The 72089-nt window shown below is 34.8% G+C and overlaps 1 non-coding gene and 1 pseudogene across 1 annotated transcript; one reads left to right on the top strand and one right to left on the bottom strand.

Moving 5' to 3' along the window:
• The first annotated feature begins 31580 nt into the window (after positions 1–31580).
• LOC141712671 (diacylglycerol O-acyltransferase 2-like) lies at positions 31581–38113 on the top strand (annotated as a pseudogene).
• Positions 38114–49915: 11802 nt separating this feature from the next.
• On the bottom strand, positions 49916–50022 carry LOC141716170 (small nucleolar RNA R71). Its single transcript, XR_012572889.1, has one exon. It is a non-coding gene; the product is annotated as a small nucleolar RNA R71 (small nucleolar RNA).
• Positions 50023–72089: the final 22067 nt, after the last annotated feature.

The following is a 72089-nucleotide window of genomic DNA, read 5'->3' as shown; positions in this document are numbered from 1 at the left end:
TCTCTTCTAAAGGAATGGAAACCAATGACAGTCTCATTAAGAAACTCACAAGATTATAAGGAGTTAACTTTGGAGAGACTGTATGGCATCCTGAAAACTTATTAGCTTGAAATAGAACAAGATGAGAGGATGGAGAGAGGAAAGAAGAAAGGAGGGTCCATTGCACTAGTTGTTGAGTTAGTGAAAGAGAAGGAGATGAAGATGGAAGCTGTTGAGTCAACTTCAAGGGTCTATGAAAGCAAGGGCAAGGGGCTTGCAGAAGAAAGTGAAGATTCTTTGAGCCAAGATGACATGGAAGATATTGATGAACATTTAGCATTTCTTTCCAGAAGATTTTCCAAGCTCAAGTTCAAAAAGAACTTTGGAGCAGCCAAGCCAAATAAAAACATGGTGGAGAAATCAAAATTTAAATGTTTCAAATGTGGCTTGGTAGGGCACTTTGCCAGTGAGTGTAGGAAGTCAGATCCCAGTAAGAAAAAGTTTGAGCCTGTGGATTATAAGCAAAAATACTTTGATCTGCTCAAAAAAAAGGAAAGGGCTTTCATTACACAAGAAAACGACTGGGCAGCAGATGGTCTGGATGAAGATGAAGATGTCAGCTATGTCAATCTAACCCTAATGGCCAAGTCTGATGAAACAGAAATAAGTTCTTCAAGTAATCAGGTAATTACTACAAATCTTGCACATTTATCTAAAGCTGAGTGTAATGATGTTATAAATGACATGTCTACAGAGTTATATCATTTGTGTGTTACACTCGAGTCTCTTACTAAAGAAAATGCTAAAATCAAAGAAAACAATTTATTTTTAAGTGAGAGAAATAATGTGTTAGAGTCTCAGTTCATTGATTTTGAAAAATTAAGAATTGAGTGTAAGATTTCCAAGGAGGAATTAACTGAGTCCTTGAATAAAGAAGAAATTTTGAAGAAGCAGCTAGAGCGTGAACAGGAGGTGATTAAGGCATGGAAAACATCTAGAGATGTCCATGCTCAAATTACCAAAGTTCAAGGAATCGAGTCCTTCTGTGATGCAGCCTGGAAAAAGAACAAGGAGAAACTAGAACCAAATTTGGTGGATGGAGTGCTAACAGATGTAGACTCGACAGATGATGAGGATCATCCGTCGGATAACGAAAAGGGTTATCCGTCGACTGATGAAAATCCTCATCCGTCGGCTGTAAGCAAGCCTATCAGTAAAGCCAAACTTCTTAAGCTGCATGAAAAGTATGGATCTATTTCCAAGAACTTTGTTTCAGGAGAATCGAGTCAAGTTAAGAAAGGGAAAAAGGCTAATGTTGGACACTTGACTGTCAAACAGTTAAGTGACAGACTTGAAAAGATTGAGGTGAAAACAAAGGTTAAAAAGAAAAATAATAGAAATGGTAAAGTAGGGATTAACAAACACAATAACTACACACCTGATAAATATGCTCCTAGAAAAATCTGTGTCAAGTGTGGTAGTATAAATCATTTGTCTATTAATTGCAAATCTGCCATGCCTACTTCCATGTCTGTGCCACCTCACTTTCCTAACATGAATGTCATGCCTCCCATGCCTATGAATGCTATGTCTACACAGAATTTGAATGCACAGTTTGCTAATATGCCATTTGCACCTAATCCCTATTATGCTGCATTTAGTATGTCACAAATGCCATTTAGCATGCCTTACTGGAATAACATGTTCACTAATAACATGCCATTCCCTGTTGATTATAATATGCATGATAATTCTGTTGTAATGAATGGTTTCAAAGGCCCAACTCAAATGACCAAGGATGAATCTGATATCCCCAAGTCAAATGAGATAAAGCCTAAGAAGCAGAAAAAGAAAGCTAACAAGGCAGGACCCAAGGAAACTTGGGTACCAAAATCAACTTGATTTGATTTTGATGTGTGCAGGGAAACAGAAAGAATCTTTGGTACTTGGATAGTGGTTGTTCAAGTCACATGACTGGTGATTCTACCCTGCTCATAGAGTTCAAGGAGAGAGCTGGCCCAAGTATTACTTTTGGAGATGACAACAAGGGTTATACTGTGGGATATGGCTTGATTTCAAAGGACAATGTCATCATTGAGGAAGTTGCCTTAGTAGATGGTCTCAAACACAACTTGTTGAGTATCAGCCAGCTTTGTGATAAAGGCAACTCAGTAACCTTCAACTCAGAAGCCTGTGTTGTGACTAACAAAAGAAGCAACAAAGTGGTTCTCACTGGTGTGAGAAAAGGAAATGTGTACCTAGCTGATTTCAACTCATCTAATGCAGAATCTGTTATTTGTCTTCTCAGTAAAGCAAGTCAGGATGAAAGTTGGCTATGGCACAAGAAGCTATCCCATTTAAACTTCAAGACCATGAATGAGCTAGTAAAGAAAGAACTGGTTAGAGGCATTCCTCTAGTGGAGTTTTCTAAGGATGGACTGTGTGATGCCTGTCAAAAAGGGAAGCAGATTAAAGCATCATTCAGGAAGAAACTTGATTCAACAATTGAAGAACCTTTGCAACTGCTACACATGGATTTATTTGGACCAGTCAATGTGTTGTCCATCTCAAGGAAAAGATTTTGCCTAGTAATTTTAGATGATTTCTCAAAGTTCTCTTGGACATATTTCCTAAATTCTAAAGATGAGGCTAGTGAAATCATCATCAATTACATAAGGCAAGTCAATAATCATCCCGATTTCAAGGTTAGAAGAATCAGGAGTGACAATGGAACTGAGTTCAAAAATTCAGTCATGAGAGCATTCTGTGAGGAAAATGGGATTCTGCATGAGTTTTCAGCAGAGAGAACTCCATAACAGAATGGAGTAGTGGAAAGGAAGAACAAATCACTTATTGAAGCTGCAAGGACAATGCTTGAAGAATCTAAACTGCCAATATATTTTTGGGCTGAAGCTGTAAATACTGCATGCTACACTCAGAATATTTCCTTGGTTAATCAAGCAAGATGCATGACTCCCTATCAATTATTCAAGAACAAGAAGCCAACTCTAAATTTTCTTCATGTCTTTGGTTGTAAGTGTTATATTCTGAGAAATCAAACTGATCAAAATGGGAAGTTTGATGCTAAAGCAGATGAAGGAATTTTTGTTGGATATGCTGTTGGTAAAGCATATAGAGTCTATAATCTAAGAACCAACATTGTTGTGGAATCAATATATGTTGTGTTTGATGATAAAAATATTAAAGGACTTCAAGATGGAGATTACCATGAGAGCCTCAAATTCGACAATGTGGAGATGGTTAGTGATGCCAGTGATGATGAAAGTGATCAAAAAATAGTATCAAAGGATAATGCAGAAAAATCTACTACCAATGAAGCACAAAACTCAACATCTGTCGAGTTGCATAATTCTTCATCCGTCGGGAGGCAATCTGCGTTATCCGTCGGTACTCAAAATTCACCATCCGTCAGGTTATCAAAAAGGAGCAGGAAGTCAGGATAGATCACCTATAGAAAGTTCCTCTTTCTCAAATCAAAGATCCATAAACTCAGGGGGAGTTTCTAACAATCAAAACTCAATCACACATCAAGAAAATAATGAGGCATCTTCATCTAGAGCTAATCTACCTCAACAAAGAAAATGGACAAAAGATCACCCCTTTGAGCTCATAATTGGTGATATTTCTTCTAGAGTTCAAACTAGGAGAGCAACTCAAGAAGAATGTCTATAAAGCAGCTTTCTTTTCAAGGAAGAACCAAAGAAGGTAGAAGCAGCTTTGTTGGATCCTAATTGGATTTTAGCTATGCAGGAGGAGCTAAACCAATTTGAAAGGAATAATGTATGGAAGCTGGTGCCCAAGCCTAAAGGAAAGAATCCAACAGACACCAAATGGGTATTCAGAAACAAGATGGATGAAAATGGCATAGTAATCAGGAACAAAGCTAGATTGGTTGCTAAGGGCTATTGTCAACAAGAAGGAATAGATTTTGATGAAACATTTGCTCCTGTTGCAAGACTTGAAGCCATCAGAATCTTCTTAGCCTATGCAGCCCATGCCAATTTCAAGGTCTATCAAATGGATGTCAAAAGTGCCTTTCTGAATGGAGATTTGGAGGAGGAAGTCTATGTCAGTAAACCTCCAGGTTTTGAAGATCCAAATTTTCCAGAACATGTCTATTATCTTTTGACAGCACTTTATGGATTGAAGCAAGCACCTAGAGCCTGGTATGACACTTTATCAAAGTTCCTTTTAGAAAATCATTTCACAAGACGTACTGTAGATACAACTTTATTTTTTAGAAATGTTAATGGCTCTAGTATACTTGTTCAAATTTATGTAGATGATATTATTTTTGGCTCTACAGATGAGAAACTTTGCAAAAAGTTTGCCAAATTGATGCAAAGTAAGTATGAAATGAGTATGATGGGAGAACTAACTTACTTTCTTGGTTTGCAAGTTAAGCAAGTTAGTGATGGAATATTCATTAGTCAAACTAAATATATTTTTGATCTTCTAAAGAAGTTTGATCTAATGGATTGCACATCTGCAAAAACTCCCATGGCTACTACAAATAAGCTTGAATTAAAAACTACTGAAAAGTCTGTGGATATTTCAAGTTATAGGGGCATGGTTGGCTCATTTTTGTACTTAACAGCTAGTAGGCCAGATATAATGTTGGATACATATTTATGTGCTAGATTTTAGGCTGATCCTAGAGAATCTCACTTAATAGCTATTAAGAGAATTTTCAGATATCTCAAGGGAACACCAAAACTTGGCATTTGGTACCCTAGAGATTCTAATTTTGATCTAACTGGTTATTCAGATGCAGATTATGCATGTTGTAGAATTGACAGAAAAAGTACAACATGAACCTGTCAATTTCTAGGAAACAAGCTTATGTCCTGGTTCAGTAAAAAGCAAAATTCAGTTTCTACTTCTACAGCCGAAGCTGAATATATTGCTACTGGTAGTTGCTGTGCACAGATATTATGGATGAAAAATCAATTGCTAGACTATGGTTTTCAAGTTGAGAGGATTCCTATTTTCTGTGATAACACAAGTGCAATTGCCATCACTGAAAATCCAGTACAACATTCAAGGACAAAGCACATAGATATCAAGTACCACTTCATAAGGGAACATGTAATGAATGGTACTGTGGAACTACATTTCGTTCCAAGTGAGAAGCAGCTTGCAGATATCTTTACCAAACCACTGGATGAATCCACCTTTTCAAGGTTGGTAAGTGAGTTAGTTATGCTTAATTATTCTTAAATCTATATGAGATAATTAGCAAGTTGATATGCAGCCAGAAATTTAATTGATTTTTCAATCTTGGATGAAATTTTGGCTAAGTCAAAATTTACATCTTGACGGATGATCCTTATCCACCGAGTTTGATCATCCGTCGGTATACTATTTGCTAATAAAAATCAATTATTTTTCTGGAATATTTTATGACTCGACGGATAACAGTCTATCCTCATCCGTCGAATTGTCTTAATCTCAGCCGTTAATTCCCTGAACATTATCCATCGAGTATACTTACAATTTGTAAGCATAACACGACGGATAATGGGTGGAATTTTTACAGTTTATTTTTAAACGGCTATTTTAGGCAATTTTGATTGGTTACTTTATTTTACTTTATTTTTTTGCAGTTATTTTTGAGATAGTATAAAAGCTTATTTCATTTCAATTGCTTTTCTTTTATCACTCTCAAATTAACTGCTCAAATTTCTTTCTCTTTCAAAGCACTTACTCTTTCTCTTCAAGCTCTCATTCTCTAACAATGGCGCTCGTTGTCAAGATTATGTCTCAAACTGGGTTTATTTATGAGAAGAACAATTTCACTGCATTAGTAAACAAGGGTATTCAGCAATCTGGTGACTATCACAAGATGATGGACTTTGTGAAGAATTGCAATCTTAGCTATGCCATGCTGGAATCACCCACAATCTTGTGTGAAGTTGTTGAAGAGATGTGGACCACTGCTACATACAACTCAATAGATAAGACAATCACACTCACCATTAAAGGTAAAGAATTTTGTATCAATAGTAATGTTATAAAAGCATATTTCAAGATTCCTGATAACACTGTGACCTCACCACACACTGACACTGATATAATCAATATGCTTAATTCCATGAACTATGCTCTTTCTACTTCTAAGTTAAGTGACATTAGGAGACTGGGCCTTAGGAAAGAATGGAGTTTTATGTGTGATGTAGTGACAAAGGTCTTTTCAGGTAAAGTCAGTAATTTTGATTCAGTCAATATCTCCATGCTTAACATGCTCTACATGCTAGTTACAGATAAATTCTATAATTTCAGTGACCTTGTTTTGTTTGAGTTAGGTTTTAAACTAGGAGAATGAAATAAGAGAGTAAGAATGTGTATTATGCTAGATTCTTTATGATGTTAGCTAACCATCTCTCTGAGGGTATTGTGCTTGAGAACCCTAACAACAAATTAGATTGTTGGGTTCAAGAGAGAAGGCTCATTGCAGATTTGAACAGGGCCAATCATCACAAGGAGGTGCCACTGTTCTATTTCCCTGTAATGGAAGCACCTCAGGTAAGTGGGGTAAGTTCGTCTATTCCTACCACTATTCCAACCTCACTAATTTCTTTGAGTTCTAGTGTGGCTATGGCAAGTGTGTCAATAACCCAACAGTTTCCTACCCAAGCTACTATACCTGCAAATATTTCAAAATCCAAATCAAAGAAAGCCCCCTCTGGTATCTCTCAAAAGATGCCAGTTATAAAATCCACCAAAACCAAAGAGGGGAGTGTGTAGGTGGGTAAGACAGGTGAGGGAAGGGGTGATCATAAAAGAAACCCTAATGATAAGGATGGAAAGTTGAGTGGTTCCAAGCCTAGCCATAATGCAGTTTCCCAACAAACTGCAGTGCTTAAAAAGGATAAAAGCTCATTTCTAGCTGCATCCTCCCAAAAGGATGTAATTATTGAACAAAGCTCTCAACCAAGAGCACAGGCCAAGAGGGTTAGGGACACAAGCTCACCCCAAACTTATGCCGGAAAGAAGAAATCTAAAACCCTTGGGGATGCACAGGGTACACACACTGTGTAAACTGGTGCTAAAGACACAGTCACTGCACCTTCACAAATTCAGTTTGATGTGACTCCAATAAATATGGAGTCACAGCCAAAATCTCTTGTAATAGAAGTACCTCAAACACCAAACTCACCCACAAACTCACTGATGTGGATATGATAAACATATCAATTCCTGATTCCCCTTCTTTAACTTTATTGGGGAAGCCAAAATCTAGTGCAAGTGAGCATCATCTTTTAGATGATTTGTTGGCTCACTTGCCCATTCTTTCAGGAACTGTTGAATCATCTGTGCCCAAAATATCTTCAATCAGCACAGAGTCCACAATAATTTCCATTCCTAGTTCATTCATTTCTACTCTCTTGATGGATATTGCTCATCCGTCGAGTAGTGATTGTATCCCGACGGATAAGCTTAATAGCAGTTATCCGTCGGATAGCAAAACCACTCACCCGATGGATATCACTCATCCATCGAGTATCTCTGCACAGCTTCAAATTTCATTAATTTCAAGTGCAGAAGAATAAGTGGTTGTACAGTCACTATTAGGATTGAGAGAGAAAAGTGTTTTGAGTGAGAGTCTAGGTTGCTCCCAGGAAAAAGGAGAGGAAATGAGTGAAATTATGCAATCCATTTCTTCAGGATTGGAAAAAGAAAGTGAGAGGAGTCCCACCTTAGAAGGTGAAGGTGAGGGTGTGAGGGTGGGGAGCCAGGATGAGACCCTGATGCAACAAAAGAGAGAAAATGAGAGAAATGCAGGTACTGGAGCTATAAGGATGGATGTCATTGCTAGTGAGTTAATAAATGTCCAGGATGCAGACAGGGATGGACTATCTCAGCAACCTAAAGCTGTTATGGATTCCACCTCCCTTGATGCTGAGGCATTTACTCACCCTGTTCCAGCTTATCAACTTCTAGTTGAACAGGGCAATGACAATGCAGAAAGGATGCTCAATCTGGTGCATACCACACAGTCTATGATAAGAGCTAAGGATGCCATCACAGCTTTGCCCTCTATAGCCGGTGATGTGGATTATGAGACTGGTGGCTCAGCTAATTTCTTTGGTGATGAAAGTGGGGATAGTAAAGATGAAGCAATGGACATAGGGGGAGAAGTAGGTTCCAGTTCAAGATCAGGTATGCCATCATGGGCATTTTTAAAGCACTGTGATGAGCACTACTTCAAGATAACCCTGATCCAACTAATCAATCAGACAAATACTGCTCTTCAAACCACTTCAAATGCCAGCACCAAGAAGCTCCTTCAAGCACATCTAGCCTCTCTGCAACTTTAACAAATTCATGGCTTCCAGCATGCTAGGGATGTAAACACCATCAAGGGTGATATTGAGGAGATAAAGAAGGCCATTTCAGACAAAATGGACTCTAAGCTTCCAGAAGCTACAATGCTTGACATTAAGAGGCAATTAAGGAAAAGTTCTGATCTTGCAAACAAGATAGATGCATTGGATACAAGAATGTCAGCCATGGAAGCATCTTTAACAGCCATTCATCTTCATCAAGCCCAACAGACAGACATACTTCAAAAACTGGTGGCTGCTCAAACCCCTTCCTCTGCTCAACTTGATGATAACAAAAAGGGGGAGAAAGGACCAAGTGAGGGGGAGAAGCTTCAAATTCAAATCAGTAAAGTAATTGTGCCTTCAATTACTATCTCAAAGCCACCAGTTATAAACAGTATAGATCTGATAAATGAAGCAGCAGCCAACATTAGAGCAGCTGAAATGAAGTAGTTGAAGCTAATCAACTGTGAGAAGATTGATGAGGATATACAAAAGAAGTTTGGACTAGTAAAGGAGCCAGTAAAGTCAGCCATCCATCACTCTCAAGTCAAGCAAATTTCTGTGAATGAGATGAGCATGGACTATCTGGAAAGGGGACAGTCATCCTGCATCAAATCTCTAAAGGCTGAAATAATTCTGAAACCAAGGGTAAATTATCCAAAATTATCATTGAAGAACCCTTTGGATACTGTGTGTGAGACACCTAAGCCTGATGAAAAGAAGTTTCTGTCAAGGTCAATTGCTTTCTACAAAGATCCAGCTGATTCAGCTTCCAAAAAGAGAATTGCTAAAATTTTCAGGAATGGGAAAGAAATTTGTGTGGTGGCTGGACATCCTCAATTTGCTCAAGCAAAGAGAGAAGAAAAGGCTAGATTGAAGCAGGAAAAGAAGCAAGCTGCTCTAGATGCTAAAAACGCAAAACCAAAGAAAGAGCGAATTGCTATCTTGGCCAAGCTACATGCTGTGAATTCATCACAACAAATTCCTGCTCAGCCATATGAAATCATTGAATCTCAAGATCCAAAGAAGCAAGTTGAACAACAAAAGAAGTCTCCAAGAATCAAGGAATTGGCTAAAAGAATCAAAAGGAAACTGGACATTGTTGATAAGGAATTGGAGAATCAGTTTCCTAAGAAGTCCACTTCAACTACGACTCAAACATCAAAACCCTCTGTGGTATTTGAAGATATCAAGGTGGTGGATCCTTACAGGAACATTCGTGGTGAACCTATTGTGCCTAAGGATGAGCCAATAGAATGGGAGAACATACCAATTCCTAATTTCAATTTACCAATCCTCAGCAAGCCAAAAAGGACAAAGTCAAGGGCAGTCAAGAAAGTGAAGTTGTCACCTCTCAAATCTTAGTCAGTAGTTAAAGCTCAACCCAAGGTCAACAGGGGAGACTACTTGTACTTGTGTGACATCAAAGAATTTTCGGATCTAAATCTCTATCTAGATGAACTAGATGAAGTGAGAGGAATTGATGCATATAGAAACCTACCTGAAAGGTTAGTGTTCAAGTACAAGGGAGGAAAGGAGATTCAGTGGCCACTTCACAGGATCCTTCAAGAAAGCCAAGCTGTACTGGTTAAGGTTTATTCATCTTTCAAGAAGAACTTTGGGTTCAATGTTACTGCAAGAAGATTATTACTGAAGAATATTGAAGAACTAAGGAGTGTTAGAGCTAAAGATGCACTCCCAAAGACTCTAATCATCCCTTATACAGGGAGAAAAGTGTATCTAAGGTCCTACTGGCTGATGGAGTTCATGGATGATAAAGGAGTGAGAAGATTTTTCAGATTAGAAGACCAATTGAGCATCTCTAGCAATGAGACTCTCTTGGAAATGCAAGAAAAGCTAAATCTCTCAGAATCTGATGAACTGGAATTCCACAGGCAGCTCCAAAATCATATTGAAGAAAATAACAGAAAGCTTGAAAAGAGATCCAGACCTTTAAGAAACTAGATAAATCTGCTCAGGCTAGAGGAGCATCTTGAAAATGACTGTGAGCAAAACTTTGTACATTTTATTAATTGAAGCACTTTTCTATATTATCTACTTTCTTTTAAAGTTGTATTTTTAGGGTGTTTTGTTATCATCAAGTATCTCTTAATTTATGGCTATAATTCCGGTAGACATAAATTGGGGGAGATTGTTGTGTATATGTTGTGTACTTGATGATTTCATGAACAAAACACCTTGGTTGATTTTACTTAAGTGAAAATGTAGCACTCGACGGATAAGGATTATAGTCCCGACGGATAACTCATTTTAGTCCCGACGGATGATGACTTATTATCCATCGAGTGAGTAGTTTATGTAATAATAAGTCTGTAGCACATTTCTGCATACACATTGTTTAGAATCTGTTGTAGTACTTAAGTCATGTCGACTTTAACTAGATATGCAGAATAGGTTGATTAATTGTACATAGATGATGTCTTGTAATTCTGTATAAATGAAATGAAGTCAAGTGCTTGATTGCTACCCGACGGATAAACAACAATGAATTCGACGGATGATCAACAACCCGACGGTTGATCAATAACTCGACGGATGATCATAAACCCGGCGGATAAAGAATTCAAATATCTGTTGACAGTGACAACACAGTCACATGCGTCGAGTGTATGCAAATGGAATGTGGTAGCCTATTCAACTGGATTTTTGAGAATAAAGAAGCATTGCCATTTCCATGCTATTATGAAGATATTCAAAGATGCTGGAATAGAGTAATGAAGTAGCATTGTATTAGACTTGATAGTTTTTATTTTATTATCCTGTCTTATTACTTTGTAATCTTGGTGATATATAAACCAAGAAGCAACAATAGAATAAAAACTAAGGAACTAAGCAACCAAGAGAGAAACATTTGTAAGCTGTATTCTTAGCATTTCTCTCGTTCTTAGTTGTTATCATTTTGTAAGCAGCTATGAGCTTTTTGCACATAGAGTTCTCTCGATATATATTATATATCTCTGGTGGAATTATTCAAATCCACTAGAAAGTTTTTAAAGACTCTTGTTTTTAATTACTTGTATTTTGAATCATTTCAAGTAACTATTCCGTATTTTGCTAATCAATTCACACTTATATATATATATGAGTTAGAACAGTTTTATTCAAGAAAAAGTTTCAAGAATTCCATTCAACCCCCCTTCTGTAATTCTTGTTACATTGTTAAGGGACTAACAAGTAATCTTATCAAACCAGTTTCTTGAAGCTTGTTTAAGTTTGTAAAGTGACTTGAGCAATTTGCAAACAAGATGAGGATAAAAAATAATCAGACCAGGAGGTGCTTTCATGTACACATCTTCATGGAGAGACCTGAGCAATTTGCAAACAAGATGAGGATCAGAAACAATCAGACTATGAGGTAATTTCATGTACACATCTTCATGGAGATCTCCATGAAGAAAAGCGTTGTTTACATCAAGTTGAGACATTCTCAGCTCTTTTTGACAGCAACAACAATGAGACTGCATATGGTGGTCATATTTACAATAGGAGAAAATGTCTCAGTATAGTCAATACCAGCTTTTTGTATAAAGCCTTTCAAAACTAATTGAGCTTTATATCTTTCAATACTTCCATCAGCATGATGTTTAACCTTAAGAACCTGCTTACAACTGATAGCCTTCTTCCTTTTTGGAAGAGGAACCAATTCCCATGTGTTATTAGCTTCTAGTGTAGAAAACTTATTGGCAATGGCAATTTTCCATTATGGGTATTTAGAAGCTTCATCATAGCTTGAAGGGTCAGAAGGTGGAAGAGTGGGATCTGGAGTAAAGTTTTGAGTAGCACAACAGATAGATTTAGAATATGATGTGTGAGATAACTGAACAAAAATTAACGTGACAGTGTGATTACAAGTGGGAAAGTTACAAGTGGAAGTATAAAGATGGATATAATCTTGGAGATATGGAGGCAATTTGGATACTCTGGTAGAATGTCTTTGAGGAATAACAGTTGGCATAGGGTTGCTATCTGAGGGAATAATATTAGTATCATCATATTATGTGAAATATGAAGTGTTGTTGTTTTCAGTATGAATTGTATCTATAAAGTGTGTAAATTCAAGGTGTGACTCAGTAGGTGTATATGATGAATAAGAAGGTTATGTATATTTTGTATCAGTAACATACTTTGGAATAAAATGAGCTGACTGGTGCTTAACAAAGGGAAAAATATTCTCATGAAATTGAACATCTCTGGAAAATTGAATTTGTAAAGTATCAAGATTGAGAACTTTGTATGCTTTCTTGCCAAAAGGGTATCCAAGAAAAACACACACAGAGGCTCTAGGGGAAAACTTGTCCCTATATAGCTTTGGTGTTGACACAAAACACAAACAACCAAAAGGTCTAATGTGTTGCTAAGTAGGGGGAACACCAAAGAGAAGTTCATAAGGGGTTTTATTTTGAAGAAGTTTAGATGGATACCTATTGATTAGATATGTGGTTGTGAGAACATAATCTCCCCAATACATAAGTGGCAGATTAGAAGTAAAAAGTAAAGCTCTATAGGTTTCTAAGATGTGTTTGGGTTTCCTTTCTACCACCCCATTTTGTTATGGTGTGTGTGGACATGATGTTTGATATGAAATGCCTTGAGATAAAAAGTAGGAAGTAGTAGTAGAAGAAGAAGAGCCCAACTCTAAAGCATTGTCTGTTATGATGCTTTTAACAATACAATCAAACTGAGTTTTGAACATGGCAACACAAATTTTTATGAATTCAAAAGCAATTATCTTACTACTGAGCAAATGAGTCCATGTACTCCAAGTGAAATCATCAACAATAGTAATAAAATATTTGTACTGGTTATAAGTAGGAACAAATTAATGTCCCCACAAGTCAATATATATGAGTTAAAACTTAGAAGTTGAATGAATAGTACTATTTTCAAAAGGTAGTCTATGTTGTCTTAATTTTGCACAAATGTCATAAGAAGAAAGTACATAGTCACAAGTTGCATCAACTTTACATAAAGACATGGTCTTCAATTTAGATATAGGAATATGGCCTAGTCTAGAATGCCAAAGTAAAGTATCTTTACAAGTATTGGTAATTACAGTTGAAGCTACATCGGAGACATCAGAATTAGTAGTAGGGCTGTCAATAAAACTGAAATGATCAACAGTAGATTGAGTAGAAGGAACATCTAAGTAAATTAAGTAGAGATCTTTGAAGACCTTACCAAGAACCAGAGGCCTCTTCTAAGAAGAGTCCTTCAGGTAACAAGCATCAGATGTGAAACTAATCATGCATTTCAATTGATAAGTTAGTTTAGATATAGAAATGGGATTATATATAAAGAGTGGGACATATAGGACATCATGTAATACAATGTCCTGTGAAATATGTACTTCACCTTTGTCAAAAATAGTTATAATATGATCATATAGTAAAGATATGGTAAGTGAAGTGGGTAGTATGGACAATGATGAAAATGGTGATTTATCATAACACATGTGGTAACTTACTCCACTATCAAGTATCCAACCAATTTTAAGAGAATCAAACAAGCAAGCAATATGGGAAGTTGCTATGAATGTACCTGCAAAGTTGAAGAAGAAGGAGTTTTATACTTCTGTGCTGCTTTAAGTTTAACAACCTAACTAATAAATTTTTTAAAATAAAACCTATTTAAATCCAAACTCCATTAAAATCCGATAAAACTTTACAAATTCTCAAAAATCCGATAACTTACAATTCTGGAATTAAAATACAACTAAATAACAACCACAACCACAAACTCTAACAAGAATCTAAGAATTAAACCAAACTCCTCAAAATTCCGCAACTCGCAATCTTCCCACTAAGTAGCCCACATAGGTAAGAATAACTGCCGGAGGAAAATAAAGAAAACAAAGGACCGGCAGTGAGCGAAAGGCTCATATACAGATATAAAACAAAGCATAAATGAATTAAATGATGATGAGGCTAAGAACACAACTGAATATCTGAATGAAGCACAATAATAATAGTGAATGAGACAATATAAAAAAGATGAATACTCAACTCACAAAATAAAAATAAATTCTTACCACCCAAAACTTATCATACTATAACAAATATTCTTATCACTTACACATAATAATCATAAATAATATAATCGCAAGAATAATGATAAAATGGAATAATATCCTTATACGTTGTAACACCCCCAGATCCGGGGTCGGGGATCCGGGTTGTCACGAGTTTCATTTCCCTTAATAACACCCAATCTTAATAATTAATCAACTACTCTGTACTGTGACCCCACAATAAACACATACACCACAAGTTATAGTCTCAGAGATGAATATCCAAAAATAATCACAAGTCATTTTATTCCACAATTATCTGCCAGTACACCTTAAAAGGTTTTCTGAATAAATTTACATTTTCTTTGCCATTATTACAATTCATAAATATACATAAATCTGGTACATCAAAAGTTGAAGCCTAGCCTATTGGTAGCTCCTACCTCAGCTACAGCGACATCAACGCCTATAGGAAATTGCGGAACGTTTCCTATCCGCTCGCGAATTGGGAGCTTGGTCCTGTTTATCTTATTTATCTGATGTTGTGTGATGAAAGAAGAAAGAAAGGGTGAGCAGTAAGCCCACCAAAATAATATGTATAATGATTAACAATATATGAGCCTTCTCATAGTACTCATGAAAGTCTTGGTCAAAAGAAATGAACCAAGTTGATATCTTAATGCGATGAAGTCGCAAAATATTCAGTATATATATACATATATACTTTTCAAAATATTGGAAGTCCTCTTCCATGCATAATACACACAGAGTTCCAGTGTATAACTGTATAAAAATATCGTTGCAAGGTGATCTCATATATCTAACATTGTCTCAACATTTTTCTGAAAATCTTTGTCATGCATAAGATAATCATTTACTAGATATAAGTTTAAAAGATGAAGTTACAAGATACTCCAATATACTTATATCTTTTCCAAATACTACTTGAACTACCACCGTTCAAGTTATAATTAGTTTCAAAAGTTCATCACATAGATGAGACTACAAGACCAGATTTGAATAGATTAAATCTTTAAAATATCATCAAAATAAAATGAAGTTACGAGATACTTCATTTGATGCAAACATCATTTTGAAAACTTGACCCTGCCAACACTCAACAATCGCCCAACCGTAGCCTTTCTATCGAAGTGCTCTGGGTAGTGTTGCAGAAATATCCAATTGGGTGATGAACTCATTACGAGAGTTTGCCGCGCCAGGAAGACCACTTACGATGATCAGTCGTAGTAGTGCAACCCCGCCATTTTCTACATGTAGAGGAGAACCTGTCAGATTTACTTGTCAACCGAACACTGAACTCCTAAGGAATGGACCGCCTTAGCGGAACTTCCAGGCCATTTGGGCCAATATAATAAGGCTGGGCCGGCGCTACTCGACCACTTACGCCACTTTCCCCAAGTAGAAACTTGTTGATACGGCTCCACCAAGAAGTCGTATCTAGTTGGAAAGGAAAATTCACCGATATTTCCCAGGCGATGCCTGTTAATGGATTAACTTGTTCCAAGAATTTTACTTCCCGAGTGTTGGGTAAGTAATCAATTCATTTATCAATTGAGCGAGTATTTAAATCCCCTTCTAAAGGAGGATCTTAAATATAAAAATGAGTTTTGGGATCCGCTCTAACTTTTAAAAATCATTTTGAAGACTCGCAAAACATTTTTAAGAATGTTTGGAGTGATGCTGATTTAACAAAATATATCAGTCCCAATAAATTAGAAAATATCTGAATATTATTATTTAAATAATATTCCCATAAAGAATAATCTTTATAAAAATAATTGAAGTAGAAGTTTTAAAACTTATACTTGAAATGAATATTAAATAACCAAAGATATATATGGCAAGAATACGAAACAGGCATGCATATATATACCATATCAGCATGCTTCAATATATCGCAAAATTTGCTAATTAACCAACATGCATCTATCACAAGATAATGCATATACATATATACATCACAACAACAGTATAACGGGTAGAAAACTTGCCTGAGCGACTGGGGGTTACGAATGGCTCGGGACGAGTCTGGTAACCTATAAGCAACAAGTAAGTTGGAATTAAACCAAAGTCACTTGTAAATATATACTCTAACTAACTCAGACTCTAACGCTCGTTTTGCGCTTACTGATTCTCTTAAGTCACTCGAGTACCCTCGGCTCCACCATTTTTAATAATTTAACCATTACGAGTTTTAAGGCGATTCCTTCGCGAGTGTCTTACCAACTGCCTAACACACTTAACCTAATTGTTTCGTACATTAATTAACCCTTTAAGGTCTTTAACCTAGGTTTCAAAGTAAGGCGAAAGGAAAAGTTTCATTCGTGAAACGCCGTTACTTAAAACGGTCATTTCTCCTAAACCGTACATCGGAATCAAACGAACTACATATCAAAACAAAGCTCGTAACATGAACTATCTAAATGTGGCAATGGTCAAAATCTAGCAGGGGGTTCTCGGGTCATAATGTTATGAATAAAAGCAGTCTAAAGTAAATCGGACATTACGACGGCTATGTTTACGTGATTACCCAATTTTATATCACTCCAATTCATCACCAAACAACCCCAATCCATTCATACAACCAAAGTCCATCCTTATCACATCATAACATCCCCAATAAATTCAATATTAACATTTATACTTATGCTTAAGCTTGAATTTAACTATACTTAAGTTCTTTTAACCAAAACAACAAGATTCACCATTCCATTTCACTACCACTCCAACCCAAACTCTAACCCACAAGCATTAAGCTACTATATCACCATAACAATCAAAATCATCTTATTATACAAAGGAATATAGGGTTTGGAGATGATATACCTTCCTTGAAGTGGTGGGAGTAGCTAGGAAGCCTTAAGAAGCCTTGAGAGGTCTTAGGGATGCTTGGATCTTAAAGGAAAACAAGAAAAAATCAAGTTAAAAACTTTAAAATCACTATTCATTGCCTTCTTCATTGATTTCTTGAAGAAGATTGAGAAAGAATTGAAGGCTTAAACTCATAAGATAGCCATAACTATGCATAAGGATGACTAGGGAATTATCTTACCAATTTAGGAAGCCTAGATCTTAAGTTTTGAAATTTCTTTCTCTTGAAAATGGCAAAAGCCGAGAACAATGAAGAAATAATAGGTTTTGTGTTTTTTGTTTTGATGAAATGAAATGTTTGGCTTGGTTGATTGAATTAGATTTGTTTTATTTTAGGTTAATTACCAATTTAACCTTGGTTTTGTGTGGTTAACAATCCACCACATTTCCTTCCTTCTTATGTCATGCTTGCATCACTTTGTGATGTCATCATCCCTCCTTTGTCCTCTTTCTATTGGTTGGATGACATCATCCCCACTACTTTGATTAGCTTCTAATTGTTTGCCTAATGACCGCTGATCTGTTATACGGTTCGCTTAACTTTCATTTTCGTTTATCGTTTGAGGGATCATACCCGGGATCTTATTACTTAGGTTCCCTTAACCTATCTCAATACATTATATTCCTTTTTATGATCCTCTATTATAATCCTTTAATTTAAATCCTTTATATCCTGTTACCTTATACTCAATTCTTTCCGTATCTAGTAGATTTTCGGGAAAAATCAAAGTGTTCGGAATTGGATTCTGACGATCTTTACATACACTTATATACCATATAGAGTACTAATAAAATCTCAGAATATCCTACAGAACCCCTACATAGTGTGGCATGAAAAGTTTTCTCATTCAGCAAAACACTATTCATAAGGGTTTCAAAAATTTCCAAAAATTGGGGTTATTACAGTCTCCCCTCCTTAAAAGGATTCCGTCCCGGAATCAAATAGAAAATGAATAGGGATACTTTCTTAGCATTACACTTTCTAACTCTCAAGGAAATTTTCCCACATTGTGGTTCTTCTATCAAACTCTGAATAGTTTGATAACCCTTCTCCTAAGCACTTGTTCCTTTTCACTCTCTTACCCTTCCCGGTTGCTCCATATAGGTTACGTCGGGTTGCGTGTCTATGTGCTCATATGCCCCTATTTGTCTGGCATCTGAATTACACTTCCTTAACATTGATACTTGAAACACGTTATGACTTGCTACATGTTCTGGGGTAAGGCTAGCTCATATGCTAACTTCCCAATACTTCTTATGTCCATCTTGGGCTACTACCAGTCGTCCTCTGATTAAATCTGTTAAATCCTTGGTCCTTTGGACTACTGCGGGTCCGAGCATCTTGCGCTCTACAACTTCATCCTAACATAAGGGGGATCCACATTGTCTTCCCCCAAGGACCTCATAAGGAGACATCTCGATAATGACATATGATCTATTATCGTAAGAAAACTCAATCCGTGTTAAGTGATCATTCCAAATTCTTTCAAGTCTATTGCACAGACTCTCATTATAGCTTTTAGCATTAGAGCTTTTGCTTCTCAATACCCATTTTTTTCCAGTTCGTAATCGCTACTACCTTCCGTTCCTAATATTATACTGGTTATACTTTTGCTCATTAGCGTTCTATAACCTTTTAATAACCACGCCAACCTTAGTATCACGAATGTGTTTCCATTCCGAATACCACCATAACTTTACTACTCCTTTTTCAGCTGTTTCTATTTTCCAAATTTTGATCAATCATATAGAAGTAAAAGAATTCATTGAGAGATCACTATGATCATGAACACTTGCTACATTGCATAGTTAGTACAGAAGGTGGCCAGCCTTTAGTACTTGACAAGCAATTAAACAATAGATGGTATCCTACTAGGCTTCCATTACACAGATAGATAGTCATTCGGCAATACCTCCCCTTCTGGAAGGGTTGTTCTTCTCAGCTTACATGAAATGAAAAGAAGAGAAAAGAACGAACTGAAGAGAATTGTATATTCGTAAAAATTTTATTGCCATAAAATATCTGGCTTGGAATCTACCTCTGAACTATAGAGGTCTGTCATAGGAGAACAAAATATATATATTTATATCAACATCAAGTGTTATAGCATCGTATCTCACATGCCTAAATATTTTTGCTATTCCGTCCATCATTCTATGGACCCATGCTCTTCCTCGAGCTTATACCCAATCACCTTTGAAACTCCCTCGATATCGAAAATCGAACCTGGGATCTCATTCTAGACATCATCGTTACTAGAATTCTATGCTTGCACCGCAACCTTCCTCATATAGTAATACGACTCTCTTTTTATAAGAGGGAAATAAATATTCAATAGGTAGATACTCTACTTAATTAGTCTATCAGTGATAACTTATACACTACCACGACCCGATTAGTGGTACTCAATCTCAACATTCATTCCAATACAACTCTCATGGTTGTAATCGACTCATTACTCGCAGAATCATTGCTGCATTACTATGATCCACCACTGACCTACTGTCGTCATTCACTTTCCATGAAATCTTAATATCTAACCATACAGAGTCTATACATGTCGTATATAATACTCCTAAGGAGGTAACATAATTACCATTCATGATTCACGAAGAACACTCTAGATCCTGATGTACATACATGTCATAAAGCAGATAAAATTGCAGATGAGTTTCAATCAAAGCAACGATAGCAGGTTAATACCATTCTTAATCGTATGCCTTCAATTGAAGACTTAACTCAAAGGTTCGTTTAGTCCCCCCCCCCTTTTTTTTTTGAAATATGGTCATGGAATACTCTCAAGATAGTATCTTCTGAGATAGATAGCCCGCTCATGGCGATTACACGAATTAAACCTTTACCAACTACTATTACGGTTGGGTATTGCACAGTCATCAGAAGGAATGTCAATCTTCCAAACCATAATACAACATGCATAGCTTTAACCATCATCACTGTATTCCTTTGGCACAAGCGCCTATAATTATGCTCTTACCTTTAAAGTGTCGGCCACCTCTTTGGCCTTTCCTGATAGTAAAATTTCCTTACAGTCAATGTCATTTTAACCACCTCCAAATAAATTTTCTACCTTATTTCAATCACAGCTTACGAGAAGATGTTTTCCTTAAAATCTGATGAGTAAAAAAAATCACCATATTTCCATAAGTTATTGCCTCAGTCTTTAGAGGTTAACCACTGTCACGACTGACTCTCAATCATACTTAGAACATCTTTTATCTTAGGCCCTAATTGCCCTGAACAATTTCGACCTTTACTGGTTCGATCCATACCTTCTCGTGGTTTAACACGTGCCCTACTTGGCATCATTATAATTACGTCATATTTCCTTTATCAACATTTCTATTTTTGAGAATTTTGAATATTACCTTTCTCCTTGTAAAACCTCTAAGGTTATCCTTCAATCGTTTCTCCTGTATTCCCTATATACAGGGCATATCAAAATACCATTTACTAATACTAGAACCATTGTCTATATACTTCTGAAAAATTTCTCCACTGATTCTTAAAGGTTGTTGTTACCTTAACCCTTTCCAAATCATACTGTCAAAACTCATACTGTCCCTATTAAGGGTGAAATGCCAACCTTTATGCATTCCCCTAGGATTCATTTTAAGTTACCGATGTTCTATCCTTAATTCCTACCTTTAAAAAAGTACATGCATCCTTCCATGGATAGATCAAGTCATATATCCCTGATAAGGGTGTCTTATTCAATCATTCCCACCTCGATAGTACATGTCTAATTTCACAATAACATCTGTATTCAAACTGAGGTCAACCCATATGGCCTTCAAAAGATAACAACGGTTATCCGCTTTTCTTGCCTAATTTGGTAATGATAACAAGGATGTTCTGGAAGATATTGGTCGTGTTCAACGTGAACCTCTTCTTAATAATTCCTTATTTACTTTTGTTGTTTATCTCAACAGTCACCTCAATGTTGGGATATCTTTCATATCTGGCATCTCCCTTTCTGGGTATCATGCCACTGGTCTTACACTTCACCTTCTTGAAGGTCACTTCCTTCATCCAATTTTCTTAATTTCTTAATTTCTTACTTTCTTGTCTCCTCAGTCTATCCGCGTCTCATTATTTATCCTTCAAATTATCTCAAGGTTTCCTCGAATCTTCCCAACTTACAGGGGATAAAATATATGTATCTCTTATGCCCTCAACCATCAATTTTAACTCATGGTGAATCACCCTCATCCTGACGATTACATACTTTTCTATTTCTATTACTACGAGTCTTTAGGGTTTCCTCATACCCAAATCCCTTATCATTCCTCAAACTCTATTGCCGTTATATTCCTTTCCACTTCAATTTCTTTTTATTTTCCTTTCTCTTATCATTATTTCATGAACCAACACAACATAAGCATTGATTTCAAACATCCCGTCATTCTGGATTCGTGCCCTTAGAACGAATCTTGACAACTTTTACAACTTAGATTCACAATTCATCATACTTGTCTGTCTTTGTTCTGGCTCCAAAGCTTTTACACTATCTCCATAACCTTGGGAAGTACTTTCCTGAAAACAATTGACTGAACTTAAATCAGTTTATTATAATCTCTTGCTCCGTGCCTTCCTTGGCCTTTCACCAGCGGGTGGCCTCTCTCTTAGGAGAGTAAGTGACAAAAACAGTCTTTTGTGATTCGTCAATCATTTAGAATTTCAAATGATTCCTATATTTCCTTTAGTCAGGCTCTTGCCTCGACTGGGTCAGCTTGTTCCTTGGAACTCTGAGAGCTTAGCGACTTAGAGGTCCTGAAAGAATTTCCCACTACATTGTTTCCCTCAAGGTGGTGGTTGGGAATAAAGTATAAGTTCTGTTTAGACAGGTCCATGAATTTCCGTATAGGAGTACTGTCTCGGGTCTCCTTATCTCGCTCGACTTTTGTTTTCTTAGTCTAAATATTTCTTCCTACTCCCCATAATTGGGGTCATCTTTTAATTTAAAATCCTCATTTTCCACTTTATTATATTCTGGATTCCTTATATCTTAATTGCGACCTCCCTGATTATCACATTCAAGGTTTGCCCCTAATCTTATTCCTTGTGGGGGCATATTACTTGGAAAATTTTGAGAATCTCTGGATATTTGTCTTACTTACTTTGCTTAAGTCTTTCCCTCGTTCAGTCCTTGCACGATTGCAAATTATGAATTCTTAAGTTCAATAAACTTCATGACACTCTCTTAAGTGTTAATAGAGCAAGTAACAATGTGATCTTATCACAAACAAACTGATCTGAACTGAAATTAACGAATATATACATAACCATTTGTTCGAGGGTATAACAACTGAACACATTAAAGAGAATTACATCATTTGATCTTATCGCTCCTATCCTAAAAGTACTACCATAGATAATTATCTCGTCATTAAAACTAAACATTCATAACTTAGGCTAATCCTCCAAAAGCTGTGCTACATGAAATTCTCGTCAGATTGCTCAGACTCTGCACACTATTATGGATCAAGAAATGCGGGCACGCACGACATCCCTAACCTGCTCCATTAAAGCAGTGATGAGGTCTAGGATAGTTGCAAGTAGATCCGGATCAATCTGACCCTAATCTGTCAGTACTACGTTAGGTAGCCCAACTATGAACTTGGCAAGAGTTCTTATTATCTTAGTGAACTTATTATCTTAACGTCACATCATCTCTAAGGTTTATAACGCTTAGCTCTGATACCATTTCTGTAACACCCCCAGATCCGGGGTCGGGGATCCGGGTTGTCACGAGTTCCATTTCCCTTAATAACACCCAATCTTAATAATTAATTAACTACTCTGTACTGTGACCCCACAATAAACACATACACCACAAGTTATAGTCTCAGAGATGAACATCCAAAAATAATCACAAGTCATTTTATTCCACAATTATCTGCCAGTACACCTTAAAAGGTTTTTTGAATAAATTTACATTTTCTTTGCCATTATTACAATTCATAAATATACATAAATCTGGTACATCAAAAGTTGAAGCCTAGCCTATTGGTAGCTCCTACCTCAGCTACAGCGACATCAACGCCTATAGGAAACGGCGGAACGTTTCCTATCCGCTCGCGAATTGGGAGCTTGGTCCTGTTCATCTTGTCTATCTGATGTTGTGTGATGAAAGAAGAAAGCAAAGGTGAGCAGCAAGCCCACCAAAATAATATGTATAATGATTAACAATATATGAGCCTTCTCATAGTACTCATGAAAGTCTTGGTCAAAAGAAATGAACCAAGTTGATATCTTAATGCGATGAAGTCGCAAAATATTCAGTATATATATATATACATATATACTTTTCAAAATATTGGAAGTCCTCTTCCATGCATAATACACACAGAGTTCCAGTGTATAACTGTATAAAAATATCATTGCAAGGTGATCTCATATATCTAACATTGTCTCAACGTTTTTCTGAAAATCTTTGTCATGCATAAGATAATCATTTACTAGATATAAGTTTAAAAGATGAAGTTACAAGAAGCTCCAATATACTTATATCTTTTCCAAATACTACTTGAACTACCACCGTTCAAGTTATAATTAGTTTCAAAAGTTCATCACATAGATGAGACTACAAGACCAGATTTGAATAGATTAAATCTTTAAAATATCGTCAAAATAAAATGAAGTTACAAGATACTTCATTTGATGCAAACATCATTTTGAAAACTTGACCCTGCCAACACTCAACAATCGCCCAACCGTAGCCTTTCTATCGAAGTGCTCTGGGTAGTGTTGCAGAAATATCCAATTGGATGATGAACTCATTACGGGAGTTTGCCGCGCCAGGAAGACCACTTACGATGATCAGTCGTAGTAGTGCAACCCCACCATTTTCTACATGTAGAGGAGAACCTGTCGGATTTTCTTGTCAACCGAACACTGAACTCCTAAGGAATGGACCTCCTTAGCGGAACTTCCAGGCCATTTGGGCCAATATAATAAGGCTGGGCCGGCGCTACTCGACCACTTACGCCACTCCTAGTTCAGATGAAATCCATGACTCTGAAACGTAAAGCTCGTCCCCACTTTCCCCAAGTAGAAACTTGTTGATACGGCTCCACCAAGAAGTCGTATCTAGTTGGAAAGGAAAACTCACCGATATTTCCCAGGCGATGCCTGTTAATGGATTAACTTGTTCCAAGAATTTTACTTCCCGAGTGTTGGGTAAGTAATCAATTCATTTATCAAAACAGCAACCTTGTTGTGAATATAAAACACACCACAGAGCCGGATCCCTCAGGTTTTGAGCGAGTATTTAAATCCCCTTCGAAAGGAGGATCTTAAATATAAAAATGAGTTTTGGGATCCGCTCTAACTTTTAAAAATCATTTTGAAGACTCGCAAAACATTTTTAAGAATGTTTGGAGTGATGCTGATTTAACAAAATAAATCAGTCCCAATATATTAGAAAATATCTGAATATTATTATTTAAATAATATTCCCATAAAGAATAATCTTTATAAAAATAATTGAAGTAGAAGTTTTAAAACTTATACTTGAAATGAATATTAAATAACCAAAGATATATATGGAAAGAATACGAAACAGGTATGCATATATATACCATATCAGCATGCTTCAATATATCGCAAAATTTGCTAATTAACCAACATGCATCTATCACAAGATAATGCATATACATATATACATCACAACAACAGTATAACGGGTAGAAAACTTGCCTGAGCGACTGGGGGTTACGAATGGCTCGGGACGAGTCTGGTAACCTATAAGCAACAAGTAAGTTGGAATTAAACCAAAGTCACTTGTAAATCTATACTCTAACCAACTCAGACTCTAACGCTCGTTTTGCGCTTACTGATTCTCTTAAGTCACTCGAGTACCCTCGGCTCCACTATTTTTAATAATTTAACCATTACGAGTTTTAAGGCGATTCCTTCGCGAGTGTCTTACCAACTGCCTTACACACTTAACCTAATTGTTTCGTATATTAATTAACCCTTTAAGGTCTTTAACCTAGGTTTCAAAGTAAGGCGAGAGGAAAAGTTTCGTTCGCGAAACGCCGTTACTTAAAACGGTCGTTTCTCCTAAACCGTACATCGAAATCAAACGAACTACATATCAAAACGAAGCTTGTAACATGAACTATCTAAACATGGCAATGGTCAAAATCTAGCAGGGGGTTCTCGGGTCCTAATGTTATGAACAAAAGCAGTCTAAAGTAAATCGGACATTACGACGGCTATGTTTACGTTATTACCCAATTTTATATCACTCCAATTCATCACCAAACAACCCCAATCCATTCATACAACCAAAGTCCATCCTTATCACATCATAACATCCCCAATAAATTCAATATTAACATTTATACTTATGCTTAAGCTTGAATTTAACTATACTTAAGTTCTTTTAACCAAAACAACAAGATTCACCATTCCATTTCACTACCACTCCAACCCAAACTCTAACCCACAAGCATTAAGCTACTATATCACCATAACAATCAAAATCATCTTATTATACAAAGGAATCTAGAGTTTGGAGATGATATACCTTCCTTGAAGTGGTGGGAGTAGCTAGGAAGCCTTAAGAAGCCTTGAGAAGTCTTAGGGATGCTTGGATCTTAAAGGAAAACAAGAAAAAATCAAGTTAAAAACTTTAAACTCACTATTCATTGTCTTCTTCATTGATTTCTTGAAGAAGATTGAGAAATAATTGAAGGCTTAAACTCATAAGATAGTCATAACTATGCATAAAGATGACTAGGGAATTATCTTACCAATTTAGGAAGCCTTGATCTTGAGTTTTGAAATTTCTTTCTCTTGAAAATGGCAAAAGCCGAGAGCAATGAAGAAATAAGAGGTTTTGTGTTTTTTGTTTTGATGAAATGAAATGTTTGGCTTGGTTGATTGAATTAGATTTGTTTTATTTTAGGTTAATTACCAATTTAACCTTGGTTTTGTGTGGTTAACAATCCACCACATTTCCTTCCTTCTTATGTCAGGCTTGCATCACTTTGTGATGTCATCATCCCTCCTTTGTCCTCTTTCTATTGGTTGGATGACATCATCCCCACTAATCTCTTTGATTAGCTTCTAATTATTTGCCTAATGACCGCTGATCTGTTATACGGTTCGCTTAACTTTCGTTTTCGTTTATCGTTTGAGGGATCATACCCGGGATCTTATTACTTAGGTTCCCTTAACCTATCTCAATACATTATATTCCCTTTTATGATCCTCTATTATAATCCTTTAATTTAAATCCTTTATATCCTGTTACCTTATACTCAATTCTTTCCGTATCTAGTAGATTTTCGGGAAAAATCAAAGTGTTCGGAATTGGATTCTGACGATCTTTACATACACTTATATACCATATAGAGTACTAATAAAATCTCAGAATATCCATAACAGAACCCCTACATAGTGTGGCATGAAAAGTTTTCTCATTCAGCAAAACACTATTCATAAGGGTTTCAAAAATCTCCAAAAATTGGGGTTATTACACACGTACTCTTACACATATTCTCACACTTACAAAATAATACACAAAATAGCTTACATACGAACATGGGAAGCAATCTTACACTAACAAGATGTCCTACATTTTCGGTAATCCAGAAATATGTAGTCATCAAAACTTACAGGGGTTTGCACATCACAAAGCAAATGCTACCCAATATCTTACATGGGCTTGCACGACAATAAGTACATGCTACCCAAAAAGCCAAATCATAACACACTAGCCATGGCTATACGTGTCCCACAACTTCAGCGACACGCCCATACAATTTAATTACACCGCATAGGAGGTGTCAAGCACGAGATTATCCACTTGCGACAGATGTCTTACAAACTCCCAAGTCATACAAATATCAAGTCATACAAATATCAAGTCATACAAATATCATAAATAACTCAAAACAAATACTAAAAGATCACACACTCAAATATCTTACATCTTCAAAATCTATAAATATATCAAAATAACCTCAAAACACTCTAATCAAATATCACGAATGTAAATATCACACAAAATCACTAATTACTGATAAGGTCAAATCTAATCAGTTCCAAAAAAATATCAAATAACTGCAGTAAGATGAATTCAAATGAAAAAGTATGAAACACGAAAGTCGTAGAAAATTCCGAGACCTTTCCAGAATGGTAAGGCTCATTAAAAATGAACAAGTGACAAATTCAGAAAAGACATATTTTTGGACTGCTGAACAAAATCAGTCTCTGATTACAGTAGTATTTTAATGTTTAAGACATCAAAATCACAGAATTTAGCAACGGATTATAAACAATATTCTGAATATAAGAATAAAAATAAACTTACACAAACTATTTTAATTATAACTCACTAATATTATTGAACAATAAATATAAAATAATCTAATTAAAAAATCATAAAAATATAGGGATGTTACGTTAAGAATTTTCATGAGTTGAGAACAAAGCTCGGGAGTAATGTTCTGAAGAGAGTCGTTTGAAGAAGCAGTAGAAATAGACTTGTTGTCTTGATTATCAGGATTAGAAACTTCAACTTAATTTGAAAATCTCTTATTCTAGGTAAACTTGAAGTCTGATGGAAAGCCATGAAGTTTGTAACACTTGTCAATGACATGTCCAGACTTCTTACAATAGTTGCAGTGAAGAGTGTTCTTCTTAGTGTCAGGATACTTTGGATTGGGAAATTGAGGTCTGGAAGATGAGTTTACATTAAGAGATCCAGAGTCTGCTAGAAATTGTCCAGAGGAGTGTATTTCCCTTTGAACTTCCTCCTGCAATAGAAGATTATAAATATGTCAAGGGTTGGAAGAGAAGACTTCATCAAAATAGATCCTCTTATTATGTTATAGGAGTTATTTAACCCCATGAGAAACTGAATGACTTTCTGGTCTTGGTGGAAGCGAGCAGTTTTGACATTGGCACCACAAGTACAGCCACATGTGCACACTGGTGCTAAGCAAAGAGAGTCAATGTCATCCCATAACATCTTTATTTTGGTGAAATATATGGAGATACTCGGATTCCCTTGAGACACACAAGTCAATTCTTTGTGTAAACCGAAAAGTTGAGCACCATTAGATACACCATAACGTTCTTCAAGTTCAAGCCACATCTGGTGAGCAAATGTTGAATAGATCACACTCCTTCCGATGGACTTTGAAAGAGCTCCAAGAATTCAAGAGATTACCATGTCATTGTAATGTGACCAACTTTAATTTTGTATAAATGTGATGTTATCGCTGGTTTTGGTAAAGATCCATCTACAAAACCGCGTTTATTACGAGCTGAGAGAGCGATAAGCATAGATCTCTTCCAATTTCCGAAACTAGTTCCATCAAAAATATCATTCACTAACTTCATATCAGGACTATCAGACGATTGCGGATGCAATGGATTGTCAACATCAAAAGATGAGAAATTGTGAGACTGATCATAACGATTTTGATCATCAGTATGATCATCATTTCCAGTGTGTCGAGAAGTGCTTGCCGAAGCCATTTCATAACAAGAATTGAAGTAAACACATGTAATGTTGAAGAGGGATAAACTCAAACACTTTGTGTGCAACACAAAGAAAGAGAAGTTTATGTTCAGTTTGTAACGAAATGATCCTTATTAGAGTTCCAAACATCGGGAAAGAGAAAATTCGATGATGTAAATGTGATTATGCGGAAAGTTTATCAATAAAATAAACTAAAACTGTAATGATCGCAAAAAAATCATCAAGATATACACTAAAATGTGATGTTTGAGCAGATTAATAATGAAAACTTTAAGGAAATTGAGATAACACTTGAGAAATAGTCTGTTAAATTAAGACGTGATGTACGGATGAATTCACAACGATAAAGAACCGAGATCAAGATAGACGAAGAAATAAACCAGATTGCAGATTCAGAAAGATCGAGATGAATCGAGAGGGAGAGATGTGCGGAACAAGAACATCAATTCACCATTGATGTACTGCATATACTTGATCAGTTTATATGCTCTGATACCATGTTAAACTGTAAATTTTGTATTGTATGCAATGAGGAAGAAGAGAGAAAATGATTGCAAAATTAAGTTGTATATTCATTGATTGTAAACTGTACAGAATGAACATGTTTTAATACAAAGCAGCCAAGTAAATTAGGCACAAAACCAACACAGTGACTAACTAATCTAACTAACTAGAGCCAGCTGTAAATGAGTTGTCAGGTGACATGTCCCACAGGTCCAACACTTCCTGCAATAGTTAATAGTTTACATATATAAACAAAATTTTTTTGTTTCCCTTCATCTTCTTTAAAGTTTAACATTTGGTTGTTTATTGTACTAAATTGACAAACAAATAACTACTTAAGAGCCTCTGCAATGGTGTTGACTAAAATGGTTGATTAAAATAACATAAAATAGTGATCGGGTAAAATTTGTTGAACCTGATTTACTCCGATGGAGTTGGCTATAGTAATTGGCTATATTTAAAAATAATATATTTTTTATTATTTCAAGATATTAATGGTAAGTACATGATGTATAATTTAACTACAGGTGTGTACATATTCGACAAATATAACAAATATATAAGGCATCATTGAAGTGGATTAATTTTTACACAATCTCTATAATATTTATTTATGTTATCTTTGACACATTGCGCCATTGGGGTGGATTGACTTTTACACAATCTCTATAATATATATTTATTGTATTTTGACACATTTTTAGCTATGGGTTTTTATTTATCGGAGATGCTCTAAAAACATTTACATTTTTTGTCTAAAATAATTGGGTAATAATAAAATTATTAATTATCTAAAATTTATTGAATTTATAATAATTTTACTTTAATAAGTTGATTAAAATAGTTGGCTACATTTTAGAAATACTTTGTTATTATTATTTTAGTCTATTATAAATAAAATATTTTATTTTTATATGATAACAAATGATTTGGTAGACTGCAGTTTCCGAGTTTCAATAAATATTTGAGTTTTAATAAATATGACCAACATCTCACGTGGTTATCATTATTATTTTATTTTACTAAATAGATTTGTCCTCGATATTTTTAAAAAAAGAGGTGTATTTAGTTGGATAAATAAAATAGTTAATATGTTTTATTTGAAAAAAATTATTAGGTGCTTAATTGAAAATGTAATTGGTTTATTGTTAGTAGTAATTGTATTAATAAATGACAGAAAACTAATTGTTTTAATATTATTAATAATTGATCGTATGCCATTAAACCAAAATTCTCAATATTTTTTTATATGAATAATATAGATGGATAGTATAGGTTCTAAAAATAGAAACAGCGGATAAATAAAATTAATGAGTTTTAACATTTTAATATTCGTGTTAAAATAAAATTCAAATGACGGAAATTATATGTTCTATCCAAATTGAAGAATTAACAAACATTTACTTGTTACATTATTTCAAAAAAGCTTTTAAAACATCCAAAAAATGTTAATTATGCTCGTAAATAAAATATTAGGTGATAATCAAAAATACCAACCTAATACGTATTTGATAAATAAATAAGTATAATACGAATTCGGAAAATGGGTATAAATAAAAAAATTAAAAAAATAACAAAAGAAATGTATTATGAAAATGCCTATTATTACCCATTTGTAAATTATGCATTATTGTTACCGATATTAAAAATATGTATTAAGATGATATTTTTCATCAAAAATTATAAAAATGCTATTCTTTATCTCATAATTAAAAAAGTTGGTAATTTTGTCATTTTTCTAAAATATTATGTACTTCTTATAACGTGATACCAGTGTTACAGATTTCGGAAATCGGAATTATTCGGTTGATGTACCAATTTACGATTTATCGGATGACTTTTAAAAAATCGGATGATTTATCGTTGATTTATCAAAAATCGATCAAATTAAATAAATATTTTTGACCAATTTATAGGTAATTTTTGAAAAATCTGCCAATTTCTATAACAGAGCGTGATACTAGTATATTTACATGTGAGAATGAATGAGTGCTACACAGCTGCGCCATCTACCGTCTGCATACTTTTTTTTTTTTTTTGACTAATTTTGGCTTATAGCCTTACAAATGAGTATCTGTTCTCAACAATTCTCGGGGTGAGCCAGGATCGAACCCAGGATCTGGGACGACAGAGGATAAGCCCTTTACCACTTGAGCTATCCAACCGTGCTCACCGTCTGCATACTTAAAACCAGAATTTGTCACTTTATGCACAAGTCAGAATTACATGCAGACAGGATGGGTGCCACGTGCATATACATACATGTACACAGTCTATTATTATCTCTATATTTCATCACCATCTTTCTTTTATTTTCTTTCTTGGCGGTGCAATATTTATTACACAACTCACAATAAGCCTGCTCGTCAATTCTCTAAATAAATGGTGAAAGAGGCTGTGCTGGCCAACGGAATCTCGCCGGGAAATGATGTAACCCCGGCGATATTCACCGGAAAAGAAGTATCGAGATTTCACTCAATACTAACAATGGTGTTGTGGCTTGGACCAATTTACTTCAATGTTTTCACCGTTTTGGCTTCTCTCCTCTTTCTCTCTACTTCCAATGCCTCCATGTTTGTTCTTTCCTCCTGTCATTCCCTTTCTCTTATATATAAATTTATAGACACTGGCGAAACCAGGATTATAAAAGACTCCGAATCACTTTATATATTTTTGAATACAACGAGGGTAAAAATAAATTATATCAATGGATGTGTGAGTGTGTTTAACTAACGAAATAATAAAAAAAAGCTAGCAGGATGCTGCGCCTGAACCTTTTTTTATCAGCCACTGTAGTCTATATACATATATTTAATTTGTTATATATGTGATTTACGTATATTGCTTCATTTTTGTTTAAGTATTATGTGATTTATTGTTTGCTACAGTGTACTGGGCTTGCTGCTCATACTTGCTTTAATACCCATTGATAGTGAAAGCAAATTAGGACGCCGATTGGCCAGGTCTATTTAACTTCTTTTTTTGTTCCTCTGTAATTAAAAAAAATTGTGTTTTCTTCTTATTGGAATTTGATTATTGATGTAATGTTTGATTATGACTACTTCAGGTATCTGTGTAAACATGTCTGTGGTTATTTTCCGGTGACTTTACATGTTGAAGATATGAATGCATTTGATCCCAATCAGGCATATGGTAAAATGATTTTATTCAAATAACTTTTTTTTTGTTCAACATAGCTTGAATGTATTTCTTATGCGAATATGCTGTCAGTTCTATTTTCTAGTATGGGAATTCACTTGTCAAACTTAGCTTCTGTATTGGAGCTATTTGTCGGTAATAAATGGTGTTCACCGTTTTAACATTTGCACACTCCTTTTCTGCTGTTAGTGCACATTGTAATTCGTAAAGTATTACCTTGTTCGTAGTATTAAATGAAATGAAATTAATCAGACTAGTTAGGTATTACCTAGATTTGAACAAATGCATGTACTTTGAAATTTGAAGTCTGGAGCTCACATTAGAATATTGGAACAATGGCATTGAACATGTTTGGTGGACATTATATTTTAGAAATTGGGGTTCTGTGATTGTTTACTCCACATTGGAGTCAACTAATTGGCTGATGAGCAGTTTCCCTTAACATGTGATTAACTTTTTATCCCCTTGTTTATAAGTTATGATGACAAGCTTTTTTTCGCTAAATAATGATGTCGAGCTTGTTTTCTGCAGTTTTTGGCTATGAGCCACATTCTGTTTTACCTATTGGCTCTGTTGCACTTTTCGACGTAACAGGTTTTATGCCTATCCAGAAAATGAAGGTCCTCGCAAGCACTGCTGTAAGACTTGTTACTCTTTGAATTCCACCCTTAAAAATTTAGGGCTTTACTTATCAACTGGATTGCATTTAGTACAAGACTCTGAAAGATGAACATGTAGGTGTTTTGTGCTCCATTTATGAGGCATATCTGGACTTGGTTGGGAATGATACCAGCATCAAGAAAAAACTTCATTTCACACTTGTCTTCTGGTTATAGCTGCATTGTAGTGCCAGGAGGAGTGCAAGAGATGTTTTACATGGAGCATGGCTCTGAGGTTAAAACTTGTATCTCTTATGTTTAATATCTAGATGTAGATACAACAGGAAATTCCATATCCCTGATTTTTGTTGCTTCTACACTTCTACTAAGCCGTATATCTCCGTGATTCTTCCATGGACAAGAAATATTATAATGCAAATGGCCATAGCGCACTACACTTAAACTTGAAACTTCTATAAAAAAAATTGCTGTCCTGCAAATCACGCCTGAACAGTTAGTTAAAAGTTGAAACTTTTAATTGTGGTACTACTAGTCTTTACAAGTCTTATAGTTTTCTTCTTGCTTTTATGTGCCTTTATCTACACATTTTTTGACTTGTTTAGATGTTTACTCTTACATCCTGTTGTCTTTGTTTGTCAGGTTCATAATGTTGGGGTGTTGTTTCAGTAACATAATTGAAAATAAGAGAATGAATACACAATTCTTTAATTTTTCCACTGCTTGACTCGTGCTTTTTATTAATTGTAGGTAGCTTTCCTCATGTCCAGAAAGGGATTTGTTCGCATAGCTATGCAGAAGGGATGTCCTATAGTGCCAGTTTTTGGTTTTGGTCAGGTATTGATAATCTATCTGTTGTGCTTCTTTACAAGTCCTCTTTAAGTATTTAAATATATAATCAGCAAAAGTGGTGCCTTTTAATTGTCCATTACCTTGTTAAATTATAAAATTCTAACTGTTTATGATTGTCTAATACACACCTGTCTGTGTAAAATTTATAATGCATCTTCATTTATATTGAAGCTGATATTCTGTCTATTAAATTGCTTCAGACCGATGTCTACAAATGGTGGAAGCCAAATGCAAATTTTATCCAGCAAATTGGTTAGAGCAATTAGAGCCGCGCCAATCATCTTCTGGGGCATCTATGGGTGTGTCTAAAGTTTATAGTTCAAGCTTCTAGTTCATATGGATTTCTTTTAGGCTTAATAACCTTTTCAGCCTCAATGTTTGCACCAGTGTACCCATAAACCCCCTAAGTTTAAAACCGTACCTTTTCGCCCCTCGAGTATAAAAATGTGTCTTTTTACCCCTGGTCCGAGACAGATGATAAAACGTTATGTAATGACGGGGGTATTTCAGTAATTGATCAACCGATATTCAGACATGTTTAAATGTACCTTTTGAACCTTAAAGTTTGAAATTGCACTCATAAACCCCTAGGGTTTACATAGATATGAAATAAACTATAAGCATAAGCTAGCAAGCAATTAGTTCCAATGGTCTTCTTGTACTAGACCCTCTGAAGTTTTTCCCGTTGTCAAAATCCTCTTGAACGCTTCCCTTTATTCTGTCCCTAAGCCTTCCCAGAGGCCTTTCTGGGGATAATCTCCTCAGATGCCTAGACCTGTCAGGAATCTCTCTCGGAACCAGGATTAATTCTATTAATAGGAGACATTGATCTACCTGGAATTTTTATTCTTCCTCGAAGACGACTGCTGGCATCATACACAGTTAATTTGTCCCTCCTAGAAGCTCGGGGTCTCCATCATAATTGTCACGGCAAAGGATCTCGGCTAATAACTGATCTTAAACCATTATTCCTCTTCTGCTTTGATAAATGATACCGCAAGTCTGACCCATCAATTCGGCCTGGGCTATCAGCTCTAGGGTACCTCCTCCTTTCTAAATTAGCAGATCTTCTTACGTTCCTCTCAGATGGGTCATACTGCCCTTGCAGGCACTCAAGAGAGTCATAACTACTTATATCACGATACCTATCTCGGTCAACACCATCCACAGAACGTCCAATATCATACTCATTAGCTGCGGTAAAATTCATTCCATCATGACCTGTGCTACCAAATTGATCTTCATCGGGATAATATTCAGAATCTCTAATTTCATCATTCACAAGAACATCAAATTCAGGTGAAGGCTCCCTCGAGACCTCGTCAGCATCTTTAACATTCAAATCACTTCGATCATGTGGTGTATGAACCTGACTGCTACAATTTAACCTGCTGCTAACCAAGTTCTCAAATCATTGGAACTCAATGCAACGGGAAAAAATTCGTAGCTAACAAAACTCCAAGTGTGTCATAATAGTGAGAACACATTACATAGTGCTGTCTGCATTTTTCTTCATTAGAATCCCAATTCTCTTTTTCATTTGTTGAATTACTTTCACAGATAGAAGATTAGAACTCCTTTTCAGTTCATCCAAATCCATTTTTAACTCCAAGGCAGCCCAAGAAAGAATTGCCTTTTCAGTAGGACTACCTGAGAACTCTAACTGAGATCCTGAATTAGGCTTATGAATAGGGCCAATTGTGTTCAAACCAGCTCCATGGAGAAAAAATTCAAGAATATTATTAGAATAAATATAAACGTATTGACTTTCATCTATAAATATTTGTCCAAGAGAAATTTTTTTCACATCTTCATCTTCTTCGTCGTGATAGTAACGCTATTTTATCCATACAAATATATAGTTGTAATGGACCTATAGTCTCACAAACTGATAACTTCCTCACCCTAGCTTGATTAGCCATTATTCTCTTGATTAGACTAGATTTACTAGAGAAGCAGTTTCAAACTAATCTTACATACATACTGAAGAGTTTATTTCATATCCATGTAAATCCTAAGGGTTTATGAGTGCAATTCCAAATTTTAAGGTTTAAAAGATATATTTAAACATGTCTGAATATCGGTTGATCAATTACTAAAATACCCCCGTCATTACGTACCGTTTTATCATCTGTCTCGGTTCAGGGTAAAAAGGCACATTTTTGATACCCGAAGGGCGAAAAGGTACAATTTTAAACTTCGAGGGTTTATGGGTACACTGGCGCAAATATTGAGGCTGAAAAGGTCATTAAGCCTTTCTTTTATGTTATATTTACATTCTATCTAGTGATTCTTTTGTGCACAACCCCAAAAAATATTAGTTACATTAGGATATGTCATATATATTTAATGTAGAGAATTGGTGAAAAAATGAGTTCACTGGGTATTAGATCGCCTATCCTAAACTAGGAATGAGTTCATTATATGAAATTCTTTTTTTAGCTGTTGCCAACATTGTCATTTCATTCTTGCAGATCTCATCTACCTTTTCGGAATCCAATACATGTGGTGGTTGGTAAACCAATTCAGATGAAGAGAAATTCGCAACCCACTAATGAAGAGGTATGTTTGTTGTCATCTATCTCTTTGATTCATTATCATCTGTGCTTGAATAACCATAATATCTATGTCAAAAAGATTTATAATTAAGTATGCAGGGTACATATGATTAACTATTAAGTGGAATGTCTGCGTTCTTGACAAGAGTAATAGACTCGAGAAAAAAGAAATCAAACTAACTTAAAACCTGCACTAGAAACACATTTGTCGACTACACATCATAAAGAAGAAACGAAAGTAGCCAAAGTCCCAACCGAACAAGTGAGCTTATACTTTCTCAGCCTTTTTTGCTAGTCCTTCCAGGGTAAACCAACTCTGACTCCTGAAGGCACCATATGTGATGCCGTGCAGTTGTGAAATGCCCAGTGTTTGTGATATATGATACTCCAACTCTTCAATGTACTTTGTCTTAGGACTAACTACATGACACTCTGAGCTCGAGATACAAATTTAAAGAAAAAATGATAGTAAGAAGTTGTGAAGTGATTAGTCTTTGTAATACATGAAAATATGATTAATCAAATGTAACACAGAAGTGCTATTCTATTATTTTGAATAAACTGAAAACATGCTATTTCGGCAAGAAGTGCAAAAAGCTAATAAATTACATAATTTAGGTGCTCTAGTATAGGACTTTTATCGCTTTAAAGAAAAAAACTCATTTAGAATTGTTTGTGAAAATTCTGAAGAATAGAGGTAGTATATGTACGTTTGTAATATTATCCTTTGCTTAAAGAACAGGCGTTCATCATACTCGGACTCTCAGTTTGGTGTGCACAAGTTAAAGTAATTTATGCAATTTTATTAGAAAAGAATAGAGTGCTAATCTTTCTTAATGTAAATTTTAATGTTTTTAGATTTTTTTCGCCATGTAAAAATGTGAATTGATATTAGGAATCTGATACAATTGTCGTGTAAGTGCCAAGACTTCGTAAAATAATTATCTGAATAACAATATGTTAGTCAGAAGTTAGATACGGGGAGAATGATATGTGCACAAAACTTATATAAGACGATTCTGCGTTATAGTAACTCATAAGACACTTTGCAGCTGTAGGCTTCAAGCTGTAGCTGATGACTTAACATTTCCGTAATCACGGCTGTCCATATATTAAATGACTGGTCTTGCATGATACAAATAATCACTAAGATATGGAGATGTATGTCTTTTTAGGATTAATAAGCAGTAAAGTAGTTTTTCTTCCCCTAGATGGTTAGTAAAATTATTGAAACTTATAACATACTCTAACATTTTTCATATGTTTCCTCACATGTGTATGTTGCTTGAACTCCACAAAGGTTGCTGATGTACAAAAACAATATATTGAAGCAATTCGAGATCTGTTTGAACGCCACAAAGCTAGTGTTGGTCATGGTGATCTTCAACTGCGGATTCTTTGAAACTGGATGCATATCCGGCCCAGACTATGAATCTCGCTAATTTTAGATGGCTAATTTTATATCTTCATGAATATCATGGATGATCCAGCAATGATATTATGCATAACATTACTTCTAGCTGTCGACAAAATTTGCTTAAGAACGGTCGCTTATGACCAATTCACCCATGAAAACAATTGTAAACATAAGATCTTATATTGAAAAAGTTCAGAAGTTACTTATAACACTCTGCCTTTAATGCCAGCACTCTTTCCCAACGAGCACAAACGAGGTAAGAGACAAATTTAGTTACAAACAACTTTATTTCTCAATGATAGTATAGAAGATAAATGACTTGCTGCAATAGTTATTGCTATATATATTTAAGATTTTCTTGTAACTGAAACAACATAGAGGTAAACTCAAGCGTTTAAGGGGGTGTTTAAATGGTTCATGAGAATGGGATTCAAGAATGAGAATGAAGGGTGTGAGAATGAGGATCAATGGGATGAAAATGATAGTATCTCATGGGGTGGGAGATAGTTTATCCATTGAAATGAAGTTCAATCAGTTTATTGGAAACTCAATCTTATGCGTTAATGTTTAGATTAGCAACCGGGAATAACAAGTACAGTAACAAGTATAACAACCATTCATGACCGTGTTGCAGCATAACTACTGAAAACAACAGAAACCTTTCTCTTTAGTTTGAGCGAATGATTTTGAAAGAGCGTAGAGAGGGGAAAATAATTCATGCTGTTTTACTGTCAAATATTTACAATTTTAGTTCCGTCCTTTATTCCAATTTTAACAATTGAAGCAATTTAAGCAAGTGTTCGAGACCAATATGATTTTCTCCTTTCTACATGTTTTCATTTTCTTTGCAATTTTTGTCCTGCAAAATTTATGGAAACTAATATCTTTTCACATATTCTTTAGTTATTCACAATTGTTACGATCCAGGGCGGATAAATTAGCTACTTTATTAAAATTTTAAAGTATAAATATTTATATTTTATAAAGTGTCCCCACCGAAAAAAGTTTAAGTGCCCTCGTAATACTAGTAAATCTTTCATAATAATTTGAGTCATATTTAGTTATATTTGTAGTTTATAATCATAAATTGAAGATTAAATGGTTGAAATATTAATTTTAACACTTACATATCAAAAATATCGAAAAATCTTATGAAAATAACCAAAAAATATGAATTTGGACCATTGACGCATAGTCACTTAGGGCAACTCCAAGAGTGGACATACTTTTTGGCCTAAATCTTGGCCTAAATTTGGACCGAGACAACTCTCTATTCCAACAGTTTGGTCCAAATTTGGGTCCAAATTCATATATCAATATTTTATTCTTTCAACTATTAATATATTATTATTTTAATGTATTAATATTAATTCACATACATATTAATTCAATTGGACGGCAAATTAATAAGATCATCTTAATTTCAAACTTAATAAATTTATTAAATTAGAAAAACATTACACTTAAACAAGAAAAATGAAGAAAAAATAATATTATATTTAATTAACTAAAAGAAAAATAACAAATATTAAACTACTCCGAATTAGTATATTGTTCCCACAAATGCTGGATTAATGCATCTCGAAGAGAAATATGAGCTTCTTTATTTTTTATTTTTCGATATCGTCCAAGAAATTGTTGAAATCGAGCATTTTCATCATTTTCAACCGTCTCAACTTCTGGATCTGGAATTTCGATCGGCTCCTGAATTGGAGCACTCAAATCACGTTTATCTTCTCAAGGTCGAGGCTCGGAAGATGAGGTCAAGGATCACAAAATGATCATAATTATAATCAATATTATGATTATCTTGGAGGATTAAGAATTAATTTATTTGATTATATCAATGTTTAAGTTCATACTGATATAAAAGCTCGTGCGAGGCACATGCCTGTATTTATATCGAAATATTATCTCGAACGAATTTATGTTTATAAGAAATTAATTTTTGAATACAGTAAATAATTATTATAACTATATTTTATATTCATACATCAATTACGTAAAAATGAATAATATATTTTTATAAATTTAATTACATTTCATAAAAATTTAAATAAATAAATATGCAATGAAAATGAGATGACATAAAGGTCATCACTGTATTTTCTTATTTTTTCCTTTCCGAACATATAGACAACTTAAGTGGTGAAAACTTATTTTTATAGTAAAGTTCGATTCTCGCTCACTCCCGATAATTTTGATATTAGATACTTAGTTTAATGTACATAAACCTAATTACTAAAAAAAGTAAAACTATACTATTATAACAAAAATACTTGTAGTTGTTTATAGGGATATGCATTGAGTCATTTCGGGATCAGGAAGTGTTATCTGATCCCCAAACCCACCATACGCCCTGAAGGGAGATTATATTCCTTTCCAGTCCTCACCCGAATGGGAAATTCTGGGAGAATTCTGGATATAATTAAAAATAATAATCATGTATTTTTATTTTTATTTTTTAAGAAAAATCTACTAATTCGTATTATACAAAAACATTAGTAATATCTCATATTTTTAAAATCAAATCATATTAAAATTGATTTACAATATAAAGAAATGATAAATTAAGATTCAGACAAAGATTTTAGATTATAATATAAAAAAGTTGATCAACAAAGTTTTAGATTAATTTAAGAATAAAATAATATTTTATTAATATTTTTATAATAATTAATTTAATATAATATATAAATATGTTGTTATGTATATATATACATATAATCGCGATCGGGGAAATGGGGCGGGGAGACACAAAATTGATGTGGATCTCTCCACAAAGAAAGAAAAGAAGAAGAAGAAAAGGGATAAGAGAAGAAGAGGATATTTCAAAAGAACACGATCAATCCAGAAACGTGAACTTTGAATCTCAAACTGCTTAGATCAATCCAGAAACTAAATAATTTGAATCTAACCTTCAAAACAATCCAGTAATTGAAGTTTAGAGGAAAGAAAAACTACTCATAGTTTATCTCAAAATAAAAGTTTTATATCATCCATTGTCTCCCTTAAAAGATTACATGAAAAGGGTATTTATAGGCTTAGAAAATAACCCAAACCCAATAGGATTCCAAGAGAAATTCAATATCAGCTTGAATTAGCCAATATCTGAATCCTTCCAGGAAACAAATTTAAAAACCAAATCCGAATAGAAAAAAGACAAAAACCAAATCCAAATAGGAAAATGAAATCCTAAGTGCTTAAAACAAGAAAAACCCTTTCAAGTGAAAGGTAAAAACTTGTAAGCAAAATTCGAATTAATAATTATATAATAATCAGCTACTTGTCCAACTTCATGCATCGCTCCTTTATTCCTTGTTGTCCAAGTAAGCTTCATAACCCATGTTTACATCCTCTCCAATTGAACATCACAACGAGTACACATAGCCAAATCCCAATTAACATATTCATTCCTTGATCCTCATCAACATGTTAGGCATGGAAGGAGTTAAAGGCATGTGAGCATTCTTAACAGATTTGCAGTTAGCAGATAGATGATTAACACTACTACAATGCACATAACTTTTCCTAGGGGCATACTTATCAAGTGTGTAATTGTTATGTTTGTTAATCCCTACCTTCTTATTTCTATTGGATTTTCTTTTGGTTTCCTTTTTATCCTTAACCAACTTAAGCCTATTCTTCAACTGATCTAAAGTCATGTGTCCTATATTCACCTTACTAGCATCTTTGGATGTGCTAGCTTCTTCTTTGAAAAAGTTCTTGGAAGTTGAACCAAACTTCTTACTGAGATTTTTCAAATTATCCTTTTTAGAATCATTTGCCTGTTTCAACTGATGAGCCTTCAACGGATGCTCCTTTTCTTCCTTCAACGGATGACTTTCATCATCCGTTGATTCCACATCCGTTGACAGTCCATCAACCAATTCCATTTCCTTTTTGTTTTTCTTCCAGGCATTCTCACAGAATGATTCAATTCCTTGAACTTTGACAATTTGAGCACTAATATCCCTAGATGTTTTCCAGACCTTGATTACCTCTTGCTCACATTCTAGTTGTTTAAAAAGAATTTCTACTTTCTTAACAAACTCTTCTAGTTCATTCTCAACAGATAAGCATTTGATTTTAATCTTTTCAAGCTCAATTACCTTACCCTCTAACATAGCATTCCTATCACTTAAGAACATATTATTCTCTTTAATTCTCATGTTCTCTTTAGTCAGTGATTTAAGGGAAACACGTAAATGATACAATTCAGTAGACATATCATTTATAGCTTCATTTCATTCATCTTTAGAAAGCTGAGAGAGGTTAGTAGTGATTACCTGGTTGCTTGATGAACTAGTTTCATTCTCATCAGAATTAGCGATCAGGGATAAGTTGACATACTCCATATCATCATCTTCATTGGCTCCATCAGCTGCCTAGTCATTTTCCTGAGTCAGAAAAGCCCTTTCCTTTTGTTTGTGCAATTCAAAATATTTCTTTTTGTAATCCACTTGCTCAAATTTCTTCTTTTCAGAAGTTGGCTTTCTGCACTCACTTGCAAAGTATCCACTTGTGCCACAGTTATAACACTTGAACTTAGACTTGTCCACAATGTTCTTGTTTGGCTTAGTGGCTCTAGTGTTTTTCTTGAATTTCATCTTTGTAAATCTTCTGGACAGAAAGGCCAGCTGTTCATCAATATCATCAGAGTCATCTTGACTAGAATTGTCTTCAACCTCAGCTGCATGCTCCTTTCCCTTGCTTGATTCTGATTTGCTTGTGCCAATTTTGAGACTTGGTATTGTCTTTACTTCATTCCTGGCTTCAGTTCTCTCATTTTCAGCTACAAGTGCAACTAATCCACCTTTTCTCTTTCCCTTCTCCAACAGCTCATCTTGCTCCAACTCAAGTTCGTAAGTCTTCAAAATTCTATATAATTATAATCTTGAGAATTCCTTAGTGAAACAGTCATAGGCTTCCATTCCTTTGGTAGAGACCTTAGAAATTTTAAGTTGGAATCCTTGATTTTGTACACTCTGCCATACAGCTTCAATCCATTCAACAGTTTCTGAAATCTATTGAATGTATCATTCAATGATTCTCCTTCTTCAGAATGAAAATATTCATATTGTTGAATGAGAAGCTGCATTTTGTTTTCTCTAACTTGCTCAGTACCTTCACAGATAAGTTATACAGTATCCCAAATTTCCTTAGCAGGGTGGCTGTTAATGACATTATCAAACACATCTTTGTCTAGGCCATTAAACAGAATGTTCATGGCCTTGTCCTTGTGAACCTCTTCAATATCTTCAGGAGTCCATTCTGCTCTTGGCTTGGGAATAGACTGTCCAACAGCAACTGTGGAAGTAGCAGCTGTGGCCACTTTATGAGGGATGTGAGGACCATTCTCAATGCAGTTTATGTAGCTTTCATCTTGAGAGAGAAGATGTAGATGCAACTTCACTTTCCAGTGATGATAATTATCTCTTTGCAGGATTGGAATCTTCACTCCAATATCCTTCTTACTCATGATGTTAGTAGAATAGATCTTTAAACTCTTTGTTTGTCAAGAGCTTGCTCTGATACCAATTGTTATTCCCAAGGAACTAACAATGAGATTTACAGAAGGGGGGTTGAATGTAAATCTCAAAACTTTTTAAAGTTTTGATCAGTTTCAAAGGCTAAGTGTATAATGAACAGATGTGTGTGAATTGTTTTAAGTAAGTGCAGATAGATGTATATTCAAAACACAAATGTAAAGAACATAGAAGCTTTTAAAACTTTTCTGGTGGATTTGTTGTTCCACCAGAGATGTGTATTTCAGAAAATCTGTGATACAAAAAATTGTACACAGCTGCTTTCTAGTACAAACTAGATGATTTTCTCTCTGAATTTTTCTAAACAGCTCTTGAAAATTCACATCTAATTACTAGCTGTAACTTGGTTTATATATCACCAAGTTTATAAGTGATGACAAAGATAAAATACAATTATAAAATAGTCATTCATATGTTTCTTCTTCATTTCTCTATCCAATGCAATCTAAGATAATCTGTGAATCTTTGAATACTTTCGTGTTTGCACCAGAATGGAAATGCTGCTTTTTCTTGATTCCTCCAAGAGGCTACCACATTCCAATTGTCTCTGTCAACCCATGTGCCTCTGTCAGCTTATGAATTGTCACTATCAACTACTATGGAACTGAGCATCCATTGAAGCTTTCATCCGTTGGTGGCTTTATCCGTTGATGCTTTAGCAGTTGAAGCTTTATCCGTTGATGCACTCATCCGTTGATGGATGTTATCCGTTGAAGCTTTAGAGACATCCGTCGAGGCTTTGTTTCTCATCCGTTGAAGGCCTTTAATTTATCAGTTGATATTACTTCATTTATACAAAATTACAAGGCATGAAATATTTACAATTAGCCCTCCTATTTGCATATCCACTAGTAGTCAACATGACTTATAATTTCCTACAACTTCTAAGAATTATAACTCAACTACAAAGACTGAAAGCTATAATACTAAACATTTTTCTAAGTAAAGCTACTCCATCAACGGATAGCCAAAGTGGTCTTATCCGTTGAGGCCACAAACACTAGTTTTCTACTTAAGTGTTTTGTTTAACTTATCATCAAACTAATACACATATATTCCTAACAAAATTTTCCAAAATGAGTGTGTAAAAATGAATGTTGTCTAATTTATAAAACTTTCAGCACTAATTTTCTTATTTTACAAATATACTTAATACAAGTAATGAAATACACTATATTTAATATATTATTTATATTATATTAAATTTTAGTATTTTATTTTTCTGTGTCACTGCTAGACTAACCCAATTCATTGTTCTAAAACTCGAACGTTTTAGCCAAGATATCGACCGCGTACACATAATTGAACTTATTCACGAGCTGATTTTTCTTTAGTCAAATAAAACCCGATTTTGAGTCTAACTCGGGTCAAACTTGTATCTACTCGGATTAAATATTAAGAAGTCTAAAAATAAATAGAAGGTAAGAAAAATATTGAACCAACACAATTACCTATTTATTTAAGAGTCTTACAAAATTTACTTACTCATCTCGTTGTGTAATTTATATATGTCCGATTTTGTACAAAATTAACATTTTTAGCTCTGTAATGAATTATAATTAAAATTTTCTATTATGTAGGAGTATGTATATAATAATGATAAGAATAAGAGCAATGCATATTGTTTTGATTGGTTTCATCTTTAAAATAATATATAATTTTTATATGATACATATCTATAATAAGGGTATCTCCAATCACATCTTTGTATGCCATATTACTTCATTTCTTACTCTATATATGAAGTTTCGGGGCTCCAACGATGAATTACCCATCTTTATAAATAAAGGAAAGCACCGTGCAACTTCAAATTTGGAGTTATACCATAGATATGAAGATATTGATTATATAATAAACCCTCTCAAATGTTTCTATATCATGTAGGCCCAACTCTCTGTGTATTTTAAAATTATTTAATTATTGTACATAATGATTAAGTAGATTTAAAGTAAAATTTGAAGCAATGATTGGAGATGAAATGGTAATATAAGTAAAAAAAGGTGAAATCTGAAGATAAAGTTATTTTAAAATAGTGCAAAGCTTGGAGATGACCTAATGAATTAGTTTTTAAAGTTAAAATTTTAATATATTTGATTTTTTAGATCCAAGTACTCATTCCAAGTACTGAATAAAACAGTATTATGATTTTTTAAAAATAAATCCAAAAAAAGTATAAAAAATGTTTAATTTTATAAAATATATTTTAAAACATAATTGATATGTGCGTGTGTGTCAAACTACAAAATTTAAATTGCAACTATATAATTATATAAACTATTATTTTATTTACTCAAAAGTTAAAATTTAAAAAAGGAGAAAATATAAATTTTTAAACAAAACTTTTAAAATAAAATCAAAATTCATTATAGCTCCATGGTTCTAAGATAAAATTTAGTCACAAGCTCGATTCTCGTATATTTGATTTTTTTCTGATTACCCATTCCAAGTATTTCCGGATTAAACCGAATACTTTTGACTCGTTTAACACACAAGTCAAACTGAATTAAATGAAATTATGATTTTTTGAAAATAAATCCAAAAAAGTATAAAAAATATTTAATTTTATAATATATATATATATCATAATAATTACAACATAATTGATATATATATGTGTGTGTGTTTGTCTAGCTACAAAATTTACATCACATCTATATATTTGTATAAACTAACATTTTATTTACTCAAAAGTTAAAGTAAGAAAAAATAGAATTTGATAAAAGGAGAGGATATGGCTTATCTAATAAGAAATTTAATTTGGACTCAAAAAGTTAAGTAGGTTGATGGTAGTGACATGAAATTTGTGAGCAAGAGGTAAAGGGTTCGATTCCTATTAGATACAACAATTCTACTTATTTTAAACAAAAATTATGTAATAGTGGCGTTTTTATAATCAAGTCTCAAGTATGCAACAAATCATAGAACTCCATACATGTAAATCGTAATTACACAATTTTGGCAGTCTTTCTAATTCGCACAAATCACACAAGTGTACAGTTTAAGTGTATTCGCTCAAGTTCAGTCAATAAAGACATGCACTACCATAAGCTTGGTTGTCTACCAAATCTCCACTACTTTGAATATATGCATGCACAAATCAAAAGGTCTTTCTTAAAGGTTATAGCAAGAGGTTTAAGGTCAAGGGTAGGAAATCAAGAAAAAGGCTAACAAGGGGCTAACTTGATAAACTAATAGAGCATAATGTTCATTTTTAATTCAGCGCTCAACATGAAATTTTGATCATGTAAAAGCTGAGCGAACTTTCACAAGCATTAAACTCTAAGCACATATTACCATGTACTTTCCCACTTCATATTGCACAACCCAATGAACACAAACTCTTTTTATCTTTTTTTTTCTTTTTTTTTCAAGTTCAAGTATTTCTTCAATAACCAAGTGCAGTGAAAAGTCACCAAGAAAAAATAAGAGATATTAAGTTGATCCCTCTTAATTCCTAGTACAATACACTTAATACCAGCACATGTACATGAATCGTCCCTTTCATACGATATTACACTTGCCACCCAATGATCTCAAAGAAGTACTTAACATTTTTTTTCTTTTTTTTTTCTCTTTTTTTGATACCCACTAATTTTTCACACTTTAACAAAGAATCCCCACACTATATATCACCAACCCTCAAATAAATCAAAATGCTCTACTAGTAAATCAAGATAAGAATGAACAAGCAGGTTCAAGCATTTAGATAGGTGATACATCAAAATAACGGATAAAAAGCTTAAAGGGGTTCACCAGGGATAATTCAAGGGTACTGTTTAGGATAAAATGTGGTTAATCCTAGTGCCTTTAATTTTCATGCATACACATACCACGTAGTCTCAACAAGGTTTAAAACAAGTTCTAGAGTGACATATTTCATGATGAACAACACACAACAACAAAAGCCGATTGATAGAAGATATACCAGTCACAAATTAGGCTCAAGTTCTCACAAGGCGAAAACATGCTTCAGTACTTACTAAAATTGACAAAGATGCATCTCAAGTTTTAGAATTTTGCAAGCAGATACTAAGAATCATCATGCAACAAATGATGTTCTATAGATATGACATATCAACTTATCATGCAAAAGAAGTTCACAAGATGTGTACTTATCCTTGTTAACACACTACGAGACATGGCAATATACAAGATTTTTTTTTGATTTTCTATTTCTTTTAATTTTTTTTTTAATTTTTAACATTGAGAACTCATCCCCACACTTAAGTGGTTCATTGTCCTCAATGAACTAATTAACAAAATACAAAAAGAACAAAATAAAATTTTACACTAAAAGAAAGAAAACTCCCCTGGAATTAAGGTGTAGGATGCGAAAAATATCTCTGAATAGAAGCAGAGATGTCATCCAATTGTTTCCTGTTGAGTGAAATTTATGATACTTTATAATGCTCTATTAAGCTTTGAATTGGTGAATTTGTACTCAAGTTATTGGTGTTTTAATGTGTTTTCTAGTGTTTTTGCATTTTCAGGCATTAATCTGAGAATCAGGTGAATTATCATTGATTTGATGCTAATATGGTGTTAGGATGGTGTCCAAGGAATAAAGCTCGCGAAGACCGTCTCGAAACTGCAAGAAAAAGAAGAAAGGTGATTTTTGGCAGAAGCCCAGCGCGCCCGCGCTGATCAAGCGCGCGGCCGCACCCAAACTACAGAGAGTCAGCGTGCCCGCGCTGATCAAGCGCGCAACCGTGCCAGGTTGGGTTTCAAGAATCCTGTTTTGAATAGAAGACTGATTTCTGGACTTCTCTGCTGATCAGGGCTGCTATATAATCATAACTTTAGGTCGTTTTTTAAGTGGTATCACAAGGAGAGCTGTAAGAAGACCGTGTTAGCATAATTCAACAAAGACGAAGAAGATCTTGTTTTTACTTGTGAATCTGTGTTCTAAGTTATAACTTGGATGCTAGTTTTCTTATTTGTGAACCTTACTCTTATTTTATACTTGGTTTTATTTATTAATCATTATAAATACTACGTTTATTATACCATGCTTTCATCGGAACCCACGTTGATGATGAGTCCGATTATGGGCTAATCGTTATCGTGGGGTTCTAGCGGATTTATTTATAGATTTCTTTAGTTGATTTGTTTCGATACCTTAGTGTGTGGTGATTATTTGATAACCTAGTATTGGTTGCGCTTATTCGTCTTATGAGCGTCATGAACTTATAAGATAGTGTGTTAATTCTTAATGAAGCGAAAGTGAATTTAAGGATTCAGAACTTGCCATGCTAGCATAGGCTCATATGTTGTTATGCATGATTCGTATGAAATTTTAACCATCTTACTAGCCCTATGTAATCAAGATAGATAACTTGTGCTTAAACCGTTATGTTGTCAAATTCTATAGACATATAGGGTCTTAATATAATTGGTGTCTATTCAGCTTCTATCTCTTTTGTGGATGTCTAGTAATATGGTACTCGTACAACGAAAGTTGGCATTTATCAGTTTCGTGTTATCCAATTTGTGTCATCACCATTACATGCTAAGGTTAAGAACAAAAAGGCTATTGAATGAAGTATTTAATGAAGTTAGAACCCCATGTTTGTCATATATATTAATTCAACCATTCTTATTCTCTTAGTTATAATTGTTAGTTTAATTCTTAGTTAAAAACAATCTCAATTTGTTATCGTCTTAACATTGGATAATAACCATATCATTGGTGCATAAGTGCAGAAATTAATTAATTAACCAAGCCAGTCTCAGTGGGAACGAACTAGAAATAATTCTATATTGCTAGCGAACGCGTATACTTGCGTGTATTATTAGCGCGTGTTTAGCGACTAACAAGTTTTTGGTGCCGCTACCGGGGAATGTAGTGTTAATTTTTTTAGTTTATGCATTTGTCATTAGTGGTCGTTAAAGTTTATTGACTCAGAGATTGTCACTTATCTGTTTCCTTCTCTTACTTCAGGTACTCTAGCGAGCGTGTATGCATACGCGTTTTCGGTCACGTAAGAGAAATCTGGATCAAGCTGAGGAAGAAGCTATAGTGGTTTGAAGGGAAGTTTTTGAAGAAGAAGAGAAGGTAGAAGAAGAAAAGAAAGTCGAGGAACTAGTTTTAGTAGTGATGAGGGATCAAGCAGAAATTCCTAAGGCTTTGATGGATTATTCTCAGCCTAAGATCAATGACATCCAGTCAAGCATCATCAAACCAGCCATCTCGGCTAACACTTTTGAGATCAAAGCAGGAACAATTTAGATGATACAGAATTCAGTTCAGTTTGGGGGTTCTCCTACCGAAGACCCCAACATGCACATCAGGGATTTTATCAAGATCTGCGACACTTTCAAGTTCAATGGTGTGACTGAAGATGCTATCAAGCTGCGACTCTTCCCAGTCTCTATGAGGGATAAAGTTAAGTGCTGGTTACATTCTCTACCACCAGGGTCTATCACTAAATGGGAAGATCTTGCTCAAAAGTTTCTCACTAAATTCTTCCTTATGGCGAAGACTGCTACAATCAGGAATGCTCTTACTCAGTTTGCTCAACAAACTGGAGAATCTCTGTGTGAGGCCTGGGATCGATATAAGGAGATGCTAAGAAAATGCCCACTCCATGGAATGCCTGATTGGATATTTATAAACTGTTTCTACAATGAATTGGGTGCTACTTCTAGACCCATACTTGATGCAACATCAGGAGGAGCCTCGTGGGCTAAAAGCTATAATAAAGCTTGTGAATTGATCAAATTAATGGCTGCTAATGAATACCAGAATCCTTCCCAGAGACTGAATCAGGGAAAAGTAGCAGGAATTCTGGAGTTGGATGTAGCAACTGCTATAGCTGCCCAACTTAAGGCTTTGACAATGAAGGTGGACTCTTTGGCTAATTATGGAGTTAATCAAATCAATAGTGTCTGTGAGCTTTGTGCTGGTGCCCATGAGACTGATCAGTGTGCTATTTCCAGTGAATCAGCTAAGTTCGTGAGCAATTTTCAGCGATCGCAGCAACCTATGCCAGCCACCTATCATCCTAACAACCGCAATCATCCTAATTTCAGCTGGAGCAACACTCAGAATGTGATTCAACAGCCTTATCAGCAGTACCCAACTAAGCAATACAACCCCCCTGGTTTTTAGCAACCGTAATATGCACCAAGACAACAATTTCAGCTGCAACAAGCTAATGAAAAATCTGAATTAGAAGAGTTGAAGCTTATGTGCAAGAGCCAAGCTGTTTTTATCAAGACCTTAGAAAATCAAATCGGACAAATTGCCAATACCTTGCTAAATCGTCAACCTGGTACATTGCCTAGTTTTGTGGAAATTGTGAGGTTGAGATTTCTGGCAATAAGTTTTGTGTAGATTTGATACCATTTAAGTTAGGAGAATTTGACGTTATATTAGGGATGGATTGGTTATCTAAGCATGATGCTCAGATAGATTGTCGAAATAAGAAAGTAATGGTAAAAATGCCAGACGAAAGGATAGTAACGTTCAAGGGACAGAAGCAGGTAAAGAAGTTCTTAACGATGATTCAAGCCAAGAAGTTACTACGACAAGGATGTGAGCATTTCGTAGCATATGTGATCGACAGAAGTCAGGAGCCAGCAAAACTTGAAGATATTCCAGTTGTGAAGGAATTTCCAGACGTGTTTCCCGATGAATTACCAGGACTTCCTCCAGATAGAGAAATTGAATTTGCAATCGACTTAGCACCTGGAACCGAACCAGTATCCAAGGCCCCGTATAGAATGGCGCCCGTTGAGATGAAAGAGTTAGAAAAGCAATTACAAGAGCTGTTAGAGAAAGGAGTAATCAGACCTAGCATATCCCCGTGGGGTGCACCGGTATTATTTGTCAAGAAGAAGGATGGAAGCATGAGACTGTGCATCGACTATAGGGAGCTCAACAAGTTGACAATCAAGAATAAGTATCCGTTACCCAGAATTGATGATTCGTTTGACCAATTGAAGGGAGCCAAGTATTTCTCCAAAATTGATTTAAGATCGGGATATCATCAACTGAGGATCAAACCAGAAGATATACCAAAGACAGCTTTCAGAACAAGGTATGGACATTACGAGTTTTTAGTGATGTCTTTTGGATTGACCAACGCCCCAGCAGCGTTTATGGACCTGATGAAAAGAATTTTCAAGGAATATTTGGAAAAGTTCGTTATAGTATTTATAGACGATATTTTGATCTATTCAAAGACGGAGGAGAATCATGCGGAACATTTAAGGACAACTTTGGAGATTTTAAGGAAAAAGAAGTTATATGCTAAATTGTCGAAGTGTGAGTTTTGGCTACAGGAAGTTCAGTTCTTAGGACATATAGTCAGTAATGAAGGGATCAAAGTGGACCCGGCAAAGATCGAGGCAATTACGAATTGGGAAAGACCGAGAACACCCACTGAGGTAAGAAGTTTCTTGGGATTGGCAGGATATTATCGACGATTCGTTCAGAATTTCTCAAGAATTGCAACACCATTGACAAAGCTTACACGAAAGAATGAAAAGTTTATATGGAATGACAAGTACGAAGAAAGTTTTCAGGAATTAAAGCGGAGATTAATCACAGCACCTGTTTTGTCACTTCCAGACGATCAAGGGAATTTCGTAATTTATAGCGATGCTTCTTACAAAGGATTAGGATGTGTTCTTATGCAGCACGACAAGGTGATTGCGTATGCGTCAAGGCAATTGAAACCACACGAACAGAAGTACCCTACTCATGATTTGGAGTTAGCAGCTATAGTTTTCGCTTTGAAGATTTGGAGACATTATTTGTATGGAGAAAAATGTGAGATTTTCACGGATCACAAAAGTTTGAAATATATATTTACCCAGAAGGAACTTAATATGAGATAAAGGAGATGGTTAGAATTGATCAAGGATTATGATTGCTTGATTAATTATCATCCCGGTAAGGCGAACGTTGTAGCAGATACGTTAAGTCGGAAGGAAAGGTTAAATGTGTTATCCGTACCAGAAGAGATATATAAAGAATTTCAAAAATTGGAATTGGAGATTAGAATTTGCAAGCCTGAGGAAGCAAAAGTGTACAGTATGATTTTCCAACCGGAGTTATTGGAGAAAATAAAGAAATGCCAGAAAGAGGTAATGGATCAAGATATAAATAGTTTGGTAGGTGAGAAATTATGCACGCAACAAGATGATCAAGGTATTCTTAGGTTTTCTTCAAGAATTTGGATTCCACCAGTAACGGAGCTGAAAAATAAAATTTTACAAGAGGCACATAGTTCAAGATATTCCATCCATCCAGGGAGTACCAAAATGTACAGAGATTTAAAGAAGAATTATTGGTGGCCAGATATAAAGAGGGAAATTGCGGAATGGATTAGCAAATGCTATACCTGTCAGAGAGTTAAAGCAGAGCATCAGAGACCAAGCGGATTGCTACAGCCATTGGAGATTCCAGAGTGGAAGTGGGAACATATTACCATGGATTTCATAGTTGGATTACCAAGGACAAGGACTAATCATGATGCCATTTGGGTTATAGTAGATAGACTTACCAAGTCAGCTCATTTTCTGCCTATAAATGAAAGATTTTCGCTCGACAAGTTAGTTCATATGTACTTGAAAGAGATCGTAGTTCGTCATGGAGTTCCAGTGTCTATTGTATCTGATCGAGATCCAAGATTTAATTCAAGATTTTGGAAGAGTTTTCAAGAATGTTTGGGAACAAGATTGAATATGAATACAGCCTATCACCCCCAAATGGATGGCCAAAGTGAAAGAACGATCCAGACAATCGAGGACATGCTACGTGTTTGTGCTATTGATTTCAAAGGAAGTTGGGACGAGCATTTACCCCTGGTAGAGTTTGCCTATAACAACAGTTATCACGCCAGTATTGGGATGCCACCTTATGAAGCCCTTTATGGACGCAAATGTAGATCTCCAGTATATTGGAACGAAGTAGGAGAACATAAAATACTCGGACCTGAATTGGTGCAGCAGACAAAGGAAGTTATTGAAATTATCCAGAAAAGATTAATAGCCGCACAAGATCGTCAGAGGAAATATGCAGACTAGTCAAGAAAAGACATGGAATTTAAAGAAGGAAGTTTGGTATTATTGAAAGTATCACCGTGGAAAGGACTAACGAGGTTTGGGAAGAAAGGGAAGCTAAACCCAAGATATGTCGGACCTTTTGAAATCCTAAAGCGTATTGGCAAGGTAGCTTACGAGTTGGCGTTACCTCCGCACATGGAGCACATTCACAATGTTTTTCACATATCAATGCTTAGAAATATAATCCAGACTCCAGGCATGTAATAGAATATAAGCCAATAGAGCTTCAAGCAGATTTGTCATATATAGAGAGCCCGGTAGAAGTTTTAGAACAGAGAGAGAAAGTATTGAGAAATAAAATAGTAAAGTTAGTAAGAGTATTGTGGAGAAACCCAAAGGTTGAAGAGTCAACCTGGGAGTTAGAAAGTGATATGAGAGAAAAGTACCCTCGTTCATTTTCTTAGAGATTCTGAGGATAGAATCCTTTTAAGGGGGAAGGATGTAATATCCGGGATATATCGTGTAATTATTTTTACTATTATATAATTATTATGTGTGTTCAGTATCTATTCTGTGAGCTAATTTTTAAGTGTTATCTGTACTTGAATATTCAAAAATAATATTAATTGAGTATTTTAATTTTTATATGTCCAAAATAAAATATAGATAATTGTCATATCTTCCTAATTATTTTTATGTTGGTTTATGGATTTATAAGAATCATATGAAATTTCTAAAATCTTTTTCCGGGTAATTAAAATCTATTTTATAAAAACGGGAACCAACCGACGTCACCCGTTGTTACGTTTTTGGAACCCGAAACTCTTTCGAGAACTCCTTCCTAACCTAATTGTAATATTCCGAGCATTTTCCATGTTTTGACTTTTTCGATTCGGCGTACGGTTTGTCCTGCGCGGGTCCCGGCGCAACATTTTCGATACAATATTCGTTTCGGTAAATCAATAAAACCCGTATTTTCGATAAACGGGAACTTTTTATTAAACTATCACAATTATCACTTCGTAATACGTGTAACCAGGCGCTGAGACCAAGACTGCAGTACAAATTGTACTGATTTGGATAATTATCCCGAAAACCGATACCGTTTGGATCAGTTTTTACAAATAAACGTGCCGTTTTATATTCGGAATGATCCAACGGGATACTAATTTTCCGTAATTATAAATAGCCTTTTACCATAATTTATTTCGTATCAAAATCATTTGCAGACATATAATTATATAATTTTCAGAGAAAAACCCTAATTTCCTAAAACTGTTCTAAGAATCAAACAAGCATTTGGAGGTGTTATTGAATTCAGTTTGGAAAGCTCGAGTAACCAATCTGAAGGTCTTGAAGAGCTCTACCAGATTCTGTAATCCATACACCTGCAGAAATCAAGGTTATTTTTCTAAAAATTTATTTATTTTCGAATTTATTTTATTAAAAATATAAATTTTTGTTCGGATGATTGTTTGTATGATTTGATGATTGCATGTTGTAGAGCTTGTTTTCCTGATGATTTTCATATGTCATACGTCTGATTTGGAGTTCAATAACATGTTCAAAATTGAGTTTGATTTTCGAATTTTAAAATTAGGGTTTATAACCCGTATGAATGTTCTTAATTGAAATTTGGGGGTTTCTTATTCTGTGATAGATTGATGTTGTGTTATAGTGGGTTGTGTTCTCTGTGAAATTTGCAATCTAGTCGTATAAGTTTCATGAACCAACGAGGTCTGTAGAGAAGGGAGTTGTGTTTTGAAGTTTTCCGATGTTCACCGGAAATTGCAAAACTTCACGGCCAAATTTTGGCCAACTCAGGGATGATTAAAATGATTTGTTGGTATGGTTGAGTTCCTGGTGATATATAGATGTGATCTGGAGGTGTTGGTGGGGTGAGGACGTCGGGAACGTGTTCTCCGGCCACCTCTGTGTTTTCCGGCGACGGGGTGTAAAATTGCAGTTTGGTCCCTGGACTTTTGGGGACGATACAGTTAGGTCCCTGAAGTTTCCAGACTTTACAAATTTAGGACTCCTGTTTATAAAATGTTTAAAAATCATATTTCCTATTTATTTTTATTATAAAAATTCGTTTTTAATTTCTGAAAATTCTAAAAATTATTATTTTAATTCTGAAAATTATTTTTAATTCACAAATAAATCTAAATTAATTGGTTAATTAATTTCAGTTAATTTCTAATTGATTAATTGGTCAATTAATTCAAAAATTAATTGATTAATTAATTTAATTAATTATTAATTGATTTTAATTAATTATTTAATTAGATTTAATTATTTAAAAATGATTTAAAAATTCTGAAAAATAGTTTTGAGCTTTAAAATATTATTCTAAATTATTTCCAAGGCTCGATAATTATTCTAAAATTATTTCGGAGCCAGAATTGGCTAACCGAACCCTGTTTATTAAACCGAAATTGATCCAACGACCCGTTTTAATTCTGAAAAATGTTTTAAAAATCATTTTAAATACCAGAAAGCCTATTTATGACCCGAGACTTCTTTATAAATAATATATCATTGGTTACGTGATGTATTATGTGCTATATGTGACTTGTTAATTGACTATCGGTCTATATATTCTGTATTTACTTGATTATTGCATAACTTTCAATCCGTTAATCGGATTTGGGTAAAACGAAGGGTAGATAGAAGTATGTGTTGAATATAATTCTATGAGTAAATTATTGATAGATGCTTATGATATGTGAGCAGAAGATTCAAGACGTGGGAAAGGGAAACAGATAGTTGAAGAGTAAGACGCTTGTGATTGGAAACGAGTGCAGTGTAGTAAGCTAATATCAGGCAAGTGTTCTGAACTTTCTCGAGATATTGTAGTATTTGATAGTCAGATTGATATTGCCAGTGCTTTGAAGTACTGAAACCTAAACTCTGATTCCAGTTATTATTCTTGAGCCATAAACCTTATTCTTTCTAGACCATTGATTATTGTATACCTAAACACAAATCTCAAGTATATGATATTACTCCACAAATACATGTAAACAAAATCCCAAACACTAAACTGAATTACTTGTACATTCAATCCTTGTATCCTATGCTTTGAAAGCCTAAATCTTTGAAACCCTGAAATGTTGATTCCTTTGTTATCCAATTCTTTCATTACCCAGCATCCAAGCTTTTAAATTGCCTTATTGATCCTTACAAGGATTGAAACCTTTTCATTGTTAAACATTTATTATTGTTAATGATTTCGGTTAATTGTTTATTATTGCATATTCTGTTATTATGTTAGAATTGGATTGGTTTTTTATAAAATTATGGACCAGATTCGTGGTCAGACCATATAATGGTCAAGTTAGGCCAATGTGTGCCTTGGATCCAGTAGTTAGAGCAATGATGTGTGCCTTGCTCGGGGTTAGTGCGTGACTGATCAGCAGCCTAACCTTGGTTTTTAAATTAAAAGTATAATATCCAATTCTAAATCATAATCCATTGTTCACTTGATATCATAATCATATGCACCTGATGATCATTATTCTCAGTTTTGTCATTGTGACTTGCTGAGCTAGTTAGCTCATTCGTGCGATGTTGTTTATATTCTTTCCAGTTAAAAAGGAACCAGTTGGTAGCGAGGATCCCCAGTCCAGCGCGAGAGCTAGGGGTTCAGGTTGAGAAAACTGAGCTAGTAGGCTTCTTTTGGGATAATTTAAGTTTGTAAAAGTTTGTAATAATGTTTAATACTTAGTTTGAGTTTGAAATAGTTGGGATTTGAATGGTTTGTAATATATTAGTGTGTTTGGCTTGTGTGCATACTTTAACCTGTTGCGGTCCGTGGTGGTTGGTAAGTAGGGTCACTACATATATTATTATTATCTTTATTATTGTTATAAGCAGGTTATAATTAAGGTGTGTGTGTGGACCCCAAACTTCTGACCCGGGTTTGGAGGGCGCCACATAGTGTTCTTATTGACAGTTCTACACTGTTGAGTATGCAGGAGTGGTACGGTGGGAAGCTTGATCCGAAGGGGCTTGGTTATTCATATAATCACTTGTCAGGTGGACGGCCAGTTGATCAGTCATATGCCGGTGGTACGACTCAGGCCAGCAGGGCCGCATAGAGACATCAGTTGGGTAAGGCCGGTCCTTCACAGTCGTAGCAGCAGCAGGAAGCAGAGGACAGTGCTGGTCTAGGTTCAGCACAGTATAGGCACTTGGCGAGGAGGATGGATGGGATGCATGACATCCATAGTAGGTTTGAACATGATCTCACCCAGGCGTTGGGGACAGCTTTTAGAGCCACCGGAGTTAACATTCAGTGGCCAGTATTTGGTGAGGATTCTATGTACCCGCCTCCTGACACTCCACCCACAGAGGGTGATGACCATCCTGATTCCGAGTAGGTATGCCTGATTCCTTACTATTACCTTCACTGAGGACAGTGAAAATTTTAATTTTGGGGGTGATAGTTTAAGGAATATGTTTGTGTCAGTCCATATAGTTGCATATTCATGATAGTTTAGTTCATATAGTTGCATATTTATCATATAGTTTTTTTATTTTTATTTTGCATGTTAGTATATTGCATATAGTTCATGCATTTGCATTATAACATAATCCCTTAGGTTAATTTGCCGATTGATTTATGATACTAATGCGAGTGTGGTGATGTCTTATATAGGAATGTTAAGTCGTGTCGAGTTGATATGCAAACTAGAAGCAAGATTTTTCACTAAGTCTTATAGGTTCCTTGCGTGCTAGATCATGATCATGGTTTGTTTGTTTGTCGAGGTTTAATCACATGTTTATGTTTCAAATGTATGATATTCTCTTAATGGTAAAGTTATTCTGAGGGGATCCTTGCATTCATGCAGTTTTCATTCATGCATTTTTTTTATTTTGTTCTTTGAGTCTGTTTATGCTTGAGGACAGGCATTGATTCAAGTTTGGGGGTGTGTTAAGTGGCATTTATATCCACTTATAACGCTTCGTAAAGCTTCGAACTGGTGTTTTGTACTCGAGTTTTTTGTGTTTTTGATGTGTTTTGTAGTGTTTTTGCATTTCAAGGCATAGTTGAAGGAAGGATGAGGTTTAGCATTGTTTTGGTGCTAAATTGGTGTTAGGAAGGTGCCTCAGATGTTCGCCATCAAAAACCATCAAATAAAATAGAAGGCGCAAGTTCTTCCAGAATGTCAGCGCGCGGTCGCGCCAGTTTGTCAGAGATACAGCGCGCCCGCGCCGGGTCGAATTTTGAGATTCCTGATATGATTAGAAGATTGATTTCTGGACTTCTATTCTAAATGGGCTGCTATATAAAGAATTTTTAAGGACATTTTTCACAACAGAGCCTAAGGAGAAGACCTAGTAGCACAAATACAACGAAGGAGAAGAAGAGCTTGTTCTTACTTGTGATTTTTTGATTGAGTTGTAATCTTGGATGCTAGTTTTCTTTATTGTTGAACCTATTACTCTGGATTATGTACTTTGTTTATTGTTCTGTTTATAAAGACCTTGTTTATTATCATGCTTTCAATTGAACCCATGATGATGATGAGTCCGGTCATAAACTAATCATTATCGTGGGGTTCTAACGGATTTTTTTATGGATTTCAGTAGTTAATTTATTTTGATATCTTAGTGTGTGGTGATTGTATGATATCCTAGTATTGGTTGTGCTTATTCGTTTTATGCGCGTCGCGAACATATAAGATAGTGTGTTAATCTTTATTGAAGCGAAAGTGAATTTAGAGGTTTAGAACTTGCCATGCTAGCATAGGTTCATGTATTTGTTATGCATGATTCGTAGGTAATTTTAACTATCTTACTTGCCCTATATAATCACAATAGATAACTTGCGTATTAAACCTTTATGTTGTCAAATTCTATAGACATATAGGGTCTTAACATACTTGGTGTCTATTCATCTTCTATCTCTTTTGTGGATGTTTGGTAGTAGGGTATTCGTACAACGAAAGTTGGCGATTACTAGTTTCGTGTTATCTGATTGGTTGTCATCACCATTACATGTTAAGGTTAAGAACAATGACTTTGAATGAAGTATTTAATGAAGTTAGAATCTCATGTTTGTCTCATATAAGTAATTCAACCTTTTTAGTCTCTTAGTTAATTGCATGTTAGTTAATATTTTAGTTATAAACAACTCTCAAATTGTTATTCGTCTTAGCATTGAATAATAACCATATCATTGTTGCATAAGTGCATAAATCTTAAATTTAACCAAAAGAGTCTCTGTGGGAACGAACTAGAAAGAATTCTATATTACTTGCGAACGCGTATACTTGTGTGTATTATTAGCGCGTGTTTTTGTTCTAACAGCCTCCACCAATGTTCTGTTCTTTCTCTCAACTACACCATTTTGTTGAGGTGTCCTAGCTGCTGAGAATTCTTGAACAATGCCTTTGTCTTTGTAGAATTTAGTTAAGGTTGTATTACTGAATTTTGTTCCATTATCACTCCTCAATCTTTTCACACAATTTTGATCTTCATCCTGCTTTTCAATCTTCTTGATGTGCTCAATTATGATGTGTGGAGTCTCATCTTTATAGTATATAAATTCTACCCATGTGTACCTTGAGTAGTCATCCACCATCACAAGTGCACATCTTTTTCTTGAAATTGACTGGACATTTACTGGTCCAAATAAGTCCATGTGAATAAGTTGCAAATGCGCACTTATAGAATTCACAATTTTACTCTTGTGACTTGATCTTTTCATTTTTCCGTTTTGACAAGCATCACAGACTTCATCTTGAGCAAATTCCAGATTAGGCATGTCTCTCAACAACTCCTTTTTAACTAAAGTATTGATTGCTTTGAAATTCAAATGAGACAGCTTCTTATGCCATAGTTTGCTTTGCTTTACAGATGCCTTGGTGTAGAAGCAATAAATTCCATCCTCATTTGTCGAGTCCAAGTCTGCAACAAATAAGTTTCCATTCCTTGCTCCTTTCAGAGCAACTTCACCAGTTTTCTTGCTGATAAAAGTGCATTCTTCTTTGTTGAATAAAACTTTAAAACCTTTGTCTGCAAATTGGCTGACACTGAGAAGATTCACTTCAAGACCAGCTACCAGTGCTACATCATCAATGATAACATTTCCAGAAATCAGTTTGCCATATCCCATTGTGAAGCCTTTGCTGTTGTCTCCAAAAGTCACCAATGGGCCAGCCTTCTCCTCAAACTGTGATAGCAGGGCCATATCACTTGTCATATGTCTTGAGCATCCATTATCTATAATCCATATGACTTTCTTCTTTTTGCATACAATGAGTTTAAGTGTGTTTAGCAACCCGCAGTGTTGGGTACTTTATTATTGTTAATAGATTGAGCAGAATGAGAATGAGTTGTTTCAGATAAAATAGAGTTCATTTACTATTGTGCATTTGATTTTGTTAGCCTGCTGACTTCCTCAGTAGCTTCCACTAAGCTAGTGTGTATATGAAACATCTCCACGCTCATCTTTTCCACAGTCTCCTTATATTGACTAGCATTTAAATCAATAGTGGTTAGAGTTGGTACCTTTGATTTTGAAGAGTGCTTCTTGTTCCCGGGGCAGACGTATGCTCGGTTGAAGCTGGATTTAGAAAGGGACAAAGGATCGCTGCTGGGTCTCCCCATATCTCTTAAACTTCCCCCGGTCTTCGACCCGAGTTGTATGAGGCAGAAACTAGATGCTTTTCTTTGCTCAAAAGCCATGAGTGCATAATTTCCAACTTATTCATCTTCATCATCAACATCAGTGTCATCCCAACTCTTTCCTTCTATAATATAAGCTTTTCCAGACTGTTTCTTCAAGAGAGCTTCATACTTTATTTCCAGTTCAAGATATGCCTTGTCTTTCTTCACCTTTTTAGGCCTTCTGCATTCAGTAGCAAAGTGACCCAACTCATCACCATTGAAGCACCTTATCTTTGATCCGTCCACAAATCCTATTTTGTAGCCACCTTTGCTAACTGAATTGAACTAAGTTTTTGGTTTCCAATTGTTACTCTTGGAAGATTGTCCCTTGCCTTTGAAAAACCTTGGCTTCTTGACTTCAATATTTGAAAATTTTCTAGCCAAGTAAGCCATGGACTGATCCATTTCATCTAGTTCATTCAAGGTGTAATATTCATCTTCCTCTAGTTCCAACGGAACTTGCTTCTGAGGTCCTTTTTTCTTCTGTTCCATAGCTTGAATAACTGAAATTTGATCATCTTGCTCATCTTCAATTTCTTCTCTGTCATTTACAATTAAAGCACTTGAACCATTAACAATATGACCATGGTGTGCTTTCAATGACTTTCTTTGCATTATTTCAAGTTCATAAGTTTTCAAGATTCTATATAGAACTTCCAAAGTTATTCTGCTCAAATCTCTTCCTTCTCTAATGGCTAATATTTTCTGTTCAAGATGGTTAGGAAGAGCTAGCAGAAACTTTAGGTTAACCTCCTCAGCCTCATAATATTTATCATGTAGCTGCAAGTCATTTATTAATTTATTGAACCTTTCAAAAACTTTGGGGATTCCTTCTTTTGGTTTAGCCATAAACCCTTCATACTGAGAAACTAGAATCCTCCTTTGGTTTGACCTAACTTCCTCTGTTCCTTCACATAATATCTCGATTTTCTCTCAGATCTATTGGGATGTGTCACAGTTGACAATGTTATTGTACATTACATTGTCAAGTGACTCTATCAAGATCAGCTACAAGCCACTATCTAGGGAGACTTTTTATTTCTCAGGCTCAGTGTATTCTGAAGGATCTTTAGGAGCATAATGAGCTGGAATGACCATGTCTCCATCTGTAGATTCCTCAACTCTTACCATAGGAGTGAAAGGCCCATTCTTGAGGATCTGAATGTATAATGGATTGGCCATCCTGATAAACAGTAGCATTTTCTTTTTCCATAGTATATAGTTAGATTTATCAAAGGTGGGGATTTTAATACTGCTCATTTTCTGTGTATTCATTCTTCCAAGATCTTTAATCTATTTACTTTCAGATTTTGCTCTGATACCACTTGCTAAGTAATGAATACAACACAGAGGGGGGGTTAATGTGTTTTAAACAATTTTAATGTCTTTTTGAACTTTTAATAATGGTGAACAAAGTAATCTATATTGTAGAGATAATGTGTTTTAACATAATAATTAAAACATGTATATGAACACAATTATCTTTCAAAACTCACTTAATTTTATATTAAAATCAAGTTAGTGTTTGCTACAAATTTCTGGGTTCTTTGTATGTTAAGAACTCGGTTTCTCTCTTGAGAGTTACAAGAAATTTTAGATATATTTGTTACAACATAAAACAAAGCATCCAATGTTTACTTTATAGAACAGTAAACACTGGTTTTTACACAGCATGCATTAGCATATAGTAAACCCTACTTTTGGATAACCAAATCTTTCTATTTCTGGCTTAGTGTATCTTTGTTAATCTTGCACGCCTGTGACTTTACTTTTCCAGTTAATATTGGCATTTGATCTTGTACTCTTCAAGCTGCTTTTGTAGACTTTTCAAATCAGTGATTGATTTGTTTTTTGATTGATAACCTTGGATATTAAACTGATCTGCATTCTGTACTTGAGTTTTACATCGAGATCTCCAGTTAGTCATATAGAGAACTTGACATCTCGATAAGTATAATGATTTATCGAAATCTCTAATAACTCTATATTTGTTTGACTTATCGAAGTCTCTGTGTTCTCTATAATAGAATTTGGTTTATCGAGATCTCCCATCTTCATGTCTTCACTTTGGCTTATCGATGTCTCTGAGTTCTCTAGTGACAAATTGACTTATCGATATCTCAGAGATCTCTAGTGATATTTTGACTTATTAATATCTCAGAGATCTCTAGTGATATTTTGACTTGTTGATATCTCAGAGTTCTCTAGTGAAGAAAAGACTTGTCGATATCTCCATTCTTCATGTCTTCAATTTGACTTTTCAATATCTCTAAATTTTCTAGTAGTTTGTCTTGACTTCTCGATAAGTCATTCTCGAGTTCTCGAATGACTTCTCTATAACACATAATTTGTGATTTGTAAACTTCTTGACTTAGAATATTTTTCATAAAACAGATTTATTCAACTCCAAACTTCTTCACACTTTCTCTTAGGCATGATCTTCATGATCTTCTTCCATAGTTTATTCTTAAGCTTGAAACTGTTTACAGAAAAATACTCCAGTCTAATATATTTACATTTTACAGACTTAAGTGTTACAATACAAAATGCAAACTTAGTTTACAATACAACTTATTTAGGGTTGTCAATTTGACTTAGTCTTGTTATAGTACAGGCATGTCTTGCACAACATATAGTATGAATAAAAATTTAACAAATCATAAATATAAAAAGATTACATTGTTTAGCGAATATTTAAACATCAAAATATGATAAAATGATAATATAACAGTAAATGGAATATAATTAGATACTCTATTATATATATTGCTAATAATTTAATTCCACAACCGTATTTTTCTCAAGACTTGCATATTTGTTGCAACAATATTACAAGAAACCATCAAAATAAAAACAATAATACAATATCATAAGTAACACCACACACACACGTACATTAAAGAATTTTAAAAATAATTTTTTTAAAAAAAGAATTTTTTTAAAAAAAGCGTTATAAGCTACTACATTTTATCCTGTATAGATAATAAGTGTAAGTGGCTTCTTATCCAAAATTTTGGTCATGTAACGCTAAAACAATCTCAACCGTTTATTTGATATTTTTAGAAATAGATGAACAAGATTACATATTTTTACAAAAATAAGACTTCTAAAAATTATTGAAAAAATTCTTAATACAATCATAAATAAAAAATCATCACATTATTCTATTACAATTCAAATATCAAAATATATAATATAATGTCGTAATATACAATTATAGATATAATATGATTAGAGGTTCAAACAATCATAAATATAAAAGGATTACATTGTTCTAATACTAATCAAACACAAAATTATAATGCAACGATACAACCGTAAATAGAATATAATAAGATATTTTACTATGTACAACTATATAATTTACATCACTAAAAAAATAATTCAATCTAATATCATATATTTCACAAAAACTGCATATTTGTTGCGACAAACTATAAAAAACTATATTGAAACAACATCAAAAAGAACAATAAATGTATATTAAAAAATTTGAAAAAATTAAACAAGTAAATTTTATTAAAATAGAACTAATATAAAATTTTAATAGACTAGCTAGCCCGTGTATCGTACAGGTTATAAGCTACTATATATAAACCGGATCGGGTTATTAACAGATTGATCTAAATCAATCTCTGCTTTATTTATAATCGAATTTTTGTTATCGGGTTGGATCCTCGACCGTATTTTTTGTTAGGTCACACACACACTGTAGAGGGGGGTGAATACAGTGTATAGCACAATCAAATCGATTTCTAATAACACAAGTAACAGAAAACAAACTTTATTCAAAGCAATAAACTCTGTTACAGTATGAAACTGTCCTCTCTCAGTGATGAACAAATATCACGAGAGCTGCTAGGATTACAATGAATAATATTCTCGATAATGATAACACTTCTAGTGTAAACCCTATGTCTGTGTTTATATACTATACAGTTACAAGATAATTGCTAATTGATATGAAATATAATTCTGCTTCCTAAAATATATCAATCAGATATCTTTTCTTCCAAGTATTCTATTCTTCATAGAATTCCTTCTTCATGCATATCTCTTCTTACGTTTGTCTTGATCTTCTTTTCCTTTCAATCAGCCGCCTTCCTTATCTGAACGTTTCCTTTAAATCCTGATATTATCTTCTAATAAATATCTCCTGAATCTTAAGTACTGATAACTTAAGTTCTGACTTCAGTATAAGTGCTGATTTCAGTTAAGTACTGATTTGTCCTGTTTAAGTAGGATCTGAAAACTAAACATAAATCATATTAGTCATGACATTATCAAATATATCTAACAATCTCCCCCAACTTGTAAATTAGCATAATATATAAGTTTAACAGATATTTGATGATGTCAAAAATATTAAGTACAAATGCATGAGAATTTGACTAGATAACTACAACTTACAGTCCTTAAAGCTTTACCAACTTTAACTACTGATAACAACTTCAGTTTGTATTCATATCAGAATTTGAGCAGTTGTAGATCTTGACTTGGCTTCACTTTCTGATCTCTCTGATGTCAGGAGTTGTTCTGAGATAGTTCTTTAACAAACTTCTCTCAGCATATCTGAGTTCATCAATCATCCTCCTTTTAGCATCTTTAAGTTCTGCAGAATCTTCACCAGTTTGGAAGATAGCAGCCCTGAGATCATTAATTCTAGCTTTCCTTATATCCTGATCCAGTCTGATCAAATACGCCTTGTCAGACTCAAGATTGAATTCTACAGCCTTATAACCCAGAAAGGTAGTTATAATCTTAGCAGAGTTAGGCTTCATCTCAACAATATCACCCTTGTGATCTCTGTACTTTGGAAGATATGTGATGTCAGACTTTAAAAAATAAAGCCTTTTCTGTCTCTGAATTTGATTCTTCAAATAGTTTGCAGCACTTTCTGTTATTCTGTCATTCACTTGAAGTAAGAATAATACATGTTCCAATTCTTCAAAATACTTCAGTGGAATAGCATTTTTCCTTATATGATAAACCCTACCATCTGTCATGAAGTACAACAAGATATGTTCTTTCAAGTAGGTATGGTAAACCATTTGTACAGATTCTAGTTGATTCAAATTTTTCAGGAGTTGCTCCAATACCTGGTTCACTTAAGGAAGTTGGATCATTGGTTGTGTTATGTACTCTTCTTTCATCAGCACTACCCAATCCAGATTTATCTCTTGCTTCATTTCCAGTAACCACGCTTGCTTCAAAACCACTTGATGCAGTCTTCAAAGGTTGAGTCTGTTTATCTTTGGTGAATCCTGGTAGAAGTAACTTTGAGGGTTTAACATGAGCAATGTCAGAGGTTTCCTTTTCCTTATCTTCTGATATCAAGTCAACTTGAGCTATGTCAGAGGTTACTTGATTCTTGGTTATATCAAATCTAACTATATCTTTACTCTGAACAACTTGAGCCATGTCAGAGGTTGTCTTAGAAATCTTTCTTGAAGTCAGAGTAAGATCAGCATCTTCAACAGTCCACAGGAGGCACATAAACCTTTATAGGTTCACCAACTTTTTCTTTGCCCTTGGACCTTGGATCTATCTGCAATTGTGATTTGACCTTGATTACTTCAGGATTTGTCCTTTCTTTTATCACAATGCCTTTGGCCTTAGGAAGTTTCTTTTTACCAACAAAAGCTTCAGATTTAGAATTGACTTTTTCTGACTTAAGTCTAGCTTCTTCCATCAGACTCTCAAAGTCCATTCCTGGATTTTCCTTAAGAAATAATTGTCTTGATAATTCTTCATCAAGATCCAAAAGTTCATCAGAACTTATCCTTTTACCAGTATCAGAAGTAATTCTTTTTCCAGTATCAGAACTTGTCCTATGACTTGTAGTTTCAGCTCTTCTTGATGAGAAACTTCTACCTTGACCATGACCTCCACCCATTCCAGAGTTTCCCTGGTCATCTTTTTCATCATCCTTCCCCTTCAGTGTCTTAACAGTTTTGTATTTGGACTTAATTACCTTCTCCCCCTTTTTGGCATCAGCAGGTAAGAGAAGAGAGACAAGCAATTCCACTGAGGATTGGATTTTATTGAGTTGAGATTGCTGAGAAGCTTGATTTTTCAAAATTTCATCAATCTGAGACTGTTGCTTCTCTTGGGTCTTCTCAATGTAAGCAACTCTGTCAAAGGTAGGTTTGAAAAAGTTTTTCTTGTCCAGCTTGACAAGTGTATCTTGCTGCATTAAGAGTTCTTGAACCCTGTTCAACTTGTCCTGAGTAACAGACTGTTGACTTTGAAGGTGCCTTGTGGTAAGGGTAGTAACTCTTAGCTGTGTCTTGAAATCTTCATTAACTAAGAACTCATCAGCTTTTGCAAGATGCTCAGCAAGAATCTTTTCAGATGGAACAAAAGTAACTGAGTTTCATTCCTTAGTCCACTCCTGTCCTCTAGGAGTTTCACTCCAAGGTACTGGTGCTTCTCCTCGAACAAACTTCTTGACTAGTTCAGATTTAGAAACAGTCTGTTGAGGTGCATGTCCTGAAGGACCTGCTTCATCAGCATCTACATTTATAGCAGCATCACCAGTATCATCAGCATTTGCAGCATCAGAACTGACAGAATCAACATCTTTTGTTAAAAGAACAGTATGAGAAGGAATTGAGACGTCAACATCATCCTCTAAGTGCTGATCTGCTTCCAAGTTCTAATCAACATCTATAGTCTGATGCTCACCTATATTCTGATCATCAATATCTAGATACAGAGAAGGTGTTGCAGACAATTCTGGAGTTTCATTAGCATCAGTAAGTGGTGTTGTTGATGGATTTATTTTTGTTGGAGCTTCTAAATAGAGAACCTCAGGCACAACTAGATTGTGAATATCAATTTTAGCACTTGTGCCTGGTTCTTCAGTATATACTGGGTCATGTACAGGATACACAGGTGGTGTAGATTCTTTATCTGTAGCAGTAGCTTCATGAGTTGGTGACAATGAAGATGGAGATGCAGTAGCTCCATCAAAGTCTGGCTCTTTTGAGATCAGAGATTCCTGATCTCCTTCCTTAGCTGCTGCTTCCTCATTATCTGAAGCTGGCCTGTGAGCTCTCTGTTTCTTTCTTTTCTTTGAAGGTGTAGATTCCTTGGGAGTTTCAGCATAAGACATTATTCTAAGCCTTTTGAGAAGCTTAGATCCCCCAATTCCAGTATCCTTCTGAGAAGAGACCTTCTCAGCTTCTTGAACAACAGGTTCTGAAATAGAAACCTGTTCCTCACTATCTGACTCATCTCTCAGAACAAACTTCCTTCTCTTCTGTGTTGTCTGAGGTACAGTCTGTGTCCTATTGGGCTTGGAAGATGAAGGCTTCACAGTATGTGCTGATGATTAAGGTTGAGGTAGCTGTGAAGTTTTGAGATATGTTCTGATAGAAGGTTGAGTAGATTGAGGTATATGTGTGGTATGTTCTGATGGGTGGTGAGTTGTCTGGGTTGTGGTGGTGGGTTGTACATTAGGGTAAACAGATCTGTAGGTTAGAGGATCAGCATTTACCAAGATCTGTTTTACAGACTGAGGTATCTGTAAGGGTCTAACTACCTTTTTCTTAAGGTCATCATTTACCAAGTCATAAAAAGCATGTTTTGCAAGTTTAAAGGGTGGAAATAAAGAACTGGCTAGTTGAGGGTCATCAGCACAACAAAAAGTATATATAAGCTGACAGAATCTAGCAAAGTATACCATATTCCTATCCTCTGTCATCCTATCCCCTATAAATCCTAGCACAGCACTTGCAAAATCAAAATGAGTTTGGTGAATAATAGCATACCCGATGTGCTGACTCATGATTGGAATGGCATCAAAGTTGGAACACTTATTGCCAAATGCTTTAGTGATGTAGTCGAAGAAAAAGCTCCATTCTTTTCTGATATTTGCTCTTTTCAACTGTCCAAGCTTGGACAAACTCTTCTCATACCCCAAATTGGCCATGAGCTGCTGTAGAACTGGTTCCTCCGCTGTTGAGAAAATGCAGCCTTCTGGTAAATGTAGAGCCTTGCGAACTGCTCAGGAGTTACCACATGCTCAACATCATTTACTTCAAAAATAATGTTGGGAGTACCAGTAGCACCACCATTGTCAAAGTGCCCAGTCCGCCAAAACGTCAGAACTTGTTGGCTTGAAATGACTTGAGGCTGGGTCAATGCATACCCAATTTCACTGTGTGCCAGAAGATCTTGCACAAAGTGCAAATCAGATGGAGCTCCATCATGGTTTAAGATTGCAGCATAGTTGTTGGGAACAAACTTGGCTCCATCTATAATCAAATCCTTAGGTGCCATGAGAAAAATTGCGAAATAAGTTTGCCTGTAAGGTGTTTGACAAAATGTCTGTATGAAAAACAACGTCAGGAGATGAGAGAGAATAGAGGTAAAGAAAGAGAGATAAAGTGTGAAAGTAAATAAAAGATTTTACAATCTTCTCTCTTTTATTTATACATGGTTAAAAAAGTAACCGTTGGACACCTGTCAGACATGCAGCAGTAAAGAATAATTAATGGGCATGGGAAAACAGTAATTATTACTTATCACATGCAGTTTTTCAAGGAAAAACCGTTCCACTTACCAAGTAATCCCATTAATTGAGGTAATTCAGTTTTAATTCAAAATTTAAATTGTTCCCACTTATTAAATCAATTTCACTGCGAAACCAATATTCTGTAAAAAATACATCAAGTGTGAGAATGACCAATAAAAATAAATCAAGTAAACAGGTACTGCCACGTCAGAATCAGAACTTGATATATTATCAGAGATAAAAACGGTCATCAGAATATTGATAAATCAGGATTTATACATGCATCAGAATTTTAAACGACTCAGAGATAACATCTTGCAAAAATATAAAAATTTCATTAATATATTAAGAGAATACATTCATGAAATTGAAATTTACATCATAACATTACAAGATTATCCTAAGCTACAAATCCTAACATCAACAGCTTTTGACCTATGCTAAGAAGCCAGACAAAGCTGACGATGAAGAAAAACAGGAAGAAGAAAAGAAATTATTTCTTCTTCCGACTCTTAACAAAAAGGACAACGAGTTGAATGATTCGCTCCTGCTGGCGGAGAGCTTCCAGCCGTTCCTCTTCCAATCGCTCAAGATGGCGATGGTAGTCCATGTAGAAGAATAAGAGGTGTGTGAGGACCTCTTGGGGAACTGCGTCCCAAATCTCATCAGGAATGGCAGTTACATGCCATTCCTGCTGCCATCCCTCACGGCTCAACTCCATATTGAAGGTTTCATAGTTCAAGAACATGTTGTAGTTAACCATGATTTTGTTGATATGAATGAAAAGAGAGTGAGTGTGTGAGAAAAGGAATGATATGTAGGCTGGAATGAGGTGTTGGTTTATATAGGCAAAAGAATGTCAGGAGACGCAGGAAAAATTTAATGCTGACAGGTAGAAATAATTCTACCTCGTCTCCCTAGACTGAGGAGAATAAAAACAGCCATTGGAAGTGTAAAACAGGGTTTAATGTGCACAAGAAACAAGTAAAAATTATTGTGCATGGACGTGTACCACTAACCCTAATTGTATTGACTGTTAATATTCCACCTACACATATTCTGATTTAAAATAAGACTGTTTCAGATTTTAACCACAAATAAGTCAAGTAAAGAATCAGAATTTAATATCAGCACTTAAACTTATATCAGAACTTAACAGTCATCAGAACATGATTTCTTAACTCGAAAAGTTGACTGCCTATTTCTGTAATTCTTCATACAAATTCTGATTTCGGTTCTTCAGAACTTAATCATCAGAACTTCCATCAGAACCTGTCCTCAGAATTTATGCAATCTGACACATAAACTGTTCATCTAAAACAACATTGATCGCCACAGTAATTTTTATCATTCATATGGAGTGTAAGTGTGTGCATTAGGCTAAATATCAGACAAAGAGTAAAGTCTGATTCACTTCAGTACATCTTAGAAATAAGGCATAACTATGAACTTTACTTAAAATCTGTCATTATTCTGAAGCCTACTATTGAATGTGTTCATGCATGAGTCCACCTCAATTGTTTTGTGCTTATTTTATGCATCTTTTGAAATTCCATTTTACAGTGGCTTCTCAGTGTAAGTGAGTCACGACTGCTTATCAGAATTTATGCTATTGTTAGAGTATTTCTCCAGTAATCATAGAGTGTGAAAAGTCACCAAGAAAAATATTTATTTTTGCTTTTTCTGATGCATATTACTTAATACCAGTAATGCACTTAGGTCGTCCCTTCCACATTTTTACTCTAGATCTCAAAGGAGTACCTGATTTTATTCCCTTTTCTTTTCCTTTTTCTTTTGATAAGTGAGGTTTATCAGTACTTAGTACATTCAGCAGATTTACTAACATCAGAACTTAACAGATGAGAAGCATTATTCTAGTTTTTGACTTAGTAATAAGATAGACAAAGTAAACGTAACTAAGCTCAATATCAGAATTTGCTTGTGTCAATAGATTTCCACATAAATAATTACTTCTAACATGGGATCTCTAGTATGTTAAAGACTACTAGGTTAACATCTAGCACAGTTATCCTCATAGGATTGAATAGTCACAAAAACAGTCATTTCACTATCAGAGTTTAGAGATTCACATCAGACAACAATCAGTACTTAAGCAATTTTTCAATTAGGCACAGAATACACAAAGCGAGTAATATCTGTAAATACTGATCATAAAGTCTGATGTATCAGAACAAAACTAAACAGATTTAGAGAAAGAACCTGAAACCATTCCAAGTTCATTTACCAATCTTGTAAAAGTAGCTTCACATAGTAGTTTTGTGAAGATATCTGCTAGTTGTTGATCTGTTGGAACAAACTGCAATTCCACTGTACCTTCATCCACATGTTCCCTTATGAAGTGGTACCTAATGCTGATATGCTTTGTCATTGAGTGTTGAACTGGATTACCTGTCATAGCAATAGCACATTGATTATCACAGTAAAT

Source organism: Apium graveolens, chromosome 3 (genome assembly GCF_009905375.1).
Source record: "Apium graveolens cultivar Ventura chromosome 3, ASM990537v1, whole genome shotgun sequence".
Taxonomy (NCBI): Eukaryota; Viridiplantae; Streptophyta; class Magnoliopsida; order Apiales; family Apiaceae; genus Apium; species Apium graveolens.
Note: the sequence above shows the minus strand (reverse complement) of the source record. Positions and strands in the feature narration are given on the sequence as shown.